This window comes from Schistocerca nitens, chromosome 5, assembly GCF_023898315.1.
Source record: "Schistocerca nitens isolate TAMUIC-IGC-003100 chromosome 5, iqSchNite1.1, whole genome shotgun sequence".
Lineage (NCBI taxonomy): Eukaryota > Metazoa > Arthropoda > Insecta > Orthoptera > Acrididae > Schistocerca > Schistocerca nitens.
The window spans coordinates 610145720-610217808 of record NC_064618.1 but is presented as its reverse complement, the minus strand read 5'-3'; the positions used below and the strand labels follow the sequence as shown (position 1 = coordinate 610217808).

The following is a 72089-nucleotide window of genomic DNA, read 5'->3' as shown; positions in this document are numbered from 1 at the left end:
TTCTAGTTACTTTTAATATTGATTATAGTACAAAAAGTTTACTGATACTGTTTTTAAGTCAAACGCCAAACAATACTGCATAATTTTTATTCCCCTCAAAATTGTGTTTTCCAGAAAAAAATACGAAAGATAATAAAAATGCCGTTAAATTTCTGTTCTGAAAACAGAGCATAAATACCACCTCAAACTATAGAATATTACTGTCACTTCGAATTTTATTTGAGAATTTTACTTTCTATACGTTCTGTACTACGAGTCTCAGAATCGCGTGATTTTATTAAAGTACAAAAATTTTGACGTTTAAAAAAACCGGAAATACTTTTTATCATAGTTGCGAGTTTGCGGAAGCTATTAACATAATGTCTGCTTTAGATGACAGAAAATCGAATCCCCACAAAAGAGAAAAAGATTCTTCTTGTCCGTTCTGAACTGAGACAGCCCATACGTACAATTTGATATAATTCACAGAGTTTCAGTTGTAATGGTCAGCTGTGTAATTCGCTACCTCAAAATGTTTTCGCTACTCTGCAGAATCCCTATTTACAACTTCAATATGTTTTAGGAACAGCGGTGGAAACGGATCACAACGTTGGCGTCGGTCTAACGGACAGGAAACAGTACACTTGAACCAGAATTTACTTGGTAATGATCGTGTGCTTGCGAGTTACGACCACTTTAGTGCCGTGATTTGGGTAGAGGTCGTCGTGCAGCACCTGTTATGAAGTGCTCACAGGCGGGACTGAGAGCGTAGCAGAGGAGCACGGGCGCCTGCCGGCTGCTGCCCGGGCGAGTTTGCGCACTGAGTGCCGGAGTTGCCATGGCGACGCGCCCCGCTTTTCATTACAGCGCCGGCCGCCCCGCCGGCAAACAATGTTCATTATTATAGCAGATACGCAGAGCGTCCGCTCATTTTAAACAGCTGACACGCGCTGCCCGCCGCTGAAATACTGCGGCTTTGTGCGCGCGGGCGGACCAACTACCGCCTTCCGCGGGGGCGGAGGAGGCGGCGGCGGCGGCGGCGGCATAGACAGGTGGCCGGCAGCTTTATTTCCCTCTGATTATTGCGGATTCAGATTACATCGCCCTACCTGCACAGCGAGGGGTTCCTCTTTGTGAGCGAAAACTTGTTACGCCTTGACAGAGGCACGCAGCTTAACAAACTGTGTATTTGTCTTTTCGCCTGAAAGTCTCTCCACCTGCTCTTCTCATTGAGAAGCAAAGTATAGGCGAAAGAAAGGCAGAGCGTAACTCTACACGTAACAGTCACTGCAGTCAAATAAAATATTATTTTGATCTCTTTACAGAGTGGTATGTATGATGAGGTACACAGAAAGAACAACTTTCTATAGTGTATACAAATTAAAATTCTTCTACGCACACTACAGTTGATGTTAAAACAACACCGTTATGTAATAAGTAGACGATTAGCAAAGTAACCTTCTTGTTTTAAAAATTTAATACTTAAAAAAATTACGATTACTATTCTGCTAGTCTGTATAATTTCTATTCTTTTGATAAATATGAGGGGCATTCAGTAAGTGATGCTGAAACGTCCCCTTAGAAAAATTAATGAATTACTGTGCTGATAAACCTCTACATTATTTGCTTTTCAAACAGCTGAGCAAAACTGAACGTACTCAGACATTACTCTCTTTACTTATTCTGATCATCACTAAACTGACACACAATATTTTCAGCGCAACGCAATCTGACTTTCAAAAATCCCTACAAAAGAATGGACCTGACTAACAATAACCTATACCTTCCATGAAGCACTTACCTCACAAAAATCTTCGTTACTCCAACTACCGCAATACAGCGAGCACCATTACTGCCAGCTAAATAAAACATTCTAACTACTGAAGACACTAACTATTGATAGGAATAGTCAGCAAATGAAAGATTTTGATAGAGAACAAACAATGTATTTACCTTAATAGTGTTCAAAAGTCGTTATATATATATATATATATATATATATATATATATATATATATATATATATATATATATATATATATATGTTCATGATATCCAGTACTACAAATTTACCCTTTCTGGCGGACACACGTCCAGATCGTCCGCTCTTAAAATTCTGCCATCTCTCTCTCCACATCCACCACTGCTGACGGCTCATCTCCAACCGCGCAACGCTATGCGCTGTTCACATCCAACTGCCCAACATTACAATAGCGAATATTTCAACAATGCCAACCAGCCACAGACTGCACACAGCACAGTCAGTGATTTTCATACAGAGCGCTACGTGGTGTTACCAACATAAAAACCTGACAAACCTTACAATGCAACACCTTTTTCCTGGAAACACATTGGTTTTATTCAAGATTCCAATACACCATACTGTTCCTCATTCTTTTGACTACAAAACCCTATTTTCAACACACACTGAGGTGATAAAAGTCGTCGTGGGGTAGTCATACGCGCCTATACAGATACCGTTAGTATCATGTACGCAAGGTATAAAAGAGCAGTGCATTGGCGGAGGTATCAGTTGTACTCTATAATGTTTCACGTGAAAAGGTGTCTGGACTGACTGTGGTGGCTCGACGGGAATTAAGAGATTTTGGACGCTGAGTCGTAGTTGGAGCTGGACGCATAGAATATTGCATTTAGGAAATCTTTAGTGAATTCAATATTCCGAGATCCACAGTGCAAGAGCGCCGAAACCGCCAAATGTCAGGCATTATCTCCCATCACGGACAACGCTGTGGCCGACGGCCTTCACTTAACGATCGAGAGCAGCGGCGCTTGCATAGAGTTCAAAAATGGCTCTGAGCACTGTGGGACTTAACATCTGAGGTCATCAGTCCCCTAGAATTTAGAACTACTTAGACCTAACTAACCTAAGGACATCACACACATCCATGCCCGAGGCAGGATTCGAAGCTGCGACCGTAGCGGTCGCGCGGTTCCAGACTGAAGCGCCTAGAACCGCTCGGCCACAGCGGCCAGCTTAGCATAGAGTTATCAGTGCTACCAGACAGACGACACTACGTGAAATAACCCCAGAAATCAATGTGGGACATGTAACGAACTTATCCGTTAGTACAGTGCGCGAAATTTGGCGTTAATGGGCTATAGCAGCACGACTTCACCCACAGCGCCTCTCCGAGGCTCGTGGCGATATCAGTTGGACCTTAGACCAATGGAAAACCGTGTCCTACTCAGATTTCAGTTGGTAAGAACTGAGGGTAAAATTCAAGTATGGCGGAGACTTAACGAAGCCATGGCCCCTAGTAGTCAACCAGACATTGTGCAAGCTGGTGGTGGCGCCACAATGGTGTGGGCTGCGTTTACGTGAAATGGACTGGGTCCTCCAGTCCAAGTCAACCGATCACTGGCTGGAAATGGTTATGTTGCTTTACCTGAAGACCATTTGCAGCCATTCATGGATTTCATCTTCCCAAACAAAGATGCACCTTGTGACCAGGCCATCGTTATTTGCGATTGGTTTACAGAACATCCTGGACAATTCGAGCGAATGATTTGGCGACACATATCGCCCGACAAGAATCGCATCGAACATTTATAGTACATAACTGAGAGTTCAGTTAGTGCATAAGCTCGTGCACCGGCAACACTTTCGTAATTATGGACGGCTATGGAGACAGCTTGGCTGAACATTTCTGCCCAGGACTTCCAAGGACTTTTTGAGTCCATCTTCGTACACCCATATTTAAACTGGATGAAGGTGGGACGTGTTCTACTGGTTTAAACTTCAGACTAGTTACTGCCCGCCATCCATGTGGAGAGCGTTTTGGTCTCACCGTGGACTTCTAGACTGAGCCACACACAACTGATTTCATCAAAGTGTACGGGCCTGAAGATGGCGTTGATGCAACGTCGAAAGTAGTAGCGAAGTAAATATAAAATCTTAAGTACAGCTGGAGGAATTTCGTTTTTAATAAAAATTTTTGAGTCCACGAGTTGCTGCACTACGCCGAGCAAATAACGTTCGACATGATATTAGGAGATATCCCACGACATTTGTCACCTCAGTGTAACCTCCGTTCACTGATATAGCCTTGCGCCACCTTATACGGAGAGCCTGTATGCCTGGATGGTACCACTCTGATGGTAGACGTCGGAGTCAATGTCTTCTGCATCAATAACCTCCCCACCATCCACGTACTGCACACCGCGGGTTGCACCCTTCATTGGACCAAACAGGTGGAAGTCGGAAGGCGCGAAATCCGGGCTGTAGTGTGGATGAGGAAGGGCAGTCCACTGAAGCTTTGTGAGCTCCTCTCGGGTGCGCAGATTTGTGTAAGGCATTACGTTTCCGTGGAGAAGGAGAGGTTCGTTTGCATTTTTCTGGCGAAGAACACGCTGAAGTAACTTCATCAATTTCCTGAGAGTCCAACACACTTCGGAGTTGATCGTTGCTGCATGGCAGAGGACATCACACAGAGAAACTCCTTCGGAGTCCCAGAAGACTGGCGCCGTGACTACTGTCTGTGGGTGCGGCGTTGTTCAGAGGAGAGTTGGTGTGGCGCCACTACAGGGAACGTCGTTTTGTTTCCGTTTCGAAGTGATGAACCCATGTTTAATCGCCTGTGACGATGTCCGCCAAAAAAGTGCCACTATCAGGCTCGTAGTGTATAAGCAATTCCGCACAGATGGTCCTTCGTTGCTCCTTATGGATTTCCGTTAGGCGGCAAGGAACCCACCGGCCGCACACCTTCAAGTACCTCAACTGGTGGACGTGTGTGTCAGCTGTGCCAACTGAGATTGTGATCCAGCGATCACCTCGAATGAGTGTGTCCGCACAGTCCAACACTACTGGAGCCACATCTGTGTGCGACCGGCCGGCACGCTGGAGACAGGACTCGTCTGCGTGACCTCGTTAAGCTGATTGCAGACGCCTTGCCCTACGACTCACCGTGCTTTTATTCATAACCAGGCCTCCGTAGACATTCTGCAAGTGCCTATGAATCTCTGCGGACCTCTGGTTTTCAGTTAAAAGAAACTCAGTAACAGTTCTCTGCTTGGAACACACGTCCGTTACAGATGCCAGTTTGAACGCTACTTATGGCGCCGAGCTTCATGAAACTACAGAGACTGAAGTGGGAATATTCCATGATATCCCACAACGTCTTCCGCATTTTGTAAACCGAAATCGGCTGAGAAAATAATGCGCAGAATTACTTATTGAACGCCTCTCGTATAAAGTATATGAAGGTATTTAACATACGATTCAATATGTAACAGGGTATGAAAGTATGACAATGGTGAGTGACTGGAGCGTTGTAGTAACAGCAATTATGCTGTACAAATATCACAAGAGGAGGAGGTATACTTGAAGAAGCCTGGGGACACGGGAACATCCAGCTGGATGCGAGTGATGCGAAAATCAGGTACTGGATTGTAGAGCCTGCCGATTAGCAGATGAAGACTCCAATCAAAATTTAGTAATGATGAAGACTGAAGTTTCAGAGAATAGTCCGAAAGAATGTGAAAAGAAATGGGATATTGAACTATAAGGGAATGTTGAGGCGCTTTTGCAGGCTGTATATACTACAATAATGAATACCACGTTAGGTAGTTTAGGTGAAGAGGAATCTCTCTCTCTCTTTCACCGTCTACAGCACCTGGCGGGCCCATCGGCACGGACCGACCACCGTGTCTTCCAGTGTCGTCTTTGGATGTTTTATGGAGGGTCGTGAAGTCAGTATGCCGTTCTCCTGGTCGTTGTCAGTACTTAACAAAGTAGCTTCTTAATTCACCTCAGGGGGTAGAGTGCACCCCGTTCCAATCCTCACACTAAGGAAAAATCCCTGCCAGTACCGGAAATCGAACCTTGGACCCTCCGCATGGCAGGCATCCCCAATGAGCACTCATCTACGAAGGCGGATTGAAGAGCAATGGACGTATCTAAAAAGGACAATTAAGGAAGTTGGACTGATAAGTATAGCTACAACGAAGATGACTGCGAAGAAACCTTTGCTAACAGAAAAAATAATTAAATCGATCGACGAAAGAAGGAAGTTACGAAAATGTACAGGAAAAGATAGCAATGCAGCAATACAAGCCGTTTGGGAATGAAATAAGTAGGAAGCACAGAGGAGCCGAGGCGAAATGGCTGAAGGAAAAATGCGAAGAGAAGACAGACTCTTCATATAGAAAACTCAAAACAGTCTTCGATGAAATTAAAAGCAGAGTGCTAACGGAAGTCCACCGTTAAACGCAGAGGAGACGACAGATACGTGGAAAGAGTACAATGAAATTTACGATCGGGAAGAAATGTCTGATGACGTGATAGAAGAAGAAATGGGAGTAGGTGTGGAAGACATAGGGGATCTAATAGTTGAGTCAGAGTTTAGCGGAGCTCTGAGAGATAATAAGGTGGAAGGCATAAAAAATATTCCTTCGAAATTTCTAAAATGATTTTGTGAAGTGGCAGCCAAACGACTATTCATGTTGGCTTGTAGAATCTATGAGTCTGGAGACGTACCATCAGACTTCCGGAAAAATATCAACCACACAATTTCTAAGATAGCAAGGGCATATAAGAGCGATAACTACAACAAAATCAGTTTAACAGCTCATGAATCCAAGTTGCTGACGAAAATTGGATATAAGAAAATGGACAGTAAAACTGAGGATCTGTTAGATGGTAATCAGATTAGCTTTAGGTAAGGCAAAGGCACCACAGAGGCAGGTGCAGTGTTGTGCTTGATAGTGGAGGCAGGACTTGAGAAATATTAAGAAATATTCATGCTGTTTGGCGGTGTAAAATGCTGCAAGATAGATTCGAAATAAAAAATGGATGTATGCTACAGGGAAAGAATGGCAATACACAATATGTACAAGAACCAGGAGGGAAAAAGGTTCACTCTATAAATCGAAGAATCAATGGTCGGTCTCTGACTGGAATTAAAATTCAGAGCGAAACGATATCACTGATAAGATTGGTTGATGATATTGGTGTCCTCAGTCAATGTGAGGAAGAATTGCAGAAGTCGTTGAATGGAATGGATAGTCTGATGAGCGCTCACTATAGATTGAGAGTAAACCGAAAGTAATGTGGAACATCAGAATTGAGAGTAACGATAAAAATCCAACACCAAAACCGGGTTCAAAATGGTTCTGAGCACTGTGGGAATTAACTTCTAGGGTCATCAGTCCCCTAGAACTTAGAACTACTTAAACCTAACTAACCTAAGGACATAACACACATCCATACCCGAGGCAGTATTCGAACCTGCGACCGTATCGGTCGCGCGGTTCCAGACTGCAGCGCCTAGAACCGCTCGGCCACCCCGGCCGACCCAAAACTGGGGCCTATTAAGTAAACGAAATGAAGAAATTCTGACACATTGGAAGCAAAATACATGACGGACGAGACAAGGTTGACATAAAAAGCAGAAAGACTAGCACATTCGTAGAGGGTATCCTGGCCAAAAAAAGTCAACAAATAACATACGTAGGTCCTAAATTGAGCAAAAAATTTCTTGGAAAACATGATTACGTGGAAGTGAAACCGGCCCGCGAGAAAGCCGGAACGAAGAGAGTCGAAGCGTTTGAGATGTGGTGTTGTAGAAAAATGTCGAAAATTAGGTGGACTGATAACATGAGAAATGAAGAGGTTGTCCGTAGAACTGGCGAAAAAAAGAACGTATGGAGAACACTGACAAGAAAAAGGGACAGAATCATAGGACATTTGTTAAGACGTCAAGAAGTAATGAAAAATATTACCATGGTACTTGAGGGAGCTGTAGAGGGAAAACTGCAGGGGAAGGCAGAGACTGGAATATCTGCAACGAATAACTGAAGAAGTTGGGTGGAAGTGCTACACTGAGATGAAGAGTTTGGAGCTGGAGACGAATTCTTGGCGGGCCGCTTCATACCTGCCAAAATTGGAAAAAAAATGTGTTAACTCTCTCACCTCTGTGTTGCTATACCTAACACCGATTTTGTATATTCTGTTCTTTGTCTGTTCGTACTATTTTTCGCATCTGCTGTTCCTTCCTGTCCAATGTTCATAGTTTATGAATACTGTGGCAGGTTCCAGCAACCTTTCACTTCTTCTGGTGAGGGTCTTCCAAAGAGTTCTTTTGTCTCCTATTCTTTTTACTCCCTCATTTCATACCTTATCTGACTACTTTATTTTTGACATTTGTCAACAGCACCACATTTTAGACGTTTACAGTTTCGTCTTCCTCGAATTTCTGAATATGGACGTCGAGTGCCATACAATGCTGCAGTTCACATGTACTTTTTCAGAAAACCTTCTTCCTCATTTTCATTTCAATACTTGCTGCCGGCAGAGAACTTTTCTTGGAGGAAGCTTTCTCCGCTTGTGCCAATCTATTTCTGATGCCATACGAGCTTCTGATGCCATCAGTGCTTCGGATAGTGTGATCTTGCTTTCTAGACGTCGAAATTATTTTACTCTCTCCAATACTCTGTCATTTCTAATTTTGATGTTGTGATCTGTAGTCCAAAGACTGGCTTGATGCAACTCTTGACGCTAGTCTGTCCTGTGCATGCCCCTTCATTTCTGCGTGATTACTGCAGTCTACATCCATTTCAACCTGATTACTATAGCGTTGGTCTTCGTCTAAAATTCAATTTCTCCCCACTGCCATAGCTTCCTCCATCACATTCCTTAGTGCTTCATGCTGTGTATTATTAACCAATCCCTTCTTTTAGCCCAAGTCTGCAGTAAACTTATTTTCTTGTAAACTTCGTTTCAGTGCCTCGTCATTAGTAATCCGATCTACCCAACTCTGTGACTAAGAATCAGTTATAATACTCTGCGACAAAACCTCTACGACGTCCACATCGTTTCGAGAACCGAGCGAGGTGGCGCAGTGGTAAGACACTGGACTCGCATTCGGGAGGACGACGGTTCAATCCCGCGTCCGGCCATCCTGATTTAGGTTTTCCGTGATTTCCCTAAATCACTCCAGGCAAATGCCGGGATGGTTCCTCTGAAAGGGCACGGCCGACTTCCTTCCCCATCCTTCTCTAATCCGATGAGACCGATGGCCACGCTGTCTGGTCTCCTTCCCCAAAACCAACCAACCAACCAACCAACCAACCATCATTTCGAGGATCATATGTGTAGAGGACTAGGCAGCAGACTTTATGAGGTTCTAGACAATAGTCAGCTACATACTAACCATATAAATTTCGTTTTGTATGGTTTCATATTATTTTTCCATATTGTGTGCGTGAGACCGTCCACCATCCCCTCCCCCCTTCCAATGCTGGCGGTCACACCACTGTAGAGGTTGGAGGAGGATATCGTAGCTTTATTGTTACTATGGATCGATCCACAAGGTGTACGCGGATCACCCAGTTGACCCGTAAGAAGATAGTGCATACTCCTTTGAAAGTAGAACCGTTTCATCAATACCTACAGCATGTTGTGACAACTATCAGAAAACATTTGTTATCTAGCTCGTTATCTCCCACTAAAAGTCACACAGATGTTGTTCTTCGCATGAAACATCTCTCTGCCAACGTCCATAGCTTCATCTCGGTAGCTGTTGCGTTTAAACCTTCTGCCATACGACTCCTCTGCTCAAGATAAGTATAGTCAGTACACACGTGTAAGAGACCACTGGTTTCCATCTACTTCGAAAAATTATTGATTTTTTACAAGTATTAAAACATAAAACTTTATTGTCGTTAGTTGCGAAGATGTCTTTAGGTCATGCAAAGAGCAGTTTGTGGTAGAACATGCGTTAAGAATGAGACATTTCAAAAGTTAACAAGGTATTTATTTCTCTCTTCAAACGAACAAAATCAAATCTGTAAATAAAGTTTCTCATGTAATGAATAGAATTTTTTTGTATACGTGTCCATGTAAATGGAAATGAGCGTTTGGCGAAACTGGCCGGGAGGCCCCTTACGGGCAGGTCCGGCCGCCTTGCTGCAGGTCTTATTACATTCGACGCCACACTCGTTGCATCTGTTCGGGGCGGACGTCGTAAGACATTCGTTTAAGTTCGTCGTTGATCCATTAATTCAGTTTTTTTATTACAGAGGGCAGTCAACCCTCTGACCGAACACGCTGAGCTACCATGCCGGCGACCATTCAGCTCTCGGGGCGGACTATGTGTCCATAACATGCCGATTTTTTGCAATACTAATTCAGAGTATGTGCTATTATGCCAGAATTCCGTCACTTTCCCTCCTGAATTCGTACAGCAGTCAAAATTATAAAGTTGTTCTATGATCACAGTTGTCGAACAATGGAGGCGACGAAATGTTTCGTGACGCTTTTAAGTACTGCAACACTGCAAATCTTCGAAATGACCTGCTTCTTCGGTTTGAAATATATCAAATCGGGAGAGGAAACCAGAATTACGAGAAGAAATTGTTTCGGGCTCCATTCTTCTATGGCACCTGAGCATTGTGGTGACTCGGTGATGAAGTGTGGCGCTCTAACTTGTAACACCTCCGATTATTTATCCCGACCTGATCTGATCGAATAGCAGCCCAATAATTATTATTAATGTGACCGTGTACCTAATGGGGCTGGCAATCGGAATTGACTGCTACGGAAGTTGTTAATTTCCAGTTCGTCCTTCTCAATACTGTAAAAATGAAATGTCTGGTAACAATAAAAACACCAACACAGTTTCACTAATTACGAACCTATATTCGTCTCAAAAACACAAAAAGGAGGAGACAGCCACTGCCTTCGTCATACATATATAATTACGACTAATCTCTGCACAGGCTTCTTCATTTTCCATTATCGTCACACGCTAATTCATCACTGCATCCAACACTGCAATCCAACACTGCAATCCAAGGTGATGCCGGCGCGGTAGACGCCAAACCAAATATCGGCCCTAGAAATGTCACTAATCACTTTCGTAATAATACTTCTTCACCTTCTCGATATTATTCTAGTACAAAGGGGTCTAACCACGGCGATGGCGACTCCCTTCACCGTTAAAGCCTTGCATTACAACAACTGGCCTCCACACACCTCTACCCGCAACATGGCACTGACTCAACTCCACACTCGCTCTCGCAACACGACACAATCGATTGTTCGCCCTATCGACCTGTGCCGAGTGCAAATTTATAGTAAGGGCCTACAGACCCCTTACAAACTACAATCATCGCGGTTATGTATATTCATGGACTGGTGTTTTTAAAATGCCTTATTATTACCAAAAATCTTCTGCAGGGAACTACAACCACGCAACCAGCTGAAATCGCTACTGAACGGGTGCTTTGTACCCTTTGAACAACACTGAAGTGATTTTTGAGGTCGACGGAACAACAGCGAGCCGTTGCGACGCTATGAGGACTGAACTGTGGCACGCAATTACCGATCTCCACAGTGCGCCGGCGACAATTCGTGAGGGTGCCGTGGGTCTGGTTACGCCTTGTGCGCGTCTGGCACACAGAGTTTTAGTCTATAAGGATTCAAACGAAGAGGAGAGATAGTTTCAGTGAAGTTCTGAGAGGCTGCCAAAGGCCCGCCTGGATATTCGTATCCAACACACCTGCCGCTCAGAATCAATCGCTGGATCCGTGCCTGCACCAATCTGTACATCAGCAGTTAACATTTCTCTGAGTCCCACAAGGGGCAGTAGTGCCATGGTGAAGACTAGGGATCATTTCCGGTAGCACTCTACACCGAGATGTAACCTGCTATCAAACTTCCTGGCCAGTTAAAACAGTTCAAGTCTTATATTCTAACAGAGACTCTTGGCTTTCGTAGGTGATACTCCTCAAACTTCCTAGCCAGTTAAAACAGTTCAAGTCTTAGATTCTAACACAGACTCTTGGCTTTAGTCGGAGATACTCCTACCTCTGCAGGCACGGATCCAGCGATTGATTCTGAGCGGCAGGTATGTTGGATACGACATCTAAGATTTGATAGTAACAACAATAACAATTACAATATGTTTTGATATAATAATTATTTCCTTCGCTTTAGCACGTTCGTGAATAGCAATTTGCAAAACATAAAAATCGAAGTCCCCCTCCCCCCAAACCATGGAACTTGCCGTCGGTGGGGAGGCTTGCGTGCCTCAGCGATACAGATAGCCGTACCGTAGATGCAACCGCAACGGAGGGATATCTGCTGAGAGGCCAGACAAACGTGTGGTTCCTGAAGAGGGGCAGAAGCCTTTTCAGTAGTTCCAGGGGCAACAGTCTGGATGATTGACTGATCTGGCCTTGTAACGCTAACCAAAACGGCCTTTCTGTGCTGGTACTGCGAACGCCTGAAAGCAAGAGGAAACTACAGCCGTAATGTTTCCCGAGGGCATGCAGATTTACTGTATGGTTAAATGATGATGGCGTCCTCTTGGGTAAAATATTCCGGAGGTGAAATAGTCCCCCATTCGGATCTCCGGGCGGGGACTACTCATGAGGACGTCGTTATGAGGAGAAAGAAAACTGGCGTTCTACGGATCAGAGCGGGTAATGCCAGATCCCTTAATCGGACAGGTAGGTTAGAAAACTTAAAAAGGGAAATGGATAGGTTAAATTGGGAATTAGTGAAGTTCAGTGGCAGGAGGAACAAGACTTTTGGTCAGACGAATACAGGGTTATAAATACAAAATCAAATAGGGGTTATGCTGGAGTAGGTTTAGTAATGAATAAAAGAAATAGGAATGCGGGTAAGCTACTACAAACAGCATAGTGAACACATTATTGTGGCAAAGATAGACACAAAGACCCCGCCTACTACAGTAGTACAAGTTTATATGCCAACTGCAGATGATGAAGAAATTGATGAAATGTATGATGCGATAAGAGAAATTATTCAGATAGTGAAGGGAGACGAAAATTTAATACTCATGGGTGACTGGAATTCGATAGTAGGAAAAGGAAGAGAAGGAAACGAGGTAGGTGAATGTGGATTGGGGGTAAGAAATGAAAGAGGAAGCCATCTGCTAGAATTTTGCACAGAGCATAAATTGATCATAGCTAACAATTGGTTCAAGAATCATGAAAGAAGGTAGTATACGTGGAAGAAGCCTGGAGATAATAGAAGGTATCAGATAGATTAATGGTAAGACAGAGATTTAGGAACCAGGTATTAAATGTAAGACATTTCCTGGGGCAGATGTGGACTCTGACCACAATCTATTGGTTATGAACTGAAGATTAAAACTGAAGAAACTGCAAAAAGGTGGAAATTTAAGGAGATGGGACCTGGATAAACTGACTAAACCAGAGGTTGTACAGAGTTTCAGGGAGAGCATAAGGGAACAATTGACAGGAATGGGGGAAAGAAATACAGTAGAAGAAGAATGGGTAGCTTTGAGGGATAACGTAGTGAAGACAGCAGAGGATCAAGTAGGCAAAAAGACTAAGGTTAGTAGAAATCCTTGGGTAACAGAAGATTTATTGAATTTAATTGATGAAAGGAGAAACTATAAAAATGCAGTAAATGAAGAAGGCAATAAGGAATACAGACGTCTCAAACATGAGATCGACAGGAAGTGCAAAATGGCTAAGCATGGATGGCTAGAGGACAAATGTAAGGATGTAGAGGCATATCTCACTAGTGGTAAGATAGATACTGCCTACAGAAAAATTAGAGAGACCTTTGGAGAAAATAGAACCACTTGTATGAATATCAAGAGCTCAGATGGAAACCCAGTTCTAAGCAAAGAAGGGAAAGCAGAAAGGTGGAAGAGAGTCTATATCAGGGCGATGTACTTGAGGACAATGTTACGGAAATGGAAGAGGATGTAGATGAAATGGGAGATATGATACTGCGTGAAGAGTTTGACAGAGCACTGAATGACCTAAGTCGAAACAAGGCCCCGGGAGTAGACAACATTCCATTAGAACTACTGACTGCTTTTGGAGAGTCAGTCCTGAACAAACTCTACCATCTGGTGAGCAAGATGTATGAGACAGGCGAAATACCCTCAGACTTCAAGAAGAATATAATAATTCCAATCCCAAAGAAAGCAGGTGTTGACAGATGTGAAAATTACCGAACTATCAGTTTAATAAGTCACGGCTGCAAAATACCAACGCGAATTCTTTACAGACGAATAGAAAAACTGTTAGAAGCCGACCTCGGGTAAGATCACTTAGGATTCTGTTGAAATACTGGAACACGTGAAGCAATACTGACACTACGACTTATCTTAGAAGATAGTTTAAGGAAAGGCAAACCTACGCTTCTAGCATTTGTAGACTTAGAGAAATCTTTTGACAATATTGACTGGAATACTCTCTTTCAAATTCTGAAGGTGGTATGGGTACAATACAGGGAGCGAAAGGCTATTTACAATTTGTACAGAAACCAGATGGCAGTTATAAGAGTCGAGGGACATGAAAGGCAAGCAGTGGTTGGAAAGGGAGTGAGACAGAATTGTAGCCTCTCTCCGATGTTATTCAATCTATATATTGAGCAAGCAGTAAAGGAAACAAAAGAAAAATTCGGAGTAGGTATTAAAATCCATGGAGAAGAAATAAAAACTTTGAGGTTCGCCGATGACATTGTAATTCTGTCAGAGGCAGCAAAGCACAGCTGAATGGAATGGATATTGTCTTGAAAGGAGGGTATAAGACGAATATCAACAAAAGCAGAACGAGGTTAGTGAAATGTAGTCGAATTAAGTCGGGTGATGCTGAGGGAATTAGATTAGGAAATGAGACACTTAAAGTAGTAAAGAAGTTTTGCTATTTGGGAAGCAAAATAACTGATGATGTTCGAAATAGAGAGGATATAAAATGTAGGCTGACAATGACAAGGAAAGCGTTTCGGAAGAAGAGAAATTTGTTAACATCGAGTATAGATTTAAGTATCAGGAAGTCTTTTCTGAAAGTATTTGTATGGAGTTTAGTCATGTATGGTAGTGAAACGTGGACGATAAAAAGTTTAGACAAGAAGAGAATAGAAGCTTTCGAAATGGGGTGCTACAGAAGAATGCTTGAGATTAGATGGGCAGATCACATAACTAATGAGGAGGTACTGAATAGAATTGGGGAGAAGAGAAATTTGTGGCACAACTTGACTAGAAGATGGGATCGGTTGGTAGGACATGTTCTGAGATATCAAGGGTTAACCAATTTAGTATTGGAGGACAGCGTGGAGGGTAAAAATCGTAGAGGGAGACCAAGAGATGAATACACTAAGCATATTCAGAAGGATGTAGGTTGCAGTAGGTACTGGGAGATGTAGCAGCTTGCACAGGATAGAGTAGCATGGAGAGCTGCATCAAACCAGTCTCAGGACTGAAGACCACAACAACAACAACAAAGTCGAAGTGTGTTTTATTCGTAATCAAAATTTCGCCAAGCACTACGATTATGAACATAGGTCTGCAGACTGGCCAGGCGACCGTGGGAACGTGCGGATTGCTGTTTCTTTCAGTCATTTCTGCCGACGGTCAGGAAAATCAGTGCTCCTATTTTTTTTCTTAGTGTAGGGCCTCCCCCTTTCTGTTTTCCGTGGTTTTCTGATTCTACCTGTGGACTGAAAAACTGTGTCCGATTTGTTGCTGATGGCGTGTACGACTTGTGAATGGCGTCATTTCCTGGCTCCTGGTCAGTCCACAAACCCTAGCGTGAGAACTAGCCCCTAAAAAAGCATCTGAAAACTGTAAACCGCCCTGTGTTAAACACGGTTTGTAATTTTTGAGATTGCTTGCCATTTTCAGACTGTTTTTTGCTACTTTCAAAAAGTATCACATTAAGGGAACGAGCGTAAAGAAGTAAATACAGGAACCCCGCATCACTGTTCGCTGCCATTGCCTTCCTCCGACCTGTTATGAAATGTCAAGCATGTACCTGTGCTGTGTGTATGTCTGTGATGAGTGCTTCTACAGTGAGGAAGAGGGTGAAACCCACTGCCACACATTGCTTACTCCTCTCGAACAGCACAAAAGGAGCCGCCGAGTTTAACGTTCCCATTTGACGGACGGTTCACCATCGTCAGTATCAACTGCTGTCACTTTGTGAGACACTGCGGATAGATTTGGAATTTAATCCAGGATATTGGTGCAAAGAGTGGCGATTAGGAGCTTTATGTCATCACCTCCCACCTACGAAGGGTGTGGAAGGTGGTGCATTTCTACCGGGTTCCGGGAAACGTGGGTATTGAGGGAAATTAAATGGCAGATATAGCAGCCGAGGAGTCGTGCTGCGATAATCAGATAGTTTAGTGTGCCATCCTTCTACAAGCTTTCACCTCACTGTTGAGGGGCAGATTCATGTGTGGATGGGTAGAAGAATGACTGGAAGTGAAAGACAATAAGCTGCGTCTGCAAAAGTCAACAGCTTGGCGTGGCGTACCTCCTTCCAGCCGCGCAGACTGGATGAGGTCCTTCTCACACACCTTCGCATAGAACACAGCTCTATGAGGCACGGTTTCTTTCTCATGTGATAGGACACTATACTGTACAGTGCTAGTGGCGGACAGGTCGCTGAGCACCCGCTTCAGTAGACTGTGTTTTGTATTCAAACACGAAGGCAGTAGCATAGTAACGGATAGATTTGCCCTCTAGTTTCACTAAACATTACACGAATGTGACATTGCTTTTAAGGTTATGTCAAATGTCCGACTTCTTACCTAGAATTTTAGGGAAACGGTTTTGATATGTTACAAGAGTGGCTGTCTCAGCCACGATTTTGTAAATCAACAACCAGCCACATATACACTATGTGATCAAAAGTATCCGGACACTTGGCTAAAATGACTTACAAGTTCGTGGCCCCCTCCATCGGTAATGCTGGAATTCAATACGGTTTGGCTCACCCTTAGCCCTGATGACAGCTTTCACGCTCGCAGGTTGGAGGGTTTCTTGGGGAATGGCAGCCCACGGAATGCAGTACTGAGGAGAGGTATCGATGAATTCAAACACGAGGACAGTAGCATAATAACAGATAGATTTGCTCTCTAGTTTAACTAAATATTACACGAATGTGGCATTGCTTTTAAAGTTCTGTCAAATGGCCGACTTCTTCCATAGAATTTTAGGGAAACGGTTTTGATATGTTACGAAAGTGGCTGGCTCAGAGGTATCGATGTTGGTCGGTGAGGTCTGGCACGACGTCGGCGTTCCAAAACATCACAAATGTGCTCTGTAAGATTCAGGTCAGGCCTCTATGCAGGCCAATCCATTACAGGGATGTTACTGTCGTGTAACCACTCCGCTACAGGCCGTGCATTATGAACAGGTGCTAGATCGTGCTGAAACATGCAATCGCTATCCCCGAATCGCTCTTCAACAGTAGGAAGCAAGAGGGTGCTTAGGACATCAACGTAGGCCTGTGCTGTGATTGTGCCACACAAAACAATAAGGGATGCAAGCCCCATCCATGAAAAACACGACCACACCATAACCCACCGCTCCGAATTTTACTGTTGGCACTACACACGCTGGCAGACGACGTTCACCGGGCATTCGCCATACCCATACCATGCCATCGGATCGCCACTTTGTGTATCGTGATTCGTCACTCCACACAACGTTATTTCACTGTTCAATCGTCCAATGTTTACGCTCCTAACACCAAGCGAGTCATCGTTTGGCATTTACCGGCGTGATGTGTCATAGTACTTGCAGTGGGTCCTGATGCAGTTTGGAATTCCTGTGCGATGGTCTGGATAGATGTCTGCCTGTTAAACATTACGATCCTCTTCAACTGTCGACGGTCTCCGTAACAGACTTGTCGGCCTCTACGCTTTTGTCTGTACGTGTCTCTTCACGTTTCCACTTCTGTGTCACATCAGAAACAGTGGATCTAGGGATGTTTAGGAGTCTGGAAATCTCACGTCCAGACGTATGACACAAGTGAAACCCAATTACCTGACCACGTTCGAAGTCCGCGAATTCCACGGAGCGCCCCACTCTGCTCTCTCACGATGTCTAATGACTACTGAGGTCGCTGATATGGAGTACCTGGCAGTAGGTGGCAGCACAATGCATCTAATATGAAATTGTTTTTGGGGGTGTCAGGATAGTTTTGATTTCGTAGGGTACCTGTGTAATTGATATAGCTTACTGGGGCTGACTGCGGATCAGATCATGAGCTCCTGATTGCAAAATTTCGGCTGAAACTTCATAATGTAGCAAAAAGTATCCCAACTTGCAGATACGACCTTAACTCTATACCCTCCGACTATGCTGTAGAGGTACAAAACAGATTTAATGTATTACAGCTGGAGGACAAAAGCTCGCAAGAGATGTGGACAGAAGTAGCTAATACTGTCAAGGAGGCCGCAGAGAAACACATTCCCAAGAAAAGGAACAGTAAGAAGTCTAGATGGCTATCAGTTGAGGCACTGCAAGTTGCAGAAGAACGAAGGAAAGCAAAAATCAAAGGAGATAGATCAGCTACGTTTTAATTAAATAAAGATTTTCAGAAATTAGCTAGAAGAGATAAAAATATATTCTTTAATGAACAGTGCAAGGAAGTTGAAGATAGTAACGTAATGGGGAAGACAAGAGGTCTTTATAAGAAAATTAGAGAAATTAAAGGAAAATTCCAGGCAAAAATTGGAATGATAAAAGATAGAAACGGGAAAGATCTGAAAAATTGGTTCAAATGGCTGTGAGCACTATGGGACTTAACATCTATGGTCATCAGTCCCCTAGAACTTAGAACTACTTAAACCTAACTAACCTAAGGACATCACACAACACCCAGCCATCACGAGGCAGAGAAAATCCCTGACCCCGCCGGGAATCGAACCCGGGAACCCGGGCGTGGGAAGCGAGAACGCTACCGCACGACCACGAGATGCGGGCGAAAGATCTGAGTGAAGCAGAGGATGTTAAGGAAAGATGGGCAGAATATGTAGAAGACCTATACAAGAAAGAACTGCATCATGACAGGGCTCCTAGTGCTGATGTTAATGTTAATTTAGAACTAGAGCCAGATATTTTGGAGAGCGAAATCCAGTGGGCCCTTGAAAATATGGCTGATAACAAAACTAGTGGACATGGTGAAATACCAGAAGAATTGTTTAAAGTCACTGGAAAGGATGCAGTGAAAGTGCTGCACTCAATATGTCAAAAAATATGGATCACGCAGCAGTGGCCAGATGACTGGGAAAGATCAGTATTCATCCCCGTTCCAAAGAAGAAAAGTTCTAAAGAATTCTCAGATTACCGAACAATCGCACTTATTTCACATGCTAGCAAAGTTATGTTGAAAATCTTACAAAATAGACTTCGCCAATATCTAGATCGAGAGCTACCAGAAGAACAAGCTGGATTTAGGAAAGGAAGAGGAACTAGAGATCAAATTGCTAACATTCGGTGGATTATGGAAAAAGCGAGAGAATTCCAGAAAGATGTGTACCTCTGCTTTATTGACTACGCCAAAGCCTTTGACTGCGTCGATCACAACAGATTATGGAACATGTGTGTACCAGATCACCTCATTCATCTGATACGGAGTTTATACCTTGACCAAGAAGCCACGGTGAGAACTATGTATGGAACAACGAAATGGATAAAGATTCAGAAAGGGGTCCGGCAATGCTGCATACTGTCACCGTACTTATTCAATCTGTATGCAGAACATGTCATGAGGAATGCGAGGCTAGATGAAGGAGAAACAGGAATTAAAATAGCTAGAATAAATGTAAACAACCTCAGGTACGCGGATGATACGATCCTGTTGGTAGAAAGTGAAGAAGAATTGAGAACACTCTTACTGAAGGTGAAAGACGAAAGTGAAAAGGCCGGTCTTATGCTGAATGTGAAGAAAACGAAAATTATGGCAACTACACCTACCAATTCGTGGGATATAGCAGGAGAAACCATGGAGGTAGTGACCACATTCAGTTATCTCGGTTCCCAGATCTTTGCTGACGGCGACTGCAGCCATGAAATCCGGAGACGCCTGTTGCTCGGTAGACAGGCGATGTCAAACCTTGACAAGGTTATAAGGTCCAGAGATATAACACTAGCAACAAAGATCCGTATTGTGAGGGCTATGGTCTTTCCAGTTGTGATGTATGGATGTGAGACCTGGACCATTAGAAAGGCTGAACGGCGAAGAATTGACTCCTTCGAATTGTGGTGTTGGAGGAAACTTCTTAGAGTTCCATGGACTGCAAAGAGAACCAACAGATCAATATTGGAGCAAATTAAACCAGATTTCTCCCTGGAAGGTCTAATGTTAAAACAAAAGCTGACCTACTTTGGACACACAATGCGAAGGCATGCCTCGCTTGAAAAAACATTAATACTGGGGAAGATTGAAGGAACTAGAGGAAGAGGACGTCAGAGGATGAGACGGATCGATGGCATCACAGAAGCAATGTGTTCCAACCTGGAAAGTCTACGGGAGAAAGTGAAAGACAGGAAAAATTGGCGTGATTTGGTTCATGGGGTCACGAAGAGTCGGAACCGACTAAACGAATAGAGAGAGAGAGAGAGAGAGAGCGAGAGACTTTTTGTATTACCTGTTTTTTAATTGACAATTTCAGAACATCTGACCATAATTACAGTTTCTTAAAGGATGTGAGTCAATGTGATTGTATGGTTGATAGTTAGTGAGACTGGGAGAGAGAGGGTGCAATAATGTAACATGTTTCGAGATATACCTCTATCGCCGGCCGAAGTGGCCGTGCGGTTAAAGGCGCTGCAGTCTGGAACCGCAAGACCGCTACGGTCGCAGGTTCGAATCCTGCCTCGGGCATGGATGTTTGTGATGTCCTTAGGTTAGTTAGGTTTAACTAGTTCTAAGTTCTAGGGGACTAATGACCTCAGCAGTTGAGTCCCATAGTGCTCAGAGCCATTTGAACCATATACCTCTATCAACAGTCAAAGAACGGCAATACAAAAACATTTCACACGGACACACATAGATCTTAAAACATTAATTTTTTATGTGGACATGTGTCTTTCGATCTGAAAAGGATGTCTTTTTTGTGACGTAATTACTTTTGTCTATTGCTACGGCTGTCTGCATTTTTGTTGTTCATTTTTTACAAACTTATGAAGAATACTCGCATTACGTTGTGTGTTACCTTCAACTCCACTGTGCGGTAGACACAACGTGGCCCCTTAAAATATAGCTTGGAATGACTTCACTACCAACGTGTCGACTCTGGTGTTATCTCTCTTTTCATAATGTCTTCTGTTCACTTGAGCGAGGCAGTCTTGACGTCAGTAAAGGAAATGTGTTACAGCAAGAAAAAAAAAAACTATTCTGTATTACTGATACTAGTCCACATTACACAAGTGGTGGCTTGGGTCGCTTGGGTCTCAAACCTTTCGTGTTAATGACAAGATATAAGAAAAACACAAATGTATATCTATTGAATATTGAATATTTGTAAATTAAGAGTACCGTAAGCTTACTGAACTGACGTTGGTAAAGAAATATGAGTTCTTCAAATCTGTCATTTCATTCACGATTTCGTTTCTCAGTTTTTTGTCGTGCACATAAATGAGTAGTTCCATGTCCTGCAAGATGCCAGTTTTCCAGTTCTTCTGTAAAGTATGTAGTACGTTAAGGTCATTATGTATTGTGAGACTGTGTACTGTTTGGTTGATATATTTAGCTATAGATGTTTTTCTGCAAATTATTAAATTTGAAGCAGTCAGTATACTCTTAGAAACGTGATTCTGCCCGTTTACCTACTACTTGTTGCACAGACAAGACAGTTTACAACTGCCTTACTTGCTAAGATATATTTGGAAGATGTCATGAATGTTTATTTTGTAAGTTGCTGGTGGTGGCGAAAGTGATTACCGTATGATGTCTGTTTTTTTAATCAGTTTAGCTAGTCTGTCTGAAAAGACACTTTTTTAAATGAGTAGTAGTAATTCTATTCAACGCCAAATTTAAATAGCTATATGTATCGAGTATCTGTTTGCTATGGATAGTCATCTGTAGCAAGCCGAAAACTTGATACGTTTAGAAATGTAGTAGCACAGTGTCTGTATATTACCATGTCTGTATAGGTCAATGCAATGTTCCTTCGGATACGCATGCGTGTGCGAAGGGACATCGCAGTGGCCTAAACTCATACTGTGAAAAAGTGGTTCAAATGGCTCTGAGCACTATGGGACTTAACTTCTGGGGTCATCAGTCCCCTAGAACTTAGAACTACTTAAACCTAACTAACCTAAGGACATTACACACATCCATGCCCGAGGCAGGATTCGAACCTACGACCGTAGCGGTCGCGCGGTTCCAGACTGTAGCGCCTAGAACCACGCGGCCACCACGGCAGGCAAATACTGTGCAATATAGACACTGCACTAATGTGTTTCATGCCAAAGCAAGGCAATCTGACGGAAAACAGTGTCTTTCTTTGTGCGAGAATTATATGAGTCGGATGCGGACACTATCAGACGGAAACACTAGGACAGATCGAACCTTAGGTCCGTTCGCGCAGGCGTGTTCGGATGGCCGAGGCTTTTCGGCGACCGCTCGGATTCGAGTCCCAGTCCGGCATAAATTTTCATACGTTACTCTTAAATCGCATAGCCACTGTGTAATCGTATTCGTCGTTTGAGAATAAATTTTCATAATATGTCAGAAATATGCTTGTTCCATTGTACATCACTCTCGTGGTGCAGCACGGTACAACGAAAGCATTACAAATTAATTAATTACTCTCACGTTAAGCAGATCACCGGGTATGGGCTACAGGTTGTAAGCTTTCTCACTTTGTAGTGACATATTCGGTAACCAACAGGCGCGTAATTTTAGAGCAACAGATGACCCGGTGTTGACACGGTAGCTGTCATCGCATCAGGGACATGGCTGCAGTGCTTAATTGTATCGCGGTAGTTGCTTGGTGACGAATATGCAGCAACAGAAATTCGGTACGCGTGTGAAATTAACAAAAATTATTTGTGTCCGAACGCTGAATATTGTTTGATTGCGTAATTGTCTAAAACAGTCAGAGTATGGAAAAACAGGCTGATAAAGTTAAGGCCTGTAATCTCGTTTTAACCAATACGAGCACGGCCGCGGCGGCATTCGCGTGCCGCCAAATGAATGCGGCTAATTCGATTCCCAAATTATAACTGCGCTATCACCCATACGCTGCGCTCCGTTTCTGTGCATATGTGACATCGACATAAATAAAATCGGGTGATAAGCTGCTCAGTTATTCAAATCTGTATATGAACATAGCATCACCGTTAAGTAGTGGAGATTTCCGTTTGATGTTAATAACTTTACATTTTCGCTCATCTTTTCCGCCAGCTCTGTATGAAGAAAGCTGTCTTGTAATTTAAATGCTTCTTGAAGTATGGGTATTGCGAGACAGCTGAGTGAACTATGGAGACTTTTAGATCTGAATCGTTATACTGTGAACATCGTATACGTGAAACGGTTGTCCATCTCGATAAAATCGCTCGGCGTGCAAGGGTTACAGTTGGTCACCACAACTTAATCCTAGATAACTATACCCCCCTAAAATTTACGGTTGCAGTTAGTACAATTTCGCCGGTCCTATGAATCTGGTATTGTCCGTAAATCGTGTAAAACAGGACACTTTATAGTTTTTTTGTGTGTCACATACCATTGGAGACTTTATAATTGCAATTAAGTAGCGCATAGACTATAAACTGTTACTTCCTTGAATAAAATATGGAGTAGCAAGATTTACAATGGTTTAGTAACATTGTAGCATTCCCCCCCCCCCCCCCCCCCATTTTACTGTTCTAGGGTTGAGTAACACTGGTCCTGTTATATGCACAAATGACCAACATTTCGTTTTAGACGTTACAGGCTCTTCAAATGCGCTTTTTCATAACAGTGGGAATAAATAACAATATGTTCGGTAAAGGGTTACAGAAATTAAATTGGTGGTGGAAGATACACCACTGGCCATTAAAATTGCTACACCATGAAGATGACGTGCTACAGACGCGAAATTTAACCGGCAGGAAGAAGATGCTGTCATATGCAAACGATTAGCTTTTCAGAGCATTCACACAAGGTTGGCGCCGGTGGCTACACCTACAACGTGCAGACATGAGGAAAGTTTCCAACCGATTTCTCATACGCAAACAGCAGTTGACCGGCGTTGCCTGGTGAAACGTTGTTGTGATGCTTCGTGTAAGGAGGAGAAACGCGTGCCATCACGTTTCCGACTTTGATAAAGGTCGGATTGTAACCTATCGCGATTGCGGTTTATCGTATCGCGACATTGCTGCTCACGTTAGTCGAGATCCAATGACTGATAGCAGAATATGGAATCGGTGGGTTCAGGAAGGCAATACGGAACGCCGTGCTGGATCCCAACGGCCTCGTATCACTAGCAGTCGAGATGACAGGCATCTTATCCGTATGGCAGTAACGGATCGTGCAGCCATGTCTCGATCCCTGAGTCAACAGATGGGGACGTTTGCAAGACAACAACCATCTGCACGAACAGTTCGACGACGTTTGCAGCATGGACTATCAGCTCGGATACCCTTGACGCTGCATCACAGACAGGAGCGCCTATGATGGTGTACTTAAGGACGAACCTGGGTGCACAAATGGCAAAACGCCATTTTTTCGGATGAATCCAGGTTCTGTTTACAGCATCATGATGGTCGCATCCGTGTTTGGCAACATCGCGGTGAACGCACATTGGCGTATCACCCGGCGTGATGGTATGGGGTGGCATCGGTTACACGTCTCGGTCACCTCTTGTTCGCATTGACGGCACTTTGAACAATGACGTTACATTTCAGATGTGTTTCGACCCGTGGCTCTACCCTTCATTCGATCCCTGCGAAATCCTACATTTCAGAAGGATAATGCACGACCGCATGTTGCAGGTCCTGTACGGGCCTTTCTGGATACAGAAAATGTTCGACTGCTGCCCTGGCGAGCACATTCTCCAGATCTCTCACCAACTGAAAACATCTGGTCAATGATGGCCGAGCAACTGGCTCGTCACAGTACGCCAGTCACTACTCTTGATGAACTGTGGTATCGTGTTGAAGCCGCATGGGCAGCTGTACCTGTACACGCCATCCAATCCGTGTTTGACTCAATGCCCAGGCGTATCAAGGCCGTTATTACGGCCAGAGGTGGTTGTTCTGGGTACTGATTTCTCAGGATGTATTCACCCAAATTGCGTGAAAATGTCAGTGCTAGTATAATATATTTGTCCAATGAATACCCGTTTATCATCTGCATTTCTTCTCGGTGCAACAATTTTAATGGCCAGTAGTGTAGTAGAAAATTTATAATTGTACGTCAGGCGCAAATTTTTATATCTTCCTCTACGTGTGTCGGCGGTTAAGGCATTATCAGCAGAGGGGAGGCATCTCTTACAAAACTGTTTTTAGTGGCAAATGTTGGAAGTTTCTCTCATCAGGTTGAGAGGTGGCCATGATGTTATGTTCGTATTTTGTAACTGTACAATTAACGATATTTGAGCTGCATTCTTGCTGGAAAAATGGCGTATACTTTACACGGTACGTCAAATGACGCAATAGAATTCATAATGGTTGAAACTGTTGTATGATTGTTCATTACTTTAATGGTCTGTAGTAGAGCTGTTGATTGTTCGAAAGATTATTCCACTGATAAACGTTTAATTCATTGTCTTGTGACACTGACGTGGTAGCGTTTTAACACATGTTCACGCATTGCATTTTGGGGAATATTTCTTTTGAGGCGACGCTGACGCTAGAGCTCGAGCGTATAGGCCATTGACAAAAGACAAGTAAGTTATCGTTTTATTTCTTTTGTTTTTTTCTTTTACCGTATTCCTCAAAGTGTGACCATATAAACTGCCAATACGTTTACGACTGTGTGATAGCTTGCTGATCTACTTTTATTTGGAATCTTAGAGACTTGCAATTAGTGAAATTTTCGCTGGCCTCTTAGTGCTTCCCGAACAACAGTCATAAATCTTTCTATAGGTACAAAATTTAGACTCGCGACTGCAAATAGGTTCAATGGGAATTATACATTTGCTAAACACAATAGTAGAAAACAACCTGAACACCGTAGACAAGACAACTTTAAAGAAGAAAGCTCTACGAAAGAGAACATTGCCACAAAAACGACCGTTGGGTTTGACTTGCATGCCCGGAACACACTAGCAATGAAAACAGTCATGGTGGTGATGGTAAGCTCCTATGGGACCAAACTGCTGACGTCATCGGTCCCCGCAGCTCGTCGTCTGGTGGCTAGCGTTGCTACCTCTGGATCACAGGCTCCCGGGTTCGATTCCCGGCCGGATTGGGGATTTTCTCTGCCCGAGGACTGGGTGTTTCTGTTGTCCTCATCATTTCCTCATCACCACCGTCATCATTCGTGACAGTGGTTAGATCGGATTGTGTACAAACTGGACTGTGTAGAAATTGGGACTTTGTACGGGTGCTGAGGGTTCAAATGACTCTAAGCACTATGGGACTTCACAACTGAGGTCATCAGTCCCCTAGACTTAGAACTACTTAAACCTAACTAACCTAAGGACATCACACACACCCATGCGCGAGGCAGGATTGTTATTTCATTGTATAAGACTACAGTTGCTGAAGATGGATAAAACACTAAAGTAGCCAACATTGTTAAAATTGTGCTTCCTCTTTTTTATTTATTTATTTATTTTGCAATTCTTACTTGACCGAAAGTGTCAAAGGTTTTGCCGTTTCAACAATTTTGCATCTTCCTTTGTTACTTCCGGACATAGCTTGTCATATATTTGAGTTCGACTTACAATAGCGTGGTAACCTGCTTCTCTGCTGATAGCCATTTATATGCTCGGTTGTGCCGATTTTTACATAAAATTGTGTGGTGCTTGATATCCCTGCACGAGTAGGCCGTTGTCTGTTCTATGGAGTGAACCAGAGCTCTACCGACAGAACTTCGGAATTTATTCGCGAATATTTTCTGAATATGTTGGTATAAGTCCCTTATTGTGTACGGTGGCTCGTTACGGAGTAATTACATTTCATTTTATTTCTTAACCCCTTTCGTATTTGTATACGTACTGCACTGAGAAATCTACAACAGTGCACATGTGGACGGTATGCCGTGTGTGTCTGGTCTGGAATCACACTTTTTCATTTCAGTCAGGGTACTTGCTGTTAGCAAAAGTAACCCCTACTTTCCTCTTCGCTCTCTAGCTTCCATTCAGTTCTGCTCACTAGTGTCTCGGGTCTGTTTTTCTGGCAGTGTTAACTGAACGTCAACAATGATACACAGCTGTATGGACAGGTTCACTGATGAGGAGTCTGCCGATATCCAACACAAGTATCGCTTCATATCCACGCTATGCTGCGCTATTCCGTCAGCGACGGCAACCACATCACAGTGTACTCTTGTCTGAGTGTTGATATATTACTCTGGGTTTTGTGTTGTGGGTTTCAGTGACTGCATATTATAGGCTTCTTCACTGTTGTGAAGGTACTTTCATCAAAGAATCTGCGGAATCAAACCGAATTACATTACCGTTAAATGCTGCGAAGTTGACCGATTTTTGTCTTTAAACTTAGATGTTTCTGAAACCAACAAAATTAATACATTGGTTTTTCTTTCAGAGCATGGGTATTAAGCTGTAGTAATAAACTGTTGACCTTTATTGGCTTTTGCTCCAATAAATAGTAAAATAATAAATAAAAACACCGAATCGGTCTACTTCACTTCCAGGTGGTACCAGTTATCAGTCACCTGTTATGTGATTATTGTACATTGTTTAAGCCTCTAGGGTGACTTAGAATGTTCTGAATAATTATCAATAACCGAAAAATAAATCTGAAATGATAATACTAATTTTAGATTATCGCACAAAGAAAGTTTAAGGGCAAAAAAACGCGATCACAAATTTGTTTATGACATTCCGAAGAAACGCACGCTATTCTTCTTTAGCAATAAAAATTGCCTGACCACATTTTATTTTACCATGACGATCACGCAGCCTGTTTCTCAGGTTTTTTTTGGGAATTGTAAACCCTCGACTAGCCTTGTTAACGCTTATTTTTTCATTTAAAATTTCCCTGGGACACAGTTCTAAAGCACTCAGGCTAAAATTTACAGTTCACCCAATTTTGTGTTTGTACATACGCAGCAATATTTCCGCACTGACGAAGCTTACCATCTCTATCGTATGACGCAACGAACAGAACTGCAATCGAAGTGACAAATTCATAAGTTAATATCCAGACACTTGCATACTCGACTTCGTCACTCCACAAGTACACTGTTATAGACAATTGTTGGTACATCCGCTCTGTCACATTGTTGATGTGTTCATTAGGTCATATTCGTTCCACACTCACGATCGTTTTGTTCATAAAAGAACCGCTCGAGAACAAGTTGTTTAATTTCTCACGATTTCACCAAGAATTTGCAAATTTTTATTTATGTATTTATGAACAGGTAAGCATAATACATTAAGTTATTGCTCTAGTTGTCTTTGTGAGGGTCAATGCATGACGTATCTAAGACTTAGCAAGGTCGCCCATTCCCGGGGGCCAGAGGGGTGGCAAGAAAGGCCCACCCCCTCCTTCCCCGTTAGCTCCCAGGGAAAGAAAAATATGCATCGTAGTCACGTGCTTTTCTTTCAAGAACATGATGTAAAAGTCGGTATTATGAAAGTTTTATCAGGGTCAGAACTGGAATTTTTTACGGCTACCTTAAGTCACCATTCGTCTTCCAAAATATAACAAAATTCTTTATACCCGCAGCTCTAGCCTTCCAACAACACCTCCCCCCCCCCCCCCCCCCCCCCCCCGCGGCGCAACGTGTCGCATGCGAGCGCTTGAGACATAGAAACAAGAACTGTTTTATACCAGTCACATGCATAAAAGTTTTACCTCATTAAAAAAGGTAAAAAAAATCAGGCCTTATGGAAACGATTTGTATTCAAATAGAGGTTTGGAATACTGTACATTTAGCCACTGTCATAAATGAAGAACTTTCGAACAGTAAATATGATACGTAAAATAAAATAATTTTCATTACCAATGTCTAGTAGTTTAACGTTAAATGTTTCTTGAACTTTCTGATCAACTGCATCTCAGCGATCAACTTGACCCCAAATGAAGGTATTATTCTGTGCCGAACCATCGGAGACCACGGGCCCATTATACAATGATACAGAGAAAATTGCCCTGAACACCCTCCGACATTTTGTCGGTGGAGCTCGGTTTGACCACGTACGACGAGCAGAGGGCCCTGCTGCCGCTGAAAGCTGGAGGAACAGGCGGCCTCGTCCCGGTGATCGTGGCAGTGGCTCCCGCCGGATCCTGGTTGCTGCGACTGGCGACTGGCGCGCCAGTGGCCCGCGGAGTATTTTGAGCTCAGGGCGGCGGGCGCGGCATTTCTTGGTCTGCCGTCAGCTGGCGCCTGCCCACGGCGCGCCGGGCCCTCGGCGAGACACGTCGGCGTCGTCGGGGAGGCTGCGTCTCCAGCCGCGAGAGCCCTGATACAGCCGCTGTCTAGCAGCGTGTGTATCCGTTTGAACTTTCATAGTGGAAACGGAGCATTAGCCTACAAGCACGAACTACACTACAATGAAAGGAAAAAATTGCAGCACCAAAATACAATTGCCTAGGTAACATATTTATGTGATTAACACTGCAAGATCGCAAGTTAATGTAAGTGCGAGATAAGCCACTGCGACAGTGAAATTCTGCTACATTAACAACCGGTGTAACAGCCAGAATGTTGAATGCAAGCATGCGAGTCTGCTTGCGTTGTGTTGCACAGGTGCCCCGTTTCCAGTTTGTGGGGTGGTGTTCCTTGCCGGTTGCATTTGGTCAGTCAATACAGAGACGGTTAAAGCTGTTTGTGCATGTCGCTGGAATGATGTCTCCTATGCGCTAGACAGGAGACAGATGTGGTGCAAGGCAAAGGCATCTACATCTATGCCGGCTGGAGTGGCCGAGCCATTCTAGGCGCTCCAGTCTGGAACCGCGAGACCGCTACGGTCGCAGGTTCGAATCCTGCCTCGGGCATGGATGTGTGTGATGTCCTTAGGTTAGTTAGGTTTAAGTAGTTCTAAGTTCTAGGCGACTGATGATTTCAGATGTTAAGTCCCATAATGCTCAGAGCCATTTGAACCAATCTACATCTACATGACTACTCTGCTCTACATGACTACTCTCTTCTGCTATACGATCCTTGCACCCAATAGTTTCCAGATGCCATTTTTGTTTATAGAATATGACAGTATACATGTGATGTGTTACGATAGTGAAAGGAACCTGTGACCACTGGAGATACTGTATTTTACTTATTTTATGTTACTGTTAGATATACGTTTAATTTTTTGTCAAAAGAAACCCAAAACCATGTTCTGAATTAGTGTTTTGTTTCTCCACTATACAGTGCCGCAAGTTCCTCCGAGAAACACACACACAAATTTCATACTAACAAATCTAAATCCACATGATGGAGCTTTAAACTTTTGAAACGCGTCGTGGAGATTAATAAACAGTGACTGGTAACAATAAACTTGTTGTTTCATTTCAGTATTTGATACTGAAATAGATGAATTTGCAAATCTGCTTGCCGTATAGTTTAACTACTTTAACTTTAATGGTAATTTTTAGGTAAAAGAGAATGGTTCACAATTCATTGCGCAATAGCAGGGCAGGTGGAGGATATCGTTTTGAAATCATATTTTCTATTTTGTGTGGTTATTTCTGTTGGACCTCCATTCTTTTAATACTTCCTACGTCTTGTTTGGAACAGGAATCTACGGATACCAGTCACAGAATGCTCGTCCCTTTCTGATTGGACTATTGGTGGGATTCTGCCTACACGCCTATCAGGGTAAGTTTTCGTTCCTGTGTTGCTTCTGCATGCGTTTTTCGTGTAAGGTTCTGGTTCATAACAACGACCTCAGCTTTTGAGCACGTATGACCCGTTTTTCTGAGAACATGCAGAATCTTCTTCCATTGTTCGCTACAATTAGACCGAGAACGGTGTTATTGACAATACGTACTTTTATAGTATCGAGATTTTATATTTTAGTTCTTCCTTCTTCGGTAAAAAAGTATGTCGAGTACGACTAAGGCTTATAGATATTTAGTTAACTGTGTTAGAACTCAGATATCACGTAACTATGGATTGCAAGAATTGCACATAACGTGTCACAGTACATTCCCCCCTTGCAATAGATGTATATCCTGTCTATACATAAGCATCTGAGGCCTTCTTTCATTGTGTGGGCCTCCCCTCTTTCTCTCTTTGTGGTATTTGAATTACACTATGTGATCAACAGTATCCGGACACCTCCAAAAACATACGTTTTTCATATTAGATGCATTGTGCTGCCACTACTGCCAGGTATTCCACACCAGCGACCTCAGCAAACATTAGACATCGTGAGAGAGCAGAACGGGGCGCTCCGCAGATCTCACGGACTTCGAACGTGGTCAGGTGATTGGGTGTCACTTGTGTCATACGTCTGTACACCAGATTTACACACTTCTAAATATCTCTAGGTCCACTGTTCGAAGTGACAGTGAAGCGGAAACGTGAAGGGACACGTACACCTCAAAAGCGTACAGCCGACATCGTCTGTTGACTGACAGACAGCCGCCAGTTGAAGAAGGTAGTAATGTGTAATAGGCAGACATCTACCCAGATCATCACACAATAATTCCAAACCGCATCAGGATCCATTGCAAGTACTGTGACAGTTAGGCGGGAGGTGAGAAAACTTGGATTACATGGTCGAGCGGCTGCTCATAAGCCACACATCACGCCGGTAAATGCCAAACGACGCCTCGCTTGGTGTTAGGAGCGTAAACATTGGACGATTGAACAGTAATTGCCAACAGTAAAATTCGGAGGCGGTGGTGTTATGCTGTGGTCGTGTTTTTCATGGAGGGGGCTTGCACAACTTGTTGTTTTGCGTGGCGCTATCAGAGCACAGGCCTACATTGATGTTTTGGGCACCTTCTTGCTTCCCACTGTTGAAGAGCAATTCGGGGATGGAGATTGTATCTTTCAACACAATCGAGCACCTGTTCATAATGCACGGCTTGTGGCGGAGCGGTTACGCGACAATACGAGGTGTCGCTAGAAAAAAACCGGACTAGTACTGGTGAAACAATAAAGCGAATGCAATAAGGCTGAAAGTCGCGTGGCCTGTCACGTGACTCTCGCTCCGCCTACTGCTCGAGTTTCATCTGCCTCCTGCGCTCAGTCTGCCCGTGGCGTCTGTTTTAAGTAGTTGACGTTTTGTCTGTGCGTCGGAAAATGTTGAGTGTACAGAAAGAACAGCGTGTTAACATCAAATTTTGTTTCAAACTAGGAAAATCTGCAAGTGAAACGTTTGTAATGTTACAACAAGTGTACGGCGATGATTGTTTATCGCGAACACAAGTGTTTGAGTGGTTTAAACGATTTAAAGATGGCCGCGAAGACACCAGTGATGACACTCGCACTGGTAGATCATTGTCAGCAAAAACTGATGCAAACATTGAAAAAATCGGTAAACTTGTTCGACACTTTCCTTGTCAACTCCTGTTAACTCAGACACTGCTCTGATTGCTAAACGGCGATCTTGTCGAACAAGTTTACCGATTTTTTCAATGTTTGCATCAGTTTTTGCCGACAATGGTCTGCCAGTGCGAGTGTCATCACTGGTGTCGTCGCGGCCATCTTTAAATCGTTTAAACCACTCAAACACTTGTGTTCGCGATAAACAATCATCGCCGTACACTTGTTGTAACATTACAAACGTTTCACTTGCAGATTTTCCTAGTTTGAAACAAAATTTGATGTTAACACGCTGTTCTTTCTGCACACTCAACATTTTCCGACGCACGGACAAAACGTCAACTACTTAAAACAGACGCCACGGGCAGACTGAGTGCAGGAGGCAGATGAAACTCGAGCAGTAGGCGGAGCGAGAGTCACGTGACAGGCCACGCGACTTTCAGCCTTATTGCATTCGTTTTATTGTTTCACCAGTACCTGTCCGGTTTTTTTCTAGCCACACCTCGTAACATCCCTGTAATGGACTGGCGTGCACACATTCCTGACCTGAATCTTACAGAGCACATTTGGGATGTTTTGGAATGCCGACATCGTGTCAGGCCTCACCGAACGATATCGATAACTCTCTCCAGTGCAGCACTCTGTGAGGAATGGGCTGCCATTCCCTAAGAAACCTGATTGAACTTCTGCCTGCGAGAGTGGAAGCTGTCATCAAGGCTAAGGGTGGGCCAACACCATATCTAATTCCAGCATTACCGACGGAGGGCGCCACGAACTTTTTAAGTCATTTTCAGCCAAGTGTTCGGATACTTTTGATGATGTAGTGTATATGGTATTTACCTCATTCCTATATACATTATTCTATAGTTATTCACTTATTCGTGTTTTCCTATTGATACAGTGTCATACCAGTAATTCGTTTGAACTTTACGTAAAGCATATTTGACTTTGACTGACCCTGTTGCTGTCACCAGTTATTATATACTATTTCCCTCCTTCTATTATGCACCAACCGTGATTAGTACTGACATGTCTTCAACTGTCACTGGTTCCTTAAGATAGTTGTGTTTTGCTCAATCATTCCTTTCGGCCATACCTAGGTTTCATGGGACTTGTTGGAGCTAACAATTAATCTTTCGCTAGATTCCACTGCTTTCAACCACAGTCGACCTATGGGTTGAAGACACATTTTTATATTCTGATCTGGATAGGCGTACCGAAACTACTTATGTTTTAGTTATAAGTTTGTTTCCTTATATTTTTCGGCAACTGTTTGTGTTGAACCCCTAACAGTTTTAGTTTCTGGGTGAGAGTTCGTCTTTGCTTCTCGGACTTCAATAGTCAATTTTTTTGCTTTTGGTATTCACGCTTGTACGATACGCATCCTCGATACGTACAGCTATGGCCCTTCTTATAAAAAAAGGTTATGTACTTCAATGTGGTTTTGGTTTTAATGGACTTGTAGACTTTAGAGTTGCATGGCTTAACCTTTTGTGTACGTCTGCAGGTATATTACGGTACATGTAACAGGGGGACCTACGTTCCCACATGATATTCAGATGGTTAAACATGCTATTATTTGAGGATTTTCAGTAGACTGTATCAGTTTCAGCATGTTGTTTGACATGGTGTAGTGGAACTACTCTTACTGACTCTATAACCTCCACTAGTTGACTACGTTGTTCCGCTCCCTCAATTTTGTACTGTAACCTCAAATATAACGTAATGTTTTATGTCGTGTGCTCCCGTCATTTTTAACAGCATTCAATTAGTTACCACCCAGCTTTCCACAGGGTTTATTGAGTCAGTGGTTTTCGTCTAGACAACACTGCGATGTCTTTACGTTGTTAATGGTAAGAGGCTCATGACTGTGGTTTGACCTATTCACATTGCAATGGTTTATTTTTATTATTAGTGGTTTCTTACACAGGTATCCTGTTTATGCTTGTTGTTCGCAACCTGATGTGGATGGACTTTCTTTTCTGACTCTTACGTCATTTTTTGGTTCATGTCAGTGTGTTCAGTATTCATTCACATAAGTTGTGGTGTGCATAAAGTACATGGGCTTGGGTTCCCAAGTGTGGCTATAGACTAATGGAAGTTTTACAGTTTTGGTCATTTAGTTCATTGATAAATGCAGTGGGGTTCTACTTTTAATTTGTGTTTGCCTGCATATTAGAAAATATTAATACAGTTTCCTGATTGTGACTCATTACTGACTGTAACATTTTCATGTGATGTAAATATGTAACACCACTTTACAAGGCTTACGTAATGGTAGATTATGATTGTTGTATTTCTCGGTAGCCATTTCGTACAACAGGCGTGTAACTTCACATGATATTGTCTTCTGGACTTCAGTATGTGTAGGAGTATTTCTTCACACATATTTCTTACTTGGTTTTTTGTGTAATTTTTCTAGGTTGCGCTACAGTCGTGCGTTTACTACGCATGATATAGCATAGATGTTTTTAGGTTTTAGTACGTGTCTAGTTTTTCGCAAGTCCTGCATGACGCAAGTGAACATTGGCTTGACCTACTCATTTGCTTCCTTTTAGTCTTAGGCATGTAACCACGTTGATTCCTACACTACATTTGATGGTATTATGGTGCTAAAGTTGCGAGTTCATATGATCCATTGGTTACCCCAGTTGCCACCTTGACTGTTCCTTGCGTTCGACTCTATTGCATGACATATGGATGGTTTTTCTTAACTCTTTATTTTACGCGAAATAGGTAAACGGCCTGTACATCTACTGGGAACTTTCGTTTGCCCATTTTCACTAATGTTGCATTTTGACTTGTTGCTAGCATATGTTGGATAAATTACGATGTAATTGTTGTAATAGGGGGTGACTTCAACTTGACAGGTATAGATTGGGAGTGTCATGCTGTCAAAACTGGTGCCAGAGACGGGGATTCGTGAAACATTGTCCTGGATGTCTTGTCCGAAAATTACTTTGAGCAGATAGTGAGAAAACCGTCTTAGACATCCTGGCAACAAACAGGCCTGAACTTATCGAATCAGCTAACGTAGAGGAAGTTATCAGTGATCACAAGGCTGTGGTAGCACCTATGACAACGCGTCTGACAAAGAACGTGAAGAAAGGTAGAAAGATATTTTTGCTTAACAAATGTGACAGATTTCATAGTATCTGAGCAGCCAGCATCAAATATTCGGTGATGAGGACGAAAATGTGGAAAACAAATGGAAAAAATCCGAAGGAATTGTGCAGTATGCCATAGACAAGTATATTCCGAGTAAGATCTTAATGGATGGGGAAGACCCACCATGGTTTAATGGCCGTAATAGGAAACTGTTACATAAACAAAAAGGGGGCTTCATCTCAGACTCAAGAGAAGTAAAAACCTAGTAGACAAAAGCTGAATGAAACGAAAATAAGCGTAAGAAAATCAACGGGAGAAGCGTTCAGTGTCTCTGAAAGTAAAACTTTTTCAGCCTATCTGTGTAAAAACCCTAAGAGGTTTCGGTCGTACGTAAAATCAGTAAGTGGGTCAAAATCGTCTATTCATTCACTCAGTGACCATACTGGCACTGAAACGGAAGATAGCAGAGAGAAGGCCGAAATACTGAATTCAGTCTTCCCAAACTGTTACATCGATGAAGATCGTAACACAATCCCTCCTTTCAGTCGTCGTACGAACGTCGAAATGACAGATATTGAGACAGTCGATCGCGGAATAGGGAAACAACTACAGTCGCTTAGTAGAGAGAAGGCGTCAGTACCAGACGCGATACCTACAAATTCTACAAAGATTATACAAAATCACTTGCTCCCCTTCTTTCAGTAATTTATTGCAGATCTCTTGGGCACCAAAGGGTACCCGTTTTCAAGAAGGGCCATAGGACAGATGTATTCAATTATAGACTTATATTGCAGATTTCAACCTGTTGTAGAATTATGCTCAAGAATTACGACGATCTTGGATCTTCTTGTCTATAAAAATCAATGTGGATTCTGCAAACAAAGATCCTGCGAAACTCAGCTCGCTCTGTTCCTCCATGAGATCCACAGTGCCGTAGACAATGGCCCTCAGGTTGATGCCACGTTCCAGGAAGGCATTTGACACTGTCCCGTACTGCCGTTTAGTGAAAAAAATACGAGTTTATCGAGTATCGGAGCAGATTTGTGACAGGATTCAAGACTTCCTTGCAGACAGAACTCAACACGTCCCTCTTAACGGAACAAAATCGACAGATGTAATGTGCCCCAAGGAAGTGTGATAGGACCGTTACTGTTTACAATATATATAAATGATACAGTAGAAATCGTCAGATGCTCTCTAAGGCTGTTCCCAGATGATACGACTGTCTATAACAAAATGGCAAACCAGACGATAGTAATGATTTGCAGAATGACATCCAGAGTATTGATGAATGGTGCAGGCTCTGGCGGTTGACCCTGTACGTAAATATATCTGACATATTGCGCATACATAGGAAAAGAAATCCACTTCTGTACAGCTACACTACTGATGACAAACCGCTGGAAACAGCATCTTCCGTGATATATCTAGGGGTAACTATTCAGATCGACATTAAGTAGAATGACTACATAAAACAAATAGTGTGAAAAGCTGATGCCAGACTCAGGTCCATAGGAAGAATGTTAAGGAAATGTAGCTCACCCACGATGGAAGTGGCTTATAAGGCAGTTGTTCGACCGATTCAGACAGGACTGGTAGAAGATCAAGAGAAGTTCCAACGAAGAGCGGCACGTTTCGTTACGGGAACGTTCTGTCGGCACGAGAGCGTTACGGAGCTGCTCGACAAACTCCATTGGCAGACGTTACAAGAAATATGTTGTGCATCTCGGAGATATTTGCTATTGAAATTTCGAGGGAGCACTTTCCGGGAAGAGTCGAACTACATATTACTTCCCCCTACATACGTTATAGCCATTAGGAGAAAATTCGGGAAATTAGAGCCAATACAGAGACTTACCGACAATCATTCTACCCACACGCTATTCGTGAGAGGAACATGGTTCTAGGGCTCAGTTACGAAAAGTGCCCTCCGCCACACACCCTTAAGTGGCTTGCGGAATAGGATGTAGATGAGGATGAATTACTTAGACCTGGTTCTGTAGCACATCTGTGGATTCTCACGCCATAGATTTTGTCCTCATAAGCAACTTAATATCCCCCTCACCATTATCCTGCATATACTACATGACAAGCGTAACTGCTCTTTACTGTAGGTCCATTTTACTGGTTGTCTTTCTGGTCGTAAGTCATACTTTCCATTGTCTTACCCTTCTTAAGTGTTACGTGTGAATATAGAGGTAGGGGTCTTTGATTGTTCTGACTGGATTGAATGTCTTCTAATGCACTGTACATATACTTCAGTAATCTCCTTTAGGATTACTTCAGAGTTTGGTATATCACCCATCCACGCACCTATCAAATCAGGAGACTTCTCACTTTCGTGATAATCGTGGCTGTGAACTAAGTGCTATGCTTAGTGGTATTTCCTTACTGTGTATTACATTGAACTCACAGTTTGGTTCATTAGAAAAAAAAATTTATAAAATAACTGACACCTTATGATTCTTTGATTGACAGATTGCATTGATGTAACTTTATATTCTTGTTTTATTGGTTACTGTTGGTGTATGGAACATGGTGATACAGATAGTCGACGTGGGGCTAACCTCCAGTAAGTAGTTTTATGTTTTACTACTATATGCAACATATAAATAAATATTTTACCTACAGTTTGCACTCATCAGGATATGGGTGACTATTTTGCTCCTGATGTTTCGCCGGCCGATGTGGCCGAGCGATTCTAGGCGCTTCAGTCTGGAACCGCGCGACCGCTACGATCGCAGGTTTGAATCCTGCCTCGGGCATGGATGTGTGTGATGTCCTTAGGTTAGTTAGGTTTAAGTAGTTCTAAGTTCTGTGGGATTGATGACCTCAGATGTTAAGTCCCATAGTGCTCAGAGCCATTTTTGAACCTGATGTTTCACAGGCACCGATAGTAGCATTATACCATGATTATCTGTGCATAGCATGTAATATTGTCATCCCTTTAGCAGGTTCTTTCTTACTATTATGTGGCATATATATTTTGTCCCCTAAGTTTCATTGATACAGTGTGCAAACGTTCTCTCATTTAATTTCTTAATTTATTTTTTATTTTAAAGTTACTTCCTGTGCAGTTTAGTAATGCTGTATGTTACTACATATTACCACTGTTTAAAATACTTACACTGACCCTTTTGATATGTATTTCACACTGTTATCATTGTTGTCTTTCCACAGGCGCCTGAAGACGGAGTAATGAAGCGCGTAAACTGATTGCACAAATAAAATAAAACTAGAAGTTTACGCGGCTGAAGGTGTTTTGATTTGACATTTTCTATTGAACAGCAGAGGTCCCGCAACTATCTTGCATAAAGATGTCTGGCATCAGCTTTTCCACTATTTGTTTTATGTGGTCATTCTACTTAATGTCGAACTGGATAGTTACCTCTAGATATTTTATGGAAGATACTGTTTCCAGCGGTTTGTCATCAGTAATGTACCTGTACAGAAGTGGATTTCTTTTCCTATGTATGCGCAATTGTGTCCGCTTGAAGAGAGGATTACGTCAACGCATTAAATGAAAAGACGGAAGTTTCAATGAGCGTTTCTGGTCCCTCTTTATCAATGTCTTCGTGAGGAATAGCCATAAATCTAATATCTTTAGTGGTCGTTAAGTTTTAATGTTTCTTGCGGGATTTTCACAGTGGATGATAATACAGCAATGTAGGTGCAAGGTTGGTTTTTGGGATTTGCTATGACTTTTCACGCAAACGTCCATAGTTTTTACTGTAGATAGCAACATTGTTGGGGGCTGTGACGCATACGTAACATGATAATAAAATCTTTAGTGGGTGAACTGTGTGTTTTATGTGCCAACATTAAATGTACAAGAATGAGTTTTTATGTGTTTGACAATACACATTCACTGCTTGCTGTTTACTTTTGACATAGCCTAATGACATAGCTACAGGATAATATAGATTGATTTACTTAAGTGTTAATAATTATAGTAACATGAAGTAATGATGTGAGATTCCTTGTTTCACAGAACTTGATAACGGGACAATGTAGTCCCGAAACATGTTAAGTGAAATAAAGCAGACATTTTCGGCAACTGGTGGTGACATTCTCAGTACAAACTAAACCTTTTGCTTCTTCTCTTTGTTGTTGTCTTGAGCACATTGGATGGATTTGCAACAGTTTATCGGTTTCAATTGTTATACGCGTTCATAAGAGACAAGGGAATCGTCAGGAGTGTCCCAGGGATGTGTGACAGAGCGCTCCTGTTCTCTACGCACATAAACTATCCGACGAATAGGGTGAGCAACAATATGCATCTGTTTGTTGATGACGCTTGAAGGGTAAAGGAAAGTGTCGTCTTTGAAAGTCTGAAGGAGTATACGGTATGATTCAGATTTTCTGTTTGCTGTAGTGAAAGACAGCTTGCTCTAAATGTAGAAAAAATTAATCTGAAGCTCATGACTCGGAAAGACAATCCCGTAATATTCGAACACAGTAGTAGTGGTTTGCTGCTTGACACAGCTACGTCGATTAAATATCTACGCGTAACGTTGCAAAGCGATCTGAAATGGAAGGAGCATGTAAGGATTGGAGTAGCGTAGGCGAATGGTCGACTTCGGTTTTTTGGGAGAATTTAAGAAAAGTGTGGTATATCCGTGAAGGAGACGGCGTATGGAACACTAGGACGAACCATTTTTGTGTTCTACTGGAGTGTGTGAGATCTACACCTGGGTGGATGAAAGAAAGACGCTGCACCAGATCAGAAGCTTGCTCCTCGATTTGTTACCTATGAGTTCGACCGACACGTGAACTTGCATGAGAACCAGTGGAGGAAAGAGGACGTTCTTTTCGCGTAACATTGTTGAGAAAGGTTAAAGAACCGGCATTTGCGATGGACTCCAGAACGATTGTACTGCCACCAAAGGGTCTCGCGTAAGGACTAAGAACATAAAGTCTAAGAAATTCGGGCTCGTGCCGAGGCATATAGACAGTCGGTTGAGAGAGGAACAGGAAAGGGACTGACTTGCAGTGGTATGTGGTACTCTCCGCCATGCATCATATGGTGACTCGCGAAGTTCGTACTAGTGTGTTGATGTTAATCGTAACTAAACATGCAAGAAAGTGCAAAAAAAGAGAAAAGTAGGAGTATACACAGTATCCTGTTACAAAAATTTGAAGTCCAACAGTCACCTAACTCCAGTTTTTGTCACTTGACGTCAACTAATGTGTCTAGTCATGTGCCGTACTTATCAAATGCAACAGTTATATTCTCGTTTCGGCTAGTACATTTTAAAATTATTATTACTATATTATGGTGATACTGCATATGTGTGAATGAGTGAGCGAGCGAGAGACAGGAAGTGGAAAAGAAAGAGAGAGAGACGGGGGAGGGGGGGGGGGGGAGGGAGGGAGGGAGAAAGAGAGAGAGAGAGCGCATGAGTAGTTCGACTGTGACAGAGCTTTAGATTGCTAAATATATGATTCCAAATACTTTGTTTTAGCGACTAGGCTTCTGGCATAATTTCAACACATACATATGTCTATGTTTTTCTTTTGATATACATTAGTAGTGCTAAGTGGGTTTCTGTAAGGAGGGTTAGGGATGTATTTACTAGTGATGCAAAAGTTTGTCCCTTACATGCTAGTTACTGATATACTAAAATTTACTTTTGTTCCATGATGTAAGCAAGAAATGGCTGAGGTAAGAAATGGATTATGTATGTAGATAATATACACTGAGCTGACAAAAAGTCATGGGATAGCAATGTGCACGTATATAGATGGGGGTAGTATCGCGTACCTAAGGTGTAAAATGGCAGTACACTGGCGTAGCTGTACTCAGGTGATTCTTGTGAAAACGTTTCCGACAAGCCACGGCCCACGACGGCAATTATCAGACTTTGAACGCGGAATGGTAGTTGGAGCTTGATGCATGGGACATTCCATTACGGAAATTATTAGAGAATGTAATATTCCTAGGTCCACCGTGTCAACAGTGTGACGTCAACATCAAATTTCAAGCATTACCTCTCACCACGGACAACGCAGTGCCCAACGGCTTTAACGATCGAAAGAAGCGGCGTTTGCGTAGAGTTGTCAGTGCTAACAGATAGGCTACACTGCGTGAAATAACAGCAGAAATCAATGCGGGACGTCAAACGAACTTATCCCTTAGGACGGTGCGGCGAAAGCTGGCGTTAATGGGCTATGGCACCAGACGACCGACACTAGTCCTTTGTCAACAGCATGAAATCACATGTAGCGCCTCTCCTGAGGTCGTGACCATATCGGTTGCACCTTAGACAATTGGAAACCGTGGCCTGGTCAGATGAGTACTGATTTTAGTTGTTGAGACTGATGGTAGGGTTCGAGCTTGGCGCAGCCCGCAGGAAGCCATTGGCGCAGGTGGTCAACAAGGCACTGTGCAAGCTGGTGTTGGCTCCATAATGACGTCGACTGTGTTTACAAGGAACTGAACCGATCTTTGACTGAAAATGGTTATGTTGGCTACTTGGATACCATTTGCAGCCATTCATGGACTTCATGTTCCCAAACAACCATGGAATTTTTATGGACTCTCGTCCATGTCACCGGGCTACAATTGTTTGCGACTGGTTTGAGGAGCCTGCTAGGCAATTCGAGCGAATAATTTGGCCAACCAGATCGCCCGACATGATTCCCATCGAACATTTATGGGACACAACAGAGGGGAAACTCGTGCACAAAATACTGCACCGGCAACACTTGACAATTATGGATGGCTATTAGAGGCAATATGTCTCAATAATAGGCCTTGTTACGTCAGAACCAGACACTATTAGGAGGTATCCCACGACTTTTTCCACCTAATGATAATGAGCGTATGGCATTGGAGGCCGGGAGACCCCTCGCGGCGCGGTTCGGCTGCCGCTCCACAAGTTCTTTAACGCCACTACGGCGACTTCTAAGTGAATGAGGACGAAATGATGATGAAAGACACACAACACCCAGTCATCTCGAGGCAGAGAAAATCCCCGACCCTGCCGGGAATCGAACCCGTGCGCGGGAAGCGACAACGCTACCGCAAGACCACGAGCCGCGGACTTTTTCCACCTCACCTAAACAGATAGATACACATATAAGCTGACAGGGGGTCCAAATTGTTCACCCACGCAAGCAAAATACTCACATAACTTTAACTTAGTCTTTTTCTGCCAGACAGTTTCACAGGGTATAAAAAGTGGAACATGCTGTTCATTCAGAGCTTATTAATTTGCGCCTGATGATGAAAGTATAATTCTCCGAAATGCGTAGTGGAAAGTTTAATATAATACACGTGACTGGCTACAGCAGCTTAAATTTTCAATTGATGTATTGGTCACATTCAACCTTAACCTAAAATGTTGAGCCGGCCGAAGTGGCCGTGCGGTTAAAGGCGCTGCAGTCTGGAACCGCAAGACCGCTACGGTCGCAGGTTCGAATCCTGCCTCGGGCATGGATGTTTGTGATGTCCTTAGGTTAGTTAGGTTTAACTAGTTCTAAGTTCTAGGGGACTAATGACCTCAGCAGTTGAGTCCCATAGTGCTCAGAGCCATTTGAACCTAAAATGTTGAAATTTATGCAAAAATGTTCTAGTGTATTTGGACAAGAGCTCACCCAGTTTAACTTCAGAGTACTCTATGAACTGCATTCCAAAGGGTGTTCCAATTGACCCTAAAGTCAATTGTGTACAGTAGATGCACGCTCCTAAATTCAAAACTCTGAGATGAGAAACTGTATGTGGAAAGATAATATGTACATTTTCCTGATATTAGCAAATTGTACATTAAAATAGCAACAGCTCACAGAAACCAGAGCAACGAGTGCTAGTCTCAATGCAAGCGTTACAACACAACTGTTTGACATACGTCATCTTAGGATTCCGAATTCTTTGCTCCCATTTCTTACACACATGTGTTATAACAACCTTGTAACTGGTGCTCTACCAGTACTCTCCGCACTGTGTATTTCGAAGAGTACTTTTATGGATGGTTGATTGTTGACAAATTTTCTCCCGTACGATCCATCACCATATGACACTGTGGCGATCAGTCCACTGTCGATAACCTCGACCAGCTGTCTATGGTCTGTTACTTGTACCTTTCTGCCACAGTGAAACATTTTTTCCAATCAGGATAGCGCTTAATGCGAATATTACCGCTGTACGTTTTTTCAAGATCCATTCTGCTGCTCTGCACATAAAACGCGAGTCTGCAAGCTCCGGTAACGAATAATACCCCATCTTTGGCAATCGGTCACGGACTGTGAGCACTGGCAAAAACTGCATTGGAGACATCGCAGGCGATTGCGCATTTTTTAAAGATAGCACTACAGATGCACAAAGTATCAGGCTGTTATCTGTTTGGATCGTAAGCGGTTTACGAAACTCGCCTGAAATATTTATATCCTACCATTTAAAACAATGTAGGACCCTGTCCTTTTGAATAACTGTGGGTCTATAGGACTGAGACATCCTGTGATGCGTTTAGAAGATATGCGCACCTTAACAGGGTATCTGGGGCCCCGTCACCACGTCCAAAGTGGGCCTCGACGCCTGGATCTCCGACTTGGAGGCTGCAATGGCGCTCCGAGACGGAGGAGCCCGGCATGTTGTGGCGCGGTCTCATGCAAACTGGAGTCTTGGTGTCTGCGACGCATCCCACAGGTGGTCCGAGTCGAATGTTAGGTCAGTCACGGAACCAACTCGTCGGTGTTCTTGTAATCACTGTACATGGAAGGCCTCTACGAGGGGGAAGACTTGGCTGATGATGTGATAGAAGAAGGAAGAGGAATAGGCAAAGAAGAGATGGGGGTACAGTATTAGAATCAGAATTTAAAAGAGCTTTGGACGCCTTAGGATCAAATAAGGTAGAAGGGATAGATAACAGTCCATCACAGTTTCTAAAATCGTTTTGGGAAATCGCAGCAAAACGACTATTCACGTTGGTGTGTAGAATGTATGAGCCTGGCGATATACCATCTGACTTTCGGAAAAACATGATCCACACAATATTCAATGTTGCAAGAGCCGACAACTGAGAGAATTATAGTACAATCAGCTTAACAGCTTATGCATCCAAGCTACTGACAAGAATAATTTACAGGAGAATGAAAAAAAAACTGAGGATCTGTTAGATGACGATCAGTTTGGATTTAGGATAAGTAAAGGCATGAGAGAGGCAATTCTGACGTTGCGGTTGATAATCGAAGCAAGACTAAAGAAAAATCAGGACACGTTCATGAGATTTTTCCTTCCGGAAAAAGCGTTCGACAATCTATACTTCGAAGAGGCAATGACGGAAATAAAACAAAGGTCCAAGATTGAGATTAAAATTCGGGGTGAAAGGATATGAATGATAACATTCACTGGTGACATTGCTATCCTCAGTGAAAGTGAAAAAGAGTTACAGGTTGTGTTGAATAGAATGAGCAGTCTAATGAGTACAGAACATGGATTGAGAGTAAATCGAAGAAAGGCGAAAATAATGAGAACTAGGAAAAATGAGAACAGCGAGAAACTTCAAACCACAAGTGGTGATCACGAAGTAGATGAAGTTAGGGAATTCTGCTACGTAGTCAGCAAAATAATGCGTGACGGACGGAACAAGGAGGACATAAAAAGCGGACTAGCACTGGAAAAAGAGCATTCCTGGCCAAGAGACGTCTGCTGTTGTCGAATATAGGTCTTAAATTGAGGAAGAAATTTTTGAGAATCTACGTGTGCAACTCAGCATTGTATGATAATGAAACGTGCACTGTGGGAAAACCGGAACAGAAGAGAACCGAAGCGTTTGAGATGTGGTGCTACAGAAGAATGTTGAAAATTAGGTGGACTGGCAAGGTAAGTCTTGAGGAGATTCTCCGCAGAATCGTCGAGGAAAGGAGCATATGGCTAACACTGACAACAAGAACGGACAGTATGATAGGACATTCGTTAACACATCAAGGAATAACTTCCATGGTGGTGAAAAATGTAGAGCAAGACAGAGACTGGAATACATCCAGCAAATAATTGAGAATGTAGGTTGCAACAGCTACTCATGAAGAAGATGGCACAGGAGAGGATTCGTAGCTGGTCGCATGAAATCTGTCAGAAGAGTTACGACTCGTCGTGTGGCGCTACCTATCACCTTAATCAAAAATTCTATCGCCCCTGAGGCTATTCAGCGTATATAGCAATTCACTATCTGTATAACTTTCACAAAGCAAATACGTACGGAGAATGACGAAGAAATATTGCTCAGATCGTAATTTAGCAGTCAATTGCTTGTTCTTTGAATGACACACATGCCACTGCCAACGAGTGTATTTCCCCCCTCTTCACCATCAAATGCTGAATTTAAAAAATGTGGGAAAAGAGTTAAGAGTGGAATAAATTCGGTGTGCCTATACTGTTTCCCATTACATGGTGGTTCCCGTTACACAATAGATATAGTTAAAAATGTGAAGTACAGCATCGTGGATGTGCTACAATATTAATTAATTTCTTTAACCGAATTTCGGCTCTCAAGGCCTTGTAAGCCGAAAACCAGTAAGCGAAATCAGTTAATGCCGTAGAATATCTACAATACTGTGTTTTCAATTTATAATTATGAAGTTGTTCTACTAAGCGGCGACGGACTTTCCAATACGCTGTTTTCCAAAGAAACCTGCAGGCCTGGCTTAACTCGCAGCGTGCTGGCTTCCGAGACGTGAGCCCTATCCGAATCAAATAGACTGTGCAGATCAGTGGTCATTCAATTGATAAAAAGGCTTCTCTGAGAGTGTTTTAGGCAGTTTTCCATGCTCATTACGCAAATCCTGGGCTTGTGCCCCACCTCGGACTCAGCGAACACTCTACACAAACAATTAAAATATGCTGAAAAACAGAACAAAGTTTAGACGATTCACAGACAGGTGGTGCTCACCATTTACCTCCTTTCCTCAGGTTAAGTGATCACTGTGACCGTAAGGAACAGCATACGGCCACAAAATCAAAATAATAAATTCGCTAGGTAAAGCTGACAGTGGACCTCATGCGCCGGGGTAAACGGTAGGAAAGAAAGAGAGAGTTCACAGTTTTATAGAATTTCTTTGAACTATTTCCGGTATTGGTTGAACACTGTGTTTTTGTTAATCCTTTCAGACCTGAAATTTTTCTGGAGGAAGAAAAATTTTTCTTTATGTGGTAGTGGTCTTAGGTGATTTTTTAATGATTTTAGGAGCAAGATTTATACAAAAATATGTACCCGTTTCCAAAACGTACTTTGTTCACTTGGCTTCACTTTAAGGACTAAAATAACTAATTATGAAATATTCTCTATTGTAATAAATAGTAAAATGATCATTCAATAATTTCCATGTAAAATAACAACAACAATATTCAATTACACACTGGAAAATAGCGAACCATGTATTCTAGTGGTCACGAGTTGCTGCGCACTGACACATTGACTTGCTGATATTTTTATAGTGATGCCCAACGGTTGGCAGCATTTGTGCGTGATGAAAAAGTTGAACATTTACAAGTGTGTAGCTCAGGTTCGCTTAGGGAAGAAATACTTTTGTTGCAGCTAACAGACTGTAAAAGTTAATGTACACAATTGTAGCCAGGGGGTCTGAAAGGGTTAGTAGATGTATTTGAGTATCAGAGTGGCGTATGGCATGCACATGAAGTGTAAGATGTAGAATCGCTTCCCAGGGAGACAAGAAGAGAAAGAGAGAGATAGAGAGAGCGAGAAAGAGAGAGAATGATAAACGTCGCGCATCTCACATAGAGCGGATAGAGCTTCGCTAGAAACCTGCCGTGAGCGCAAAATGTGTTCTGTCACACTCACTGATTGAGCACTGTATACTACATCACTCATTCCCTGCACATGGTGTGGATACAAAAAAGCAATAGCAAATGGTGAGACTTATGCACACCATCACTCCCTGCCATTTGAGGCATAGGAAGCAATTAAGCCCATATACAGGGACCTAAGTGACACTAAACTATTGTCACGGTGCTTACATGGAAAGACACAAAATGTTATTGAATGTTTCAACCATGTGACATGGGAACGGCTGCCTAAAACTGTGTTTGTTGGTTTCAATACCATGAGATTAGGTGTAATAGGTGCAGTTATTTGCTTTAATGTTGGGGCAGTTAGCATATGTGATGTTTTAGAGTGTTGGGACTAATTCCTAGTTTCAATATGAGACAAGCACTGATGGCAGTTGATTTCTTGAGAGTGGCCGAAGGCGAAAAATGGTTTCTTGAGGCAACTAAAGAGGCCAGAATAGCAAAGAGGAGCAAGAAAAGGAAGAGAGAAGATGAGGAACACACAAACCAAGAATATTATGCAACTGGAGGGTTTTACGAACAACAGATGTAAGTAACAGATGAAATGTACTTTTAAACTGAATTTCCCAAGAATCAAATTTTCTGACATGTTTATTTTATGCAAAAAAAAGACCACTCATCTTGCAGGCCTGACTGCTTGATGCCACAGTATGAGCAAGGCATGTGGGTGCCTCTCAATGCGTTTAAATGCTCTTCATCAAACCCCGAAGTTATTCCTAAAAGTGGAGAGTCACTAGCGTCAAAACGATCCTCCTTGAAACAAGAAAACCATTTCCTTGCCGTGCTCTGTCCAATGGCGTTATCCCCATACATGGCGCAAATCTTTCTCTGCCTCCGCTACTGTCCCCGTTTACTGAACGCAAACGAAGGAATATGTCGGAAATGTTCCAATTTCTCCACTTGGCACTTCATTTTCTAACGTCCACAGCTCCACTCATTACCTCCAAATGACAAAATGACACTATGTAAACTCAGATAGCAACAGTGAACTACAAATAAAAAATGACAATCGATAAATAAACCCATACCTCTCGGAATATCAGCATGCAAAAGAAAAGCGCTACGAACTTATCAACCTATGTAATAATAATGTAATATATGTTAAAGTGATTTTACATGTATCCAAACAATTTTATTTGTGTATTACAATATTAAATGAACTATATATTTCATTAGTGTCATTATTTTTCTGTTTCATATCGAGCGCACGAACGCGGCAAAATGACCACCGCAGAATCATCGTTGCAGCAGCCAAAGAGTCACAGACTGACACTGGGACAGATTACCCGACAGTCAGTGATCGCAAGAACATTCCTCCTTTCAGTACTTCGGATCTATGACTGTACTGTCTATTTAACAATGCCATTGCATAAGATTTTTTTTTTAAACTGAACAACTGTTATGTACTAGGTAGTATCACGTTGTGTTGCTTCACTTCTTGTTTACTTAAGAATGAATAGTTGCACTGAAATTATGTGCCATTGTATAGAATATCTGTGTTGGTGATACAGTAAGAGGTATTGCATTTAGAGAATTTCCATTATGAAAATGAAGTGATTTTTATCTCTTCAAAAATATACATATATATCTTGAAGTATTATCTACTTGATACAATTATTAAAAGAAAAGAGAGAAAATTAATGTTTACGAGACGCGCGAGAACCATAAAGATTACCTTTAAAAAAGTGCCCAACCGCATTTTTAGAAGTGAAACCAGTCTTCTGTACATCCAGAAAAATGAAAGGTATCGGACTGTTTTTTCCTATCTGCACTAACCGAACCCGCAAAAAGAAAAATTAAGACACTACCTTAAAAATCAGAGGGATTAATGCGGTCTACACACTGGTGTTCGAGACACTCTCGTAATAATTAAACTAGATCTTCGGAAACCGCTCTTACCGTCACACAAGACAGCCATTTTAGCATTAGTCCCATTATACATTCTCAGATGCATAGTTAAATATATACACTCATGCTCATATACAGTCTGGCACCGCGTGACCGCTACGGTCGCAGATTCGAATCCTGCCTCGGGCATGGATGTGTGTGATGTCCTTAGGTTAGTTAGGTTTAAGTAGTTCTAAGTTCTAGCGTACTGGTGACCTCAGAAATTAAGTCCCATAGTGCTCAGACACATTTGAACCATTTTGAACTCATGCTCATAAATTAAGGGTAATGCTGATACATGGTGAAACAACGGTCTGGTGGGCGGTTTGCGGGTTTAAAACACATCGGGGTATGACCATGCGGTGCATTTGACCTGCGGTCGTCGCACGATGGCGATGGCAGCAGACCACATACGCAGAGGTGTGTTGGTGCGTGTCAAAGCACGGTACAGCGAGTAAGTGTGCAGACGTTTTCAGACGTGCTAATGGTGACTGTGTGTTGAAAATGGCTCAAAGAACACATATTGATGACGTAATGAGAGGTAGAATACTAGGGTGACTGGAGGCTGGATAAACACAGCAGGTCGTAGCATGGGCCCTCCGTGTGCCACAAAGTGTGATCTCAAGATTATGGCAACGATTCCAGTGGACAGGAAACGTGTCCAAGCGCTATAGTGCGGGACGTCCACAGTATACAACACCACAGGAAGACCGATATCTCACCATCAGTGCTCGCAGACGGCCAAGGAGTACTGCTGGTGGCCTTGCTCCGGACCTTACAGCAGCCACTGGAACAGTTGTCTCCAAACACGCAGTCTAAAGACGACTGAACAGACATGGTTTATTCGCCCGGAGACCTGCAAGGTCCATTCCACTGAGACCTACAAGGCGCACTCCACTGACCCCGGGTCACAGGAGAGCCCGTGAAGCCTGGTGTCAAGAACACTGTACATGGTCATTGGAACAGTGGTCCCAGTTTATGTTCACAGACTAGTCCAGATATAGTCTGAACAGTGATTCTCGCCGTGTTTTCATCTGGCGTGAACCAGAAACCAGATATCAACCCCTTAATGTCCTTGAAAGGGACCTGTATGGAGGTCGTGGTTTGATCGTATGGTGTGGGGTAGGATTATGATTGGTGCACGTACACCCTTGCATGTCTTTGACAGAGGAATTGTAACAGGCCAGGTGTATCGGGACGTCATTTTGCACCAGTATGTCCGCGTGGGTCCCACCTTTCTCCTGACGGATGATAGCGCACGGCCTCACCGAGCTGCCATCGTGGAGGAGTATCCTGAAACAGAAGATATCAGACCTTCCTGTTCTCCAGACCTAAACCCCATCGAGCATGTCTGGGATGCTCTCGGTCGACGTATCACTGCACGTCTTCAAACCTCTAGGACACTTCAAGAGCTCCGACAGGCACTGGTGCAAGAAAGGGAGGCTATATCCCAGCAGCTGCTCGAACACCTGATCCAGAGTATGCCAATACGTTGTACGGCCTGTGTACGTGAGCATGGCGATCATATCCCATATTGATGTCGGGGTACATGCGCAGGAAACAGTGGCATGTGTTTCGGGACGGTTTTCTCAACTTATCACCAATACCATAGACTTACAGATCTGTGTCGTGTGTGTTCCCTACGTGCCTATGCTATTATCGCCAGTTTTGTGTAGTGCCACGTTGTGTGGCACGAAATTCTGCAATTATCCCTAATTTCTGAGCATGAGTGTATTTCTAGCTATGCGTCCATAGGGATATGAAAAACCTGAACGATACTGAGCGACTGTTGTCAGGATTCAGCTGAGTCAGTGAGGAAGATAGCTCTGTGCCATAAAATATTACTGGCAGTTTAACATATGTGTTTGAAGATAATCCGAGGAGAACAAACAAAGATACGGTTAACTAAACATTGGAAATGGACTGTATTCCAAACGGAAAGCTCCACATGTGTTAACTTATGTAACAGATTGAAACCACCTATTACATTGCAATTTGTACCTGTATCGTTGTTTGTCGTGGCCAGCAAGACTTTATTCGAGGCTGACACCAAAAGTTGTACCGTACTGTACAGTACTTCTCCTCTCACAGTTCCAAGTTGCACGTGAGCTCTAGCACTGCACACATTTAGCTGGATGTGTTTCACAGAGAAGGGTTCGTACAAAGATTGTTTCTTCCACACTACAGTGATTTTCTGGTGTTGATCCACCCTACAGATCACAACTGTATGCTGGACGCAGACAAAATATACTGCTCCGATTCGTCTGGAAATCAATCCAAGAAAAGACATGACGACGAGATATTATGTTTCGTCGACGTCTTTGTTCAGTTGTGATGTGAGAAAGTAACATTTTACGTTCTATGTCTTTAAAATGATAGGACGTTGTTGCAGTGCTAGATTATAGTACTGTCTGTTGAAGAAAGCACCATTTCCCACAACATTGAAGGCAGTACTCGGTTGTAGCTTAAATATTTGAAGAGATCGCCCTAGCGGACTGCTCATGGTACTGAACACCGGACGCACAGAGAGGTGGCAGAGCGTGCATTTATTTGCGTTTGATTAGGCCCCAAGACAAACGCAGTTAGCCGCGGGCTGTTACGTGGAGTGTTGCCGCCGGCTGTTGATTCGCTGTGGATCGCTATTGACCGCCTGTCCACAGCAAACATGGGCGCGCTCATGTGGCCCTCATCTTGTAGGCAAACACAGCCACAAGATTTCGCTAAACTTCCGTTATCGAGAACAGCTTAGTAGATTTCCGCTTCAGATTCCATGACTGTCGTATCAGCTTTTAGATGCATCAGAGTTCTGACGGCGAACACTTCCTCGAATTTATTGCTGTCCTGTTTTACGCTTCCTTTGGCCTTCCATTTCCAGCATAGTTAGCAGATAAGCTTTAAGAGAATTTTGGTATTCGGTATTACAATGCCTGAAAAAAAAAAATGAAATGCCAAGAAGACATGTTCGGATGTCAATGTAACTTCGTACACACGCATATATCAAAAGGTATGTAAACGACTACAGTTACAATTCTCTGTGACAAACAGGCATTAGCGAGCAATGGCGATGCTCGTGTTTTGTGTTGTTTCCTGCCCTGGCAGAGTATATAAGGGGCGTGAAGAGCGCTAGATGTTGAGTGATGGTTCAAAATGGTTCAAATGGCTCTGAGCACTATGGGACTTAACAGCTATGGTCATCAGTCCCCTAGAACTTAGAACTACTTAAACCTAACTAACCTAAGGACATCACACAACACCCAGCCATCACGAGGCAGAGAAAATCCCTGACCCCGCCGGGAATCGAACCCGGGAACCCGGGCGTGGGAAGCGAGAACGCTACCGCACGACCACGAGATGCGGGCTGTTGAGTGATAACTGCGAAACACGCAGAGATGCAGTGTAACCGTTTGGCACAGGATTTTCAGGGCTGACAGAGTTTGAAACGGGCTCATTGTGAATCTTCGTTTTCGGGCTGATGGAACCGTGCGGTATCCCGATTTGTGGGGCATTCAGATGTCGGACTGCTTGGGAACGTGAGAGCGGGCATACTCGCCTTCGAGGTCCGGTCGATCATGCCTGACCACCACAAGGGAGGATCGCTGTACTGTACACCAGGCACATCGTAACTCCTTCCCACCTGCATCTGCCATCCAGGGACAAATAATGGACTGCCTATAACATTCTGTGCCATTCCGCACCACTGATAGAAGAGTAACAGCTGCCAGACTAGGTAATTACCGTCCAACGCGTGGGCTACCGCTAACACCACAACACAAACGGGACCGTTGGTAAAATAGCCAGGAAGCACTAACTGCTTGTGGATGGCTTCGGTTTGTGTTCAACGACGAGTATCAGAGAATAGGTGGCGACTTGGGGAGACGTCCCATCCTCCTAAAATGTTGAGAGGCACAAGGTCTTGCTTCTGGCCTCATGGTGTGGGGAGCCATCCAGTATGATTAACTGAGAGGGTTTATGGGGCCAAACGGAGAAGACATCAGTCCCGCGATTCCGAAGATACTCGCAGAAGAAATAGGATACGCTAAAAGTGGACGGATCCAGACAGGGGAGTCAAATTATAAAACAATGAAATTAAAAGACACACAGTAAAAGGCATAAAAGTTCCAATATGACATCAGGTCAGGCTGGTACTGAAGGGGAGAACTCAAGACGTTGCAACGGTACGTCGTGGACATCCTGCGTCCTCGTATGTGACCTCTCACGCGACAGTATGGTGGTCCCATATTTAAACAGGACAACGCTCGTCCACACATGGGACCTGTATCAGTGAACTGTCTGGGTGATGCTCCTCTGGCAAGCAAGATCTCCAGATCCCCCCCCCCCCCCTGATAGAAAATGTGTGGGACCAGCTCGGACGTCAATTTCACCACAGTGACAGTTTCTATAGGATGTCGAGGTCCGGTTACAATTTTTGTGGGCAAGCTTGTCTCAGGAGAGGATACAAAGACTTTATGAAATTCTTCCCAAACAAAGGCATTGTATTTTCTTTCTCCTTAGGAACGAGGTCTCTTAGAACACAGTAAATTAATTATGCTCATTTTAGAAAAGAACACGTAAATTTCAAAGCTAATCGAGTTCAGCAAGCAAATTCGACATATTCTCGTTTAAATTTCAAAACGAACATTGCTGTGGAAGGTTTTCGCCAGATTCACACTAAATAACAAATTATGTTATCACGTCTTTGTGAAGTCAGGTACCCAGCAAAGTTATATAAGTGTGTCCTGCAAGGGGCGATAATTATTGTGTGAGTGAAGCTGAATGTGTGGAGAGATGTGAGCGGACTGGTCTCAGAGTACACTGTTGCTGCAAAAGTCATGAGATACCTCTTAATATTGTGTCGAATCTCCTTTTGCTCGGCGCAGTGCAGCAACTCGACGTGGTACAGACTCAACAAGTCGTTCGAATTTCCCTGCGGAAATATTGAACCATGCTGCCTCTGTAGCCGTCCATAATTGTGATTGTGTTGCCGGTATGTTCGATGAGATTCATGTCGGGTGGTCTGGATGGCCAAATAATTCACTCCAACTGTCCAGAATGTCTTCAAGCCAATCGCGAACAGCTGTGGCCCAGTAACGTGGCACATTTTCACCCACAAACGTTCCGGTACATGAAGTCCATCAATGGCTACAAATGGTCTCCAAGTACCCGGACATAGCCATTTCCAGTCAATGATCCAGGTAAACACAGTCCACACCATTATGGGGCCACCATCAGCTTGCACAGTGGTTTGTCGGCAAGCTGATTCCATGGCTTCGAGGAGTCTGCGCCACACTCGAGCCCTGCTATCAGCTCTTACTAAATGAAATCGAGACTTATCTGACCAGGCCAGTCACGGCCCAGTCATCTACGGTCCGACCCCGATATGGTCACGAGGCCAGGAGATCCCCTGCACGTGATGTCGTGCTCTGTTAGCAAAGACACTCGGGTCGGTCGTCTGCTGACACAGTCCATCAACCCTAAATTGTGATACATTGTCCTAATGGATACGTTAGTCAAAGATCCCATATTGATTTCTGCGGTTATTTCACGCAATGTGACCTGTCTGTTAGCACTGACAACTCTACGCAAATGCAGCTGGTATCGGTCGTTAAGTGAAGGCCATTGACCACTGTGTTGTCCTTGTTGAGAGGTAATGCCAGACATTTGGTATTTCTGGACACACTACCACCCTCTCTCAAAGTCTGTTAATTCCCGTCGTGCGGCCATAACCAGGTCAGAAACCTTTTCACATGAATCACCTGAGTAAAAATGACAGATGACAGCTCCGCCAAAGCACTGCCCTTTTATACCTCGTGTACGCGTACGCGATACTACTGTCGTCAGTATATGTGCAAATAGCCATCCGATGAATTTAGTTATCTCAGAGTTTATGCTCCATCTATCTTGCCAATCCCAAATAATTTTTTCTCCAGAAGTAAGATTTAAAACAAAAATATTAAGCAAAATCTGTTTACCTATCTAGGGGACATTACCCAGCATGGTTGCAAAGTTACAAAAATATGAACACAAAAGGTCTATGTCTTTTTTTAATAGCATTCTATATTTTTTATTCGGCGTTTCACTTCCTCTGTCAACGGCATGTTCGAAAACGTTTCATGTACACATGCCGTTATTATAAGCGTGGTGCAAAACTGAATTAGACACACAATGCAGGTAGCCGGAGTAACACAACTCATCCACTTGCTGGTATTGAGAGTAAAGAAGTTGAAATACAATGGAAGTGCATATAGGCCATTCGGTCAACCACGGTCTTCAGTTGAAGATTTATATGTTACTTACTACGAGTACACGGACAAAGACCAGATAGATGGTTCAAATGGCTCTGAGCATTATGGGACTTAACTTCTGAGATCATGAGTCCCCTAGAACTTGGAACTACTTAAACCTAACTAACCTAAGGACATCACACACATCCATGCCCGAGGCAGGATTCGAACCTGCGACCGTAGCGGTCGCGTGGTTCCAGACTGTAGCGCCTAGAACCGCTCGGCCACCGCGGTTGGCGACCAGATAGAAATGTTACTCATCTAAGGACAATATTAATCAGCAGAACAGTATTTACAACATGTTTTCTTATTTGCTGTAAGGGTACATGAAGCACAGTACTGAAGTACTTTTACGCAATATGTTCCGCACAGTAAAAATTGCACCATCAGTACTTTTCTCTGATTCTTTTGATGGTAGGCGCAATGCTACTCAGGCGGAGGAACTCTACAGCGATCGATAATCTCAGAAGGAACTTCTCGACGGATGTTTTCTCATCTTCTTCTGATACTTCAGGTAAAGTGAAGTTTCCCCCAAAGTGAAGCAATCGTCACAGTACTTGCAGAGGTGGAACCACCATAATTACGGTTCTCGCTTGGGTAACACTAGTTTCACAACACTTTCTGGAAACGTGGCGTCATTTTGGCCTCAGGTGCAATATCGACGACCGCATGATCTGCTACCGACTTTGTGACAAGGAAGAATGCAAATGTTATGCTCTTCGATTCACTCCCAGCGATTTCAGCTGACGTCTTAGGTTCCTGGCTAACCACACACTAGGAAGAGGCCACATTTTCGGAAATAAGAATCCAACACTTGTGAGAAGGGAAAATATGATTCCTATTGCTGCTCGTTTCAGTCGCAGCAATTTAAGCCGTCTTCTTAGGTTCCTGTGTATCCAAACACTCGAAAGTTGCTAAATGTTTATTTTATCCTTCGTTTTCAAACTAATGGTTCAAAGGCTCTGAGCACTATGGGACTCAACTTCTGAGGTCATCAGTCCCCTAGAATTTAGAACTACTTCAACCTAACCAACTTAAGGACATCACACACATCCGTGCCCGAGGCAGGAGTCGAACCTGCGACCGTAGCGGTCGCGCGGTTCCGGACTGTAGCGCCCAGAACCGCTCGGCCATTTCGGCCGACCCCTTCGTTTTCAAATCAGACGGAATGTAAATGTTCAAATGTGTGTGAAATCTTATGGGACTTAACTGCTAATGTCATCAGTCCCTAAGCTTACACACTACTTAATCTAAATTATCCTAGGGACAAACACACACACCCATGCCCGAGGGAGGACTCGAACCTCCGCCGCGACCAGCCGCACAGTCCATGACTGCAGCGCATCAGACCGTTAGGCTAATCCCGCGCGGCCTTTCTCAGTTCTGTTTCTGTGAATGTACATGTGTGCACTCAACAGATTGAACAGGACTCTGTCAGTCCTAAAATCAGTGTGCGCCGCATCTTAACAGGCCACTAGTTCTGTCCTTATCATGTGCACTAACGACGAGAATTGCTTCGAATTGATTTCCAGAACCGTAAATAGTTCTGTCTGTGCAGACAGCAGCAAATCCTAACCAATCGGGACTTCTTCTCCGATGTTCCTTTTACTGATAAATATTCCTTCTCAAACAAAGAAAAGATAAATACAAAGAACATGCGTTATTGGTGCAGCAAGAACCTACGACGGCTTAGACTGGTGGAACATCAGCGTCGGTGAAGAATTAATGTCCTGTGTGGGATGCCTGCCACTACAGTTATTGTCCCTTCTTCGAGAATGATAATCTAAATGTCAGTGCATATGCCACCTATCTCAGACGAATTCTTCCTCGTCTTGTGGACAAAGTGCCGTTAAGAATTAGAAATTTTATATAGCACCAACACGGTAGATGTCTAGCACATAATTCCTTGCGTGTACGTCGTGTTCTGAACCGAAGGTATCCTTCCAGATGGGTTGGGCTGCTCGGTCTCTTGACTTAACTCCTCTGGACTTTCTTCTCTTGCTATGCAAAAAAGACGTCATATATCGCGATTTTGCAACTAGTCCAGAGAACGTACAGGAACGTTTCGTGTTTGCTTATAATTGATTGGCTTCGACAGGCAGACCTGGAAGCAGGGGTGAATTCTTTTATCCAACACGTGAATCAGTGTATGACTGCCCACAGTCACCTTTTTGAGCACTTTTGAATGTTCTGCCCCTTTTTGTGCCCACAACGAATTACAGTTTTCTAAAATGGTATTAACAATCCGCGTTTCTGTTTCCCATTAAGTTCAACGTTGTACTTACGTGAATATGTGATGCGTATGTGAACATGTTTGACGGTTGTCTGCATGACGTATGTGCAGTTTCCTTGTGGTTCCATTTGTTTGTTGACAACGTTTTGGACGCGTTACGTTACTCCGGGTGCTTGCAATGTGCACTGGTAAAGAAGATTAAAAGTGAAGTGAATTTTATGTTACGTTTGTAATAAAGTCATGTTTGCGTGATTGGCACATTGTGATCAGGTTTTTAAAAGGTTTTATGAAGAGAAGAAGTTGACTGCTGAATAAAAAATGTGGGATGTTATTTACAGAAGACTTGCTGTTGCTTAACTCTTGCTAACGAACAAAGTTGCACAAAAAGCAGCCATGCTGTTTGGATTCCCCTTGATAGGTAAACAACATTATATTGGTGCATTTTTTTTATTTTGCTTCTGGACAGGAAGTTAGCTGGGGCGATCAAAATAAAAGGTACAGCCAGTGTAGTCATAATTTCTTCGCACAACCGACACATCAACCAGTTCACTGCCTTTGCCAGCAGTCTACAGTACAGACGGTGTCGAACGCTTTCTGTAGCTTCCAACGGCTTCGACGCCGACGCGGCACTAAAGTGCGAGTTTGGTTTTTTTGTCATCCGGAAACGCAGAGCCCGCGGCTCGGCTGCAGGCGTGTCGGCTGCACACGAGAGTGTCACGTCCGCCTCTGTTCCGTCCGCTGTGTTGTGTAGTGTCGTGCGCCGTGCTGCGGCGGTGCTGCGGCAGAGCGGGCTGCGGGCTGCGCTGGTGGGCGGGTCGCCGATCGATGCCGTGCGCCGGCGGCGCCAGCTCACCCACACACCCTCGCACCGCCCGCCTGGCCTTATTTTAACTCATTTCCTACCGCCGCCCTCACCATTCATCCTGCACTGCTAAAGGCTCACAATTCGCGTGACGCATTGCTGGCGCATGTCGTCATATCGTGGCGAGAGAAGTGCTTCTGTATGCTTCCTCCTTCCGGGAGCTCCGGAGTATACGAGTCTATCATTTCCACATTCGTAACTCGGACACAAATTTCGTTCCTAAGTTCCTGAAGATGTTTCATGTGCACTGCCCTTCAACTGTGATATGTAATGTTATGTTTCTATCTTCAACTGCTGAAATCAACAAGTTTGTTCATTGTTTCAATCTAGAGAAACATATTCGACTACAAAAGTTGAAATTCATACAGGGGTTCCACAAAATATGGAAACACTAAAAACACAACACATTACCATGCTTAGTACGGCATAGAAAACCCGTTGGCATCCAAAACACCTTCCAGCCGTCGTGGGATGGACAAACACAGGCCTCGTTTGGTTTGCAAGGTGTACATTGTATCCGCAAAATAGTGGCAAGTTCACGTAACGACGATGGAGACGGACAACAATCACCTACCCTTCTGACCAAAGTAGACCACAAGGGCTAATAATATTGAGATCTGATGACTGTGGAGGCAAAGGGGTATGCGACAATTCAATCCTCGTGCCAACAAAACGTCCTGGACGTTGCCAGCTGTTTGAACATCGGCCCTACCGTGTTGGTACACAGCGTCACCATTGGTTCAAAATGGTTCAAATGGCTCTGAGTACTATGGGACTTAACATCTGAGGTCATCAGTCCCCTAGAACGTAGAACTACTTAAACGTAACTAACCTAAGGACACCACGCACATCCATGCCCGAGGCAGGATTCGAACCTGTGACCGTAGCAGTCACGCGGTTCCGGGCTGAAGCGCCCAGAACCGCTCGGCCACCGAACCGGCGTCACCATTGGGAAACAAACTCTCTACCACAGGATGGACCTGATCAACCAAAATGGTCACACAGTCCTTGGCTGTAAAGCGGCGGCCTTGCGTAGTAAACATGGAGCCCATTGAATACTACGAACTGGCTGCACCTACCATCACCGAACCCCGCTAGATTTCACTCTTGGGACGTAAACTCGGTCAGAAGTTGGAACCAGTGTGATAAAAGACCCTTACATCCAAATGCCTTCTTCCATTGCTCCATAGTCCAGGTTTTATGGCTAGTTAAGGGCATTTACAACACTAACGAGTGGTTTTGGAGTTCCAGATCGCCCTGCAAAAATGGTTCAAATGGCTCTGAGCACTATGGGACTTAACAGCTATGGTCATCAGTCCCCTAGAACTTAGAACTACTTAAACCTAACTAACCTAAGGACATCACACAACACCCAGCCATCACGAGGCAGAGAAAATCCCTGACCCCGCCGGGAATCGAACCCGGGAACCCGGGCGTGGAAAGCGAGAACGCTACCGCACGACCACGAGCTGCGGGCGATCGCCCTGCAGTTCCCTGCTTATGGAGCTCCCTTGTGTTGGTTTGGTGCTGAGAGGTTTCGTGAATGCGACGTTTAATTCTGCAGTGGCTCCTGTAGCTACCGTCCTCTTATTTTTCGTCACAATCCTTTTCAAACGATTACTCATCAAACACTTTCCTCCGTATTGTGGCTAGCGGGTGATGTTTTCCTACTTTGCCTTTAGACAGTATAACTCTTCGATACGGTGCCTCGTGAAACACCAAACACTTTGGCTCCCTTGGTTACGGAAGCAACCGCCATACCGCCATACGAGCATCAACAATTTGTGCATCTTGTAATTCACTTAGTTCCTACATAACTACACATCTGAGACTGCAATGAAGCGTGTCCTGATGAGTACTGGCACTTAAAATGTTTTGAGGGGGTTGCAAAGATTCAGTTCGTGGTCAAATGTAACAGCACAACCTCCAGGCCTGGCTACAATCTGCATTTATCTTCAACCATGCAGTTCTAGCGTTGTTTCCATATTTTGGCCAAACCTTGTACCTGTGTACCAGTACTACATCATTTTCAAACGCCAGTTGTCTACGTAATTGTTACAATAGTGCAGGCAAATAACGCTCCGCTCGAAGAAATGCTGTGTTGATGTGTGCATTTCAATCAGTATATTAGAGTTGAGTATACAGGATGGTTGGAAACCGTCTGAAAATGTTGTCAGAGTGTTGCAGGGGAGGTTGTGCTGATAAATAACTATCAAGGAAAAAATTCGAAACCTTTCGCCGTTTCTGATTAATTTAGCATTGCAGTTAGCCAATCAGGTCTTCCCACGCGCAAACTGTAGCAGCCGGCCAGAGGCGGTGGTGCTAAATGTGTTCTTCAACACGAAATTTAAACAGGTGAGAGTGGAAAGGAGAGAATCCCACCCGATAGTTCAGTAGCCTTGTGCGCTGCCGTCCACGAATCACTGGCGTTGCGGCTATTCGCTTGTGTAGCAGACTTTTATCTGATAGTCATTCCATCACCTTCGGAAATCGCATTGACTAGTCGATCATTGTCGGAGGTGTTTGTTTACCTGCGAATGTACACTCAGGTGACAAAAGTCATGGGATACCTCCTAATCACTTCAGTCCGGAACCGCCCTGCTGCTACGGTCGCAGGTTTGAATCCTGCCTCGGGCATGGATGTGTGTGATGTCCTTGGGTTAGTTATGTCTATGTAGTTCTAAGTCTAGGTTACTGATGACCTCAGATGTTAAGTCCCATAGTGCTTAGAGCCATTTGAACCACTTGAACCAACCTCCTAATCTCCTAATATCGTGTCGGACCTGCTTTTGGACGGTGTAGTGCAACAACTCGACGTGGCATGGAACCAACAAGTCGCTGGAAGTTCCCTGCAGAAATATTGAACCATGCTGCCCCCACAGCTGTCCAGAATTGCGAAAGTGTTGCCGGTACACGATTTTTTGTACAAACTGACCTCTTGCTTGTGTCCCACAAATGTTCGATGTGATTCATGGCTGGCGATATGGCGGGAAAAATCATTCACTCAGACTTTCCAGAATCACTTCAAACTAGTCGCGGACGATTTTGGTCCGTTGACATTTCTCATTTTCGTCTGCTAAAATTCAATCGCTGTTTGAGAACGTGAAGTCTATGAATGGCTGCAAAAGGTTTCCAAGTAGCCTAAAATAGCCATTTCCAGTTCCACACTACTATGCTGCCACCACCAGCTTGCACACTGCCTCGTCGACAACTTGATTCCAAGGCTTTGTGGGGTCTACGCCACACTCCAACCCTACCATTAACTCTTACCAATTGAAATCATGACTCATCTGACCAGGTCACGGTTTTCCATTCGTCTAGGATTCAACCGGTACAGTCACAAACCCCTGAGAGGTGCTGCAGGCTATGCAAAGGCACTCGCTTCGATCGTCTGCTGCCGTAACCCATTAACGCTAAATTTCACCGCACTGTCCTAACTGATACATTCGTCTTACGTCTCAAATTGATTCCTGCGGTTATTTTACACAGTATCGATTGTCTGTTAACACTGACAACTCTACGCAAACACAGCTGGTCTTGGTAGTTAAGTGAAAGCCGTCGGCCACTGCATTGTCCGTGGTGAGAGGTAATGCCTAAAATTTGGTATTCACGGCACATTCTTGACGTGATGGATTTCAGAATATTAAATTCCCTGACGATTTCCGAAATGGAATGTCCCATGCTCCAACTACCATTGCACATTCAAAATCTATTAATTCCTGTAGTGCGGCCATTATCATGTCGGAAACCTTTCCACATGAACCACCTGAGAACAAATTACAGCTCCGGCAATCAACTGCCCTTTTATACCTTGCGTAGGTGATACGTCCTCCATCTGTGTACGTGCATATCGCTATCCGACGACTTTTGTTACTTCAGTGTATTGCAGTAATGATATTGTGTCTGTATTCTGAAATCAACACATTTGTTCTCTGTTCGTTTCAGTCTAGAGGACCATCTTTGAGTACAAATGTTGAAATTCATACAGGGATTGGATAAAAAGTAAAAACACGAAAAACACAACACATTGTCACGTTTAGCACACTTTAGAAAGCTTGTTGGCGTTCAAAACAGTTTCCAGTCGTCTTGAAGTGGAGAAATACCAGTCCTGCGTGTTTTTCAAGGGAATCTCACACCATTCTAACTGCAAATTAGTGGCAAGTTCAGGTAATGATGATGGAGGCGGATTGCGATCAATCACACTTCTCACCAAAGTATGTCAGAAGGCTCAATAACACTGAGGTCTGATAACTGTGGTCATCTTCGTGCCCACGAAACCAGTCCTGAACGATGCGAGCTGTTTGAACAGGGGCGCCGGCCGCGGTGGTCTCGCGGTTCTAGGCGCGCAGTCCGGAGCCGTGCGACTGCTACGGTCGCAGGTTCGAATCCTGCCTCGGGCATGGATGTGTGTGATGTCCATAGGTTAGTTAGGTTTAAGTAGTTCTAAGTTCTAGGGGACTGATGACCACAGCAGTTGAGTCCCATAGTGCTCAGAGCCATTTGAACCATTTTTTTTAACAGGGGCGCTGTCGTCTTGAAAAAGAACAGCGCCGTTAGGGAACAAACATTCTACGATGCGAAAGACTTGATCAGCCAAACGATTACATAATGCTTGGAAGTAACGCGATCTTGCATTGTAACTATGTGGCCCATGGAACACCACGGTATGGCTCTCCATATCATCACCGTACACCACAGTGATTCATTCTTGGGACGTAAACTCGGCCACAAGTTGGAAACAGAGTGAAATAAGTATTATCCGACCAAATAATTTCTTCCATTGCTCAATAATCAAGGTTTTATAATTTAGGTCCACGTTTTCGTGTTACGGAGATTCCCATCACTGCTATGTCGTTTTGGAATACCAAGTCGCCACTCAATACCCTTCATGTTGTTTTGGTGATGACAAATTTCGGAAGTGAGACTTCCAGATCTGCAGTGGCTTTTGTGGCTGTCGTCGTTTTTCGTCACGACCTTTTTCGTGACCATCTGTCGCGATCACCATTGAACAGAGGCTTATCGGATGACGCTTTCCCGCTGTCCCAATAAACGCTCTAAGTCTTCGCTATTACAGTTATTGAAACAAAGAACACTTCTACTCCCGTTGTTACGGAAGCACCCATCACACGATCGCCAACCATTTGCCCCCGCTCGAATGCACTGAGCTCCAGCATGATGCATTCACAACTGTACACAACTATGTTCTAAACGTAGCTGACACTTGCAACGTATTAAGGACACTGCGCCGGTGCCATTCGTGGTCATATGCGGCAGCGCAACCTGAAAGCTTGGCTGGTATCTGGATTTACGTTTAAGTACCCGTTTCTCGCCGTGTTTCCTTATTTTTGTCCAACCCATATATTTTGTAAGCAGTACACCATAGCTAAAAGCCGGCTTGTTACGTTACAGTCAGAACAGTACAAGCATATGACGGTTGAAGAAGCGCTATGTGAATACGTGCACTGCAATCAGTATATTAGGATTTAATACATAGAAGCTTACTAATGGATTGTAACCAGTCTGTGACAATGGTGTTCTACTGAACACAGATATGAATTTCAACCCTTATGAAGATAATCATATACACTGAAACGGGCAGTGAACAGATGAGTTTCATTAACAGATGAGGGTATCAGTCAAATTATTCCTACTCTAAATTATCTGTTAGACTGGCTTTCTGTTATCCTTAATTGGCTGAGGACACAGTGGTTGTTTCCGTAAATATCACTGACGAACAGAACTGTAAGTGGCCACCGAATTGTTGCCGGTTCTCAGCGACAGTTGCGATACGGTCATGCACGTGCCTTGCGCTTGAAGAAAGCTTGTATCTGCAAATTATTCTCTCGCTTGGTTACGCAGAATTTATCGCCTACCGCCACCATCAACGACGACAACTAACAACAAAAGAAATAAGAATTCACTAAATAGCTTGCCACGATCACGTTTAACGTTCGCATTGGCTACGAATTCGTAGCACAGCGCTCAGGCAATTACTGAAGGCTCTTCTACTGTCGGAGAAAGCGTGACGTAGATGAGCGGGGCAAGCCTAAACTCCGCCGCCATTGTTCGTGACTCCAATGCGAATATGTATCCTGCCGTAATTAAACTAGTAAAAACAATTCGTATTAAACACACTTTCTGTTTATTGTAATAATCCTTGATTTAAGCGTTTTAGCTCACATTGCATGTGTATATTTTTAATGTACTGTAAGTTATATGACTTCATTCCTTCTGAAGAAGGTACTCCCAGAGGTATTGAAACCTGATCAAGGCGTATTACAATATCCTTTATGCCAGCAACTGGCTGTATACTACATTTATTGAAAACTTTCAGTTTACGTTGCCACTTTTATGTAATAGTTAAATGTGTAGCAACCAGGACGATCTAAGCTGAATAGAAAAATAATATTTACAGTAATATGCATCATAGCTGTAGAAGTATGCCATTATTGCATCTTTTTTTCTTTTTTTCTCTTTTTGTACAGCCAATCAAATCACTAGCTGCCGTGACGTCAGATGTAAACACTTAAGTCTTTTCTTCAGTCAACCCCATGTTCAACATGCTTTGTGTCATGAATGCAGACCGCTATGCTGTAATGCTCAAAGAAAATCTTTTCCTCATGTAAGTAAAATGTAAAGACTCGATACACTTGAAAGGTCTCTGTTGGATTCCTTTCATGTCAATTTCTTAAATATGTTGTCATTTACGGCATAAATTCCTTTTCTAAATTTACTGTGGTGTTTCTGGCTATCTGGGAGGAGACTGAGGAGTGAAACGTGTTACTTTTACACATAAACAAGAACGATCTGTCACACTACTACACTTTAAAACACAGTTTATATGTAATTCATGTCACACAGTCTCATACGGAACCTACATCCGCTTTCTTTTATATACTGTATATGATAAGATACTGCCATCCCCCTTCCCTTCTGTGTGAGAGGATGAATGAGCAAATGTATTTCTAGTTGCATGCTTGAGGGTAGCAGACAAGCCTGTCTGCTAGAGAACAGTAGGACCAACGTCGGAACAGGTAGCTACGCTTTCTAAAAGCAGAGAGGTTTCTATTCTTAGTATGGTCCTGTCCGTCCCTTGTCATGCTGGTATAGGAAGCTGCCCCTCTGGCCACTTCCGTTTGTATTTGTGAGCCACCCCTTGGTAGGAGCGCAGGTCAGTCTGTCCGTAGCGAGTGTCTGAAGTGGTAAGATCTCCGGCTAAGCGCGTGTCGGCTAAGTCCGTAGGATTCAAAATGGTTCAAATGGCTCTGAGCACTATGGGACTTAACATCTCTGGTCATCAGTCCCCTAGAACTTAGAACTACTTAAACCTAACTAACCTAAGGACATCACACACATCCATGCCCGAGGCAGGATTCGAACCTGCGACCGTAGCTGTCGCTTTCAGTATCCTGGGTACACTGTACGCCAGGTTTTGATGTTCTTCATGGCAAGCAATTCTGGGCTTAAAATTTCAGCAAGATAATGCCCGCCCGCACATGGCGAGAGTTTCTGCTGCTTGTCTTCATGCTTGCCAAACCATACCTCAGCCAGCAAGGTCGACGGATCTCTCGCCAATTGAGAGCATTATGGGCTGCTGCAACAGACTACGAGGCTCATGTGGCCCTTAAACCATCACCTGTTCCTAAATTTTGTCATCCCCAGCCTATTCCGTTTGCTCTGTGGCCAGCTATCACGGATGATCTGGATGACTGCAGGGATATCATTGAAACCGTTTCTTCCAGCCAATGGGATATGCCTCTGGTTGTTGTTCGTAAGCCTGCAGGGACATTTTATTTGTGCAAGGATTTTAAGCACACCATTACCCAAACCATTAGTAGGTTGCTCCACTGTTCCTACCCCAAAGAAATACTTACAAAGCTGGAAGGCAGTGAGTGTTTTTCGAAAATTGATTTGAGACAGGCATATCTGCAGCTTCATCTGGATTCCACCTCATTTCCAGAGATTCTTAGAACAGCTAATGCAAGGTGTCCTGTGCTGCGCAAATTGTCTTGATAATATTGCCACAGGTATTGGCAGAAAAATCTCACTAACCTTTGGATTCTGTTAACTGCAAGATGCAGGCTTTAAGTGTAATCTGCAGATGTCAAAGTTTTATCAAATAGAAACAGAATATTTGGGCCACCTTCTTTCAAAGGATGGTGTCAATCCTACAGAACAACCGGATCGAGCCCTCCAACCGGATCGAGATGTTGACGAACTAACGCGCCAATCGGACAGAATTTGACACAATATCCGTCACGAGGAGATCCAACAAGTCTCTTAAACAATGCCAGTCTTAATAACAGCTTGCAGATGAGCCAGAGGTGGGACCAACGGCGTTACTGAGTGCTCAGATTTTGCAGCTCTTTCTCTTGAATAAATCATTCAATTTGTCTGAGATTATTTGGTTGTCTGTACATGTACGTCACAGAACGGATTTTCATCCCATTAAGATGATTACGCAGTGGTGCGTCTTTTTTTTTCTGTCTTAGAGTGTATTATTCTTCATTCTTTGCAGTGAGTCACAAAGCATTCATGTATATATTTCGAATGAAAGACAATCTTGTGCGATTTTGAGACTCACCCCTCATCCGTTTAGAGAGACCCTTCCTGTTTAATCCTATGAGGAACTCTAAGAAGTCATATCTTGTTGTCTAAACATTTAGCTAAAGCTTTCGATAGGGCTTGAAACTTTTGAAACTAGATGTCTACTCTCAGATCCGGGAACAACGTTGCAGATTGTGATTTTTGTGGGAACAGCACTAGCAAGAATGGTTATTTTAACATACTGTGCGAATCATTAAAACGAATCAACTACTATCTCTGTCACAAGTATCGTTGCTGGTCACATGTTTGAGAATTGTAGTAACTAATGAACGTTTGCCCTGAGCAGATTTTGACATGGCCTCTTTATGATACTGAATAAGTCTTCCAAAGATAAAGCGTGTCCGTTATGATGCTGTCCATACCTTGTCATCACTTACACAAATAATAACATTATTTGTCACATTATTCGGAGCTGTCGAGGGGAAACACACCTCTCAGTCTGAAACATATCTAAATTAAAGATTTCAATGCTTCTAGTATGACGACCTCTCAGTTGCAGACGGGCATCTTTCTTGATAATCTGCGTGTCACTGGCAGGTTTACGTCACTGGCAGGTCTATGTTTCCTGGCAGGGCACACGATTCTGATAGCGACACGCAGGTCTCAGTGCAATGGCTGGGACTGTGAGACACTCATTTCTGGGAAGATGCTGTGTCTCCTGGGCGACTGAACTCCGAGAATCTTAGGTGCCCATACCTGGTTGGTCAGGCACATCAATTTACAGCAGTTTCTAGTTCCTCGGCGTTATTAAAGCTTTCTGCTGTTCACAAAAGATAACAACTTCATTCTTCAGTAGGAAACCGTGGGCCAAAAACAAATTACCTTGATAGATTTTTAGCCGAAAGCTCTGTTAAAATTTGCGTACCAACAGGCATAGATAAAAATAGATGTCAGCAACAAAAGCGAATAAAATTAAAGTTCACCGCACCAAATCTAAAATTGGGCGTTGGAGGAGGAGTGATATATTGACGAAACAACCAAAAGTTGCTACAGTAACTTTCGGATTACAGGAATATTAGAACCAATTTATTAAACTTCAGACTCAGGATTTACTATATAAATTTACATAAAAAAGTAATAAAACTGTTGCTAAGTACAGAAATACATACTGTAAGCCCCCATGGACCATGGACCTTGCCGAGATTGCGTGGCTTGCGTGCCTAAAAGATAGTGATAGCTGTACTATGGATGCAACCACAACGGAGCTGTATCTGTGGAGATGTCACACAAACGTGTGGTTCCTGACAAGGGACTGCAGACTTTCCAGTAGTTCCAGGGGCAACAGTCTGGATAATTCACTGATCTGGGCTCGTAACATCAGCAGACATGACGTTGCTCTGCTGTACTATGAACCAAGGCATGCAGCTCTAGTTTATGGTTAAATGACGATGGCACCCTCTTGGGTAAAACAGTTCCCCATTCAGATCTTCGGGCGAGGATTTATCGGGAGAATGTCATCTTCAGGAAAAACAAACTGGCATTCTACGTGTCGGATCGTGGAATGTTAGAGCCCTTAATAGGGCAGGTTGGTTAGAAAATTTAAAAAAGGAAGAGGGTAGGTTGAAGTTAGTTATAGTGGGAATTAGTGAAGTTCTGTGGCAGAAAGAAGAGGACATCTGGACAGGTGAGTACAGGGTTATAAATACAAAATCAAATTCGCGGAATTTAACAGAAGGTCTGGTAATGAATAATAAAATAGGAAAGTGGGTAATCTACTACTAACAGCATAGTGAACGCATTATTGCTTCTAAGGTATATATGAAGCCAGCATCAACCGGAATAGTATAAGTTTATATGTCAAAAAGCACCGCTGATGATGAAGAGACTGAAAGAATGTATAATGAGATAATCGAAATTACTCTTATAGTTAAGGAAGAGTAAAATTTAATGGTGATTGGGGAATGGATTTCGGTAATAGTAAAAGAAAGAGAAGGAAAAATAGTAGGAGAAGACGGACGGGAAGAAAGAAGAAAAGGAGGAAACCATCTGCTAGAATTTTGCTCTGACTGTAATTTAATCATCGCTTACACTAGGTTTAAGAACCATAAAAGAAGGTTGTGGACTGGAAGAGACGTGGAGACACGGGGAGGGATCAGACTGATTACGTAGTGGTAAGACAGAGAGTTCGAAACAGATTTTAAAATCTATCACCTCTGACCACAGTTTATATGTTATCAACTGAAGAAACTGGGACAAAGGTAGTAAATTAAGGAGATGGGACGTGGGTAATTCGAGAGAACCAGAGGTTGTTGAGAGTTTCAGTGGGAACATTAGCCAACGATTGACTGAAAAACTGGAAAGCAATAAAATAGAAGACGAATGCGTAGCTTTGAAAGATGAGATAATGAAGGCAGCCGAGGATCAAACAGGTAAAAAGACAAAGTCTAGTAGAAATCTTTGGACATCAAGGGAGACTGAGAATGTAATTCAAGACAGAAGAAAATATAAGACTGTAGCTAGTGAAGCAGGAAAAAGGAATAAAAACGTCTAAAAAATACTGACTGTAAATGCAAAAAAGTTAAGCAGGAATGGCTAGAGGATAAATGCAAGACTACTGAAGCACATACATTTTTGGGAAAGATATATATTACCTATAGAACAATTAAAGAGGCTTGTAGAAAAAAGAGAAGCAATTGTGTGAATATCAAGAACTGAGTTCGAAACCAGTGCTATGCAAAGAAGGGAAAGTTGTAGAGTGGAAGGAGTATGTAAGAAATAAAAGGGAAATTAATTTGAAGGCAATATTATAGAAAAACAAGAGGATGTAAATGAGGATAGATGGGATATCTAAGAGACCTAAGTCGAAACAAGGCCCATGGAACAGACGACATTCCATCTGAGCTACTCATATCTCTGGGAGGACCATCCATGTAAAATCTATTCCATCTGGTGTGCATGATGTATGAGACAGGCGAAATAACCTCATACTTCAAGAAGATTGTAATATTTCTAATTCCAGTGAAAGCAGGTGCTGGCACATGTGAATGTTACCGAACTATCAGTTTAGTAAGTCATGGTAGAAAAATACTGACTACTGACCGTACGACTTACCTTATAAGATAGGTTAAGGAATTTCAAACCGCCATTAGTAGTTTACCAGTGTGGGTTCTGTTTAGAAAATCGCTGACATCACTACTTTTCGGCCTCAGCTTTTCTGGAATCACGATTTCATAAGTATTTTTTCCTGAAATTCCCTCTCCCTCCCCCTCTTCCTCCTCCCCTCCCCTCTCTTCTGTGACCCATGGCGTTTCATCGATGTCATCCTGCTGTCTCCTAATCGCTAAGGGATCACAGGGCACTGACGTCTCGGCCAATTATGTGTGAGCTCAGCACCCCACCAGCCGAGTAATTTTAATTTTTATAAGTCGATTGCATGTGCGTCATCATATCTGCACCTTGTAATGAGATGTGAATATGAAGTGCTATCAACGGGCAGCTGTGCAGAAGGAGACTACAGTAAGTACTTGTCCAGCCTTGTCTCTGTCTAGCGAGAAGTAATAGTATGTTTTGTTGTAACGACATAGTAGCCTCAGGGTTATTATTAATGAACTCAATATGCTCTCCATTTCACGTGTGCACATCACAGTAGTCCTCCAACTGCTTCCATGAAAGACTCATTAGCTTATGAGCATTATTTTCAAAGTGGGTGGCGTCAGAATGCGTGTCCTCTGTATGCACTTCAGATAGGCAAGAAACGAGTGTTGCTATACTTCCAACTACGTAATTTCAACGAGAATACGAAAAGAAATATTATTGTACAAAAGCTTAACTGATTTATACATGTGGAAAAGAACGTTTTCTTTATTTTTGGTTGGCATCGTTTCAATCCGGCTTAATTATTAACTTAAAATCTAAATCTACATTTGCATCGTGTACTGGTTTCTACAGCCAGTAAATTGACAAGTGCAAAGAAGGTATGTTTTCGGATTCCAATAAATATATATTTTTTCCTGTAAACTCTCTGCTTTATGGCGTTAAATAACTAGCTCCGTTCGTCCCTGAAAATTTTCTGGCCAAAAGCATAACACTGTTAAAACACTCCACATCTGCATGGATGTATTTTCGTAACCATCGTTTTCAAGCAGATTCAGATAAGAATGAAGCTTTTTAAGCAGATTTTTCGTGTCTGCTAATGTAATAAGTATTCGTAATGCTGACATTTTCAGCCAGGACTCCAGTGTATGGACGCTTACCATTGCTATTTACAGTAAATGTTAACATCTTATATTCCTCATTTGTATCCAGATTTTTCCATTCACTGTGCTTAAAGCAATATGTAAGTCTTGTCTTCCACGGAGTATATGTAGAAATTAATAAAGATTTATGTTTATTTTCGTATTCTCTACCCTGCCAAGAATCGTAAAAGACTTTGCTATCTATGATGATCTATGTGGGTGGGAAGTGGGTACTTGTGTGACCTTGAAAATTAGTTGAGACTAGGTAGCTGAAAGTATAGTAATCCTCATCACTTACCTATATGAATGCAGTAGTAAGGGTGACCGCAGCCTTTATTAATGTAACACTACTACTGAATCACAAAAAATAACTGCGTTGTTGTCGTTGTGGTTGTTGTTGTTGTTGTTGTTGTTGTTGTTGTACTGTCATCAGAAGTTGATAGCTACAGATAAGCAGCAACGCTCTGTTAGCATGCAGCACTGCCTCTATCCTGTACTCGTAATTCTTTCTGAGACATCACGAGTTGAACGAGCTGTCACTGCTGATGCATAGGCTCAAACTTCATGTTGTTTGTACATGTATTTTATCAACTGCAAGTGTTTGTCCTGTCTTAGTTCATGGTATTCATCAATAGAATGGAAAATAAAAAGCAGTTTTATAGGACGTATTTATTTACATGTGTACATGTCAATTTACAACTTCTTCTTGCGCAGACTATTACACTCATAGCCACTCATTGCTATTATTTGTTGAATAGTATACTTCCTGATTGCT

At 43.1% G+C, this 72089-nt stretch overlaps 1 protein-coding gene across 1 annotated transcript; it reads left to right on the top strand.

Moving 5' to 3' along the window:
• Positions 1-18406: 18406 nt before the first annotated feature.
• On the top strand, positions 18407-58605 carry LOC126260610 (uncharacterized). The gene is made up of 4 exons (XM_049957947.1): positions 18407-18513; positions 18735-19401; positions 43956-44131; positions 58236-58605. The coding sequence occupies exons 1-4, from the start codon at positions 18407-18409 to the stop codon at positions 58603-58605; spliced, it is 1320 nt and encodes a 439-aa protein (XP_049813904.1).
• Positions 58606-72089: the final 13484 nt, after the last annotated feature.

Coding starts and splice junctions, on each gene's coding strand:
- LOC126260610 (XM_049957947.1), top strand. CDS start 18,407: ATGGGGAAGACAAGAGGTCTTTATAAGAAAATTAGAGAAATTAAAGGA. Junction 18,514..18,734: donor GGGAAAGATCTGAAAAATTG/GTTCAAATGGCT, acceptor GAAAGATCTGAG/TGAAGCAGAGGATGTTAAGG. Junction 19,402..43,955: donor ACCTTGACCAAGAAGCCACG/GTGAGAACTATG, acceptor GCACCTTAACAG/GGTATCTGGGGCCCCGTCAC.